This window comes from Pleurodeles waltl, chromosome 2_1 (genome assembly GCF_031143425.1).
Source record: "Pleurodeles waltl isolate 20211129_DDA chromosome 2_1, aPleWal1.hap1.20221129, whole genome shotgun sequence".
Classification (NCBI taxonomy): Eukaryota; Metazoa; Chordata; class Amphibia; order Caudata; family Salamandridae; genus Pleurodeles; species Pleurodeles waltl.
The window spans coordinates 54,036,589-54,108,677 of NC_090438.1; the positions used below are offsets into that span (position 1 = coordinate 54,036,589).

The window sequence follows — 72,089 nt, forward strand, 5'->3', positions numbered from 1 at the left end:
GCAATTGGAACTTGGAATATAAAATAAAAAAAAATAGATTTTGTTTAGTCATTAGTGCCAATTTAAAAAGAAAAAAGGAATACGAGGGCAGTGGGAGAAGCTTATAAAGGAGAGAGCAGCACCGAACATTGGGGCAGGGCAGAAGTACACAAAAGCGAGCAGCACATGAATAAAAAAGCAACAGTGAGCGCAGAAGCAGGAATTTTGGGGTGGTGAGCATTTTTGGGCAGGGGAACCATAACACACATCCACTTTTATCAAGACCTAACCAAAAAGAAAAAAGTAGTTCCCTAAAAGTGTGCAGTGGAAGGACACAAGTAAAGAGGCTTTGCTCCATGGGAAGGACAGACACAAAAAGGACAAGGACAGCCAACAAATAAGAAGCAAGGAAATGATAGTGATAATAAAGCCAGCCAATGGCATGCAATGGGTGGGCTGTAAAAGGCCCCGTAAATTCTTGCTAAGTCCACATAGGTTTTTTGCAACTGCCAGCTTGTGCTGAGTTGTAGGCTCAACTTAAAACGCACCTCCAAATCGCCATACAGTAATATAAGCCACAAGTGGATGCTCCACATTCTCTATCAAGAAAGCTAAACTTTGGAACTCACCCCCATTTCAAGAAAATTAAGTCTGAAGTCTCCTGGTCTTTCACATGTCCCTGGAAACAAGGCTGTGCCCATACACCCGAGCCATACGATGAGTCGATTGGCTAGCACGGACATCCCAGAGGTACACATCCCTTCAACTTACTTGCACCTACCCCTCCCTGTGCCACAATTAGACACATGCCTGATCCTCATTGATGCCCTTTATGCCAACATATAGCGCCTTTCTCAATCATGCACACATTCATCACGAAGCACATGCTCACTCCCATAACACTAGCCAATGACTTCTCCTTTCAGCCTCTGCCAACGCCACCCACCACACACAATCACTGTTTTGTACTTCTACACACCACAAAAATGAACAACAGGGTCCAAGAGTGCAGCGCTAGACAAGGATCGATAGTAAACTCCTGGACTATCCAGTTACTGGCCACTCTCATATGTCTGGTAGCCCCAACGATCAAGGGAAGTGCCGGCAGACGGTATGAACCGTTGAATGGAACAAGCCCGAAAGGCCTTCTCAGACGTACTGCAGACATTCGGCCCCAGGCACAGCTTGTCCTGCTGAGATACCCAGATCCATTAAAGGCCACTGTTCTATATCAGGCTGAAACCCAAAGATGGCAGTCAGTGCTTATGTACAGATGGACGGATGGCCCACTAGCAAAGAGAAGACCATCTCTGAGGTCAAGGAGCGAGGAACCTCCTGTGTAGCCGGCCCAGTGCGCTCAAACATCTGTGCATGTGCTCTGCGTTAGCTGAATCCCACGTCTGTGTCCTTTTCTAACCGCTTTAGAAGGTTGTGATATAACATGTTAGGAGGCCTCATTTTGCAAAGTGTATGGAGGCACTGGTCAACATTTTTTACATCTTAGTGCTTAGATGCTTGTTGCAGCGCTTAAGTATCACCAACCCATTGTAAAACAATTCAGAGCATCCAATTGTGCGTAAAACACACACAGGTAGACACCACTCTGAATATAATCTAGTTGTTTACCCCTTGAAAATAACCCGCTTGGGGATGTACCTGATACTGGCGACAGGAAAAGGAATCTCAAGTCGGTGTAAGTGCATATTTAGGGGCAGATATATCAAGGAGTTGCATTGCCCTTGCACCCCCTTTTCGAGGCAACTACTAAGTCCACGGCACAAGGGTGCAATGGCGCCAGCATTGGTGCTATGCAGCACATTGTGCCCCAGCGCAAGGAAAGGACAGGAGGACGGGAATGTGCCTTATAATGTTAAATACAGAGCATTCCTGCGCTTTCCCTTCCACGCAACGCAAGCTGGCTTGCTGCGCTGTTCTGCGTGAAAGTTTGATAAATATGCCCTTTAGTGATGGCACCAGTTTTTCTTCAATGAGTGTTAAAAAACTCTAAGCTGAAACAGGGTAGACCTGGAGGCCATGTACTGAATAGAAATCAGGATTTGACATAAAGTTCACTCCATAGGCCATGTGTTCATGATTCACTCTCATGTAAGATTCCATAACTTGAAGCAAAACAATAAGCTTCGAACAAGAGGCGACCATCAGCTTTCAAATAGTCTTGCAATGCAGATAATGTATTTAGAATCAAGAATCAGAAAGTTCTACTGCAGCGTAATACTGCATTGTGATTGGCTCCGTGCTTCTCATTAGCTAATAGGAAGAGTCTAGGCAATAGCTGAGACCAGCGTCACCACGGACATGACGTGTACATAGCACGTGCCCGTGAAGAATTAACACCGAGCTCATCTGACGGACCGCGAGAAAACATGGCGGCGCCCTCATCACCACAACGCGGAGGAATCATCTTCTTGAATTCTTCCACTTAAAATAGTGCCTCGATGAACGTATCACACGAAACAAATTATGAATTGCTTTCAGAATTCAGAATGCCATGGCTCTAATTTACAGGAGCACATTATTCCAAAAGTATCTGAGGGAAATCCATGACCGAGGTGAGCTGACACAATTTTTAGCCCTGAGCTGACCTTTTGAGCAGCAGTTCCTGGCAATTCAAAATTCAATGCTTTTGACCCTTGTTTAAAATGCTTCAGGATTTGTTTTTTACTTTTTCATGTGTATTCGAAAGTTAGAATAGCAAATACATTTTCTGGAATCTGGACTATTTCGGTGATCTAGCTCTTGAGTTACAATGCTTAATTTGGCTCTCCAACACCTACAAAACCCTCTGCTGCCCTGAGGGTGTGGCTGAAGCCAAGTTAGACACCCCCCTTTAGCTTTTGCTCCTCTTATGTCCAATAACCAGCTTGAAGGGTCCCCTTCATCCCCTCCCACTCGCATTGCATTGTCGAAGCATCTACTTCAACTGTGTCAGCTTAGGTTCAGGACAGCCCGATCCATGCCAGGTTTCCAAGGTATCCCTGTAAAATACATGCACTAACCATGAAGCTCCATAGAACTAATTTATGCAGGGTAATCCTGAAACACGGGCATGGATGCGTTCCTCTCGGACTCTCTGCTCTATTTTATATTAACCAAGGAGTGCCTTTTGCTCAAGACCCACACGAGCTCGTTTTAATTGCTTTGCAAATTGAATTTTGACTGTAACAGCTTCAACCCTTTTTGTGCTCAAGGATAACTGATGCTATTTTTAACGTGTCTCTGACATGTAAAGCCTCACTCTCATGCTTGGCGCCATAGTTGAGAATTTCTTGTACTAGTGTTAAAAGTTAACATTTTTTATCAATATGAATGTTATTTGAACTTTGTTACAGACACCGCAGCACTCAATGGAATTCGTAGATAAAACAGTCCTTCAGTTAAGTTCAGCTATGGTAGGTTCTTTTATTAGGAGACATCGACATAAGTTCATTGAATGATCATCAATCCATAACCAAGCCAACACATGTTTCGTGACACACGTCTCTTCGCCAGCACTATCCTCGGCTCACTTTTCCAAGGCGTGAGACTTACCGTGGTCTCATACAACTTCGACCTTCTCTTTACACTACTATGAACAAGTTACTTAACATATTTCTTAGTCATACTGCGCCCACCCTGGTCACTTATCTGGTACTCCTCAGACCATGCTTACTCCTAGAGCCTTGAAGAAGTCACCTGTTGTGACAAAACACGTGTTGGCTTGCCTGTGCAACGATGTTCATCCAATTAATATGATGGCTGTGGTAATGGGACGGTGATCAATTGATGGACATATGTTGATGTCTTCTAATAAAATAACCTACCGTATCTGAACTTAACTGAAGGACTTATTTATCTACGAACTCCTTTGAGTGCTGCAGTGTCTATAACAAATTTTGTGTGGTGTTTCTTTGGAACACCACAATTACGCTCTAGGGTAGTAGAGATCACTCCATCGCATTGCACCACAGTTCTTTGCTAAATATGTAATATAATTTCTATACTTATACAACATCTGGGAAGTGCATCCCGTTCACCACCACTACCCATCGTCCTACGTGTTGTTTGAACTTTATTCAAATTCTGCACCTGAGTATTTTTTTGTTTAAGTTTCACCACGCGATCTCCGTTGGGACCATGTGCATGAAATGTATATATTTCTACTTGTCTCCTGACTGTGATTCACTGACTATTTTTTTGTATTTTTTGTTAATGAACACTTGCAGACCCTGAATTGGCATGTGCCCTGCTTCCAGGGTGACATTTTGTTCTGGACCTGGTTTATTGATGACCCTCTGTGTGCAGGGGCGTAGCATCAGGTGGGGTGTTACACCCCACTTATAAATCTATTTTGTGATAAACATTTGGGTAGAGGTGCTTTCAGTCAGGTATAGTGAGATGTGTGTCGGATTTCACCAGGAATTTTTACATAAACAGACAAAAATAGACACACACACTCTATCCCTTTCTCCTTATGGAAAGACTTGAAAAATGTTAACATTTCACAAAATAATGTGCTTTCTCTCACTTAGGCCCATATTTATACTTTTTCAGCGCCGCATTTGCGGCATTTTTTGACACAAAAGCGGCGCAAACTTACAAAATACAATTGTATTTTGTAAGTTTGCGCCGCTTTTGCGTTATAAAGGGGTGCAAATGCGGCGCAAAAAAAAGTATACATATGGGCCTTAGTACTCCCACCAACCCACCCTCCTCTGTCTTTCCGCTTCCCTTAAACCCTCTCATGCACCTTGCTTGTTGTATATTGTATTTTAATATTATGGCCCTCATTACAGCTCTCGCAGTCGGTGATAAAGCGGAAGTAATACCGCCAACAGGCCGGCGGTAAGAAACATTTAATTATGACCACGACGGAAACCGCCAACACATACAGCCACTTTAACACTCCGACCGCCACAGCAGTAGCAACATACACCACGGCGGTAACCGCCAACAGCCAGGCGGAAGACAATGTTACCGCCCACAGCATTACACAAGCCAATCCGCCAGCTTTTCCAGGACGGTACCAACATCATCAAAAGCACGGCGAAAACAGTACACAGAAGGGAAACAACTTACCTCTCGACTATCAAGGAAGAACCACAACGCCTTGGAGCCGGAATTGCAGATCTTCCCCATGCTGGTATACCTCCTCCTACACCAGGAACACGAACGCCGGCGAAGATGACCATGGTGAGTACCGCACCTAGCACACAAGGGATGGGGGGATGAAAAAGAGAGTGACACACACACGCAACACCCCCACCCCCAACACATACACACAAACAGATGCAACAACATTTCATAAACACCCGTACCCCTCAGGAATAACACAAGGACAAAAGGAATTGATTAAATTGAGTGTAATATTACAAATTTAGATAAATACGTCCTTAAAGCAATAAACAGTATGTACAATATATACAAATGGAGGGACAATGCCCACTCCAAAATGTCCGTGGCCCATGGGGCCATAACACATAGGCCAAGGCCACACTTGACTCCTGCCTCAATACGGAGAGAACACTGCAGGGGCATCAGGTCGAAAACACATAGGCACCTCAGGGGGACGGGGAATGGGGGGCACCTCAGCCAGAAAATGGTACAATGCCACTGTTCCTGGAGGGGGCTACATGCCCTCTGAGATGTCCTGGGGAGTGCAAGGCCACAGTCTCTCAAGTGGGTGGTTTGCCCACTGCTTGGTTCTGGGGAGTGCAAAGCCACAGTCTCTCTAGTGGGTGGTTTGCCCACTGGTTCTGGAGGGGGCCTTCTGCCCAGTGTGCTTCATCCTGGCAGGGAGTGGGTGAATGGATGCCTTCTTCCACTGGTTCTGGAGGGGGCCTTGTGCTCAGTGTGCTTCATCCTGGCAAGGAGGGGGTGAGTGGATGCCTTCTTCCACTGGTTCTGGAGGGGGCCTTGTGCCCAGTGTGCTTCATCTGGATGGTGCAAGGTCACAGTCTCTCACCTTGGTGTCACACCTACAGGTGTTGCAGGGGACAGGACGCACTACAGCCCATGTAGTCACGACTACACACTACTCGCCGGCGGTGACGGCTGCTCAGTGGATGGCAGTTGCGGGGCTGGCGGCGGTGTTGTCAGTGGTGGGGGGAGGCTCCAGCCCTTCTCCTGCAGCCTCGGACGGCTGCCCACTGGGGCTGCTGCTGCTGGCAGTGGTGTTGGTGGCGGTGCAGGTGGCGGTGCAGGTGGTAGTGCTGGCGGTGGTGTAGGCAGTGGTGGGGGGAGGCTCCAGCCCTTCCCCTGCAGCCTCGGACAGCTGGAGTGCCATGGCTGGTGTTGTTTGCCCAGATGCCGCCCCAGACCCCAGGCACCAGATCCATCCTGCCTGCGGCGTCAGTTCCTTTCACATTGGCCTTGGCAGCTGTTGTCCCCTTCCTGCCCTTGGCAGATGGTGGTGCCTCCTTGCTTCTGCCAGCTGGTGTTCCCTTCCTCCCCTTGCTGGCTGGTGGTGCCTCCTTCCCCTTGCTGGCTGGTGTCCCCTACTTGCTCTTGCTAGCTGGCTGCCCCTTCTTGCCCTTGGCTGGTGGTGCAGGTACACTGGCTGTGCTGACGGGTACCTCCTTGGCGCCTCTCACACCTGGAGTAGCTGCAGAAACTACAGTGGCCGTGGACTGGGTGGCTGAGGTGCTGGGCTGGGTTCTGGCCACCCTGGCCTGACGTGAAGAATGGGGAGGGGCAGGGAATAGGTCAAGGGTGGCGAGGAAAAGCTTCTTAGGGACACTGAGGCGGGAAGAGGGTGAAGGTTTGGGAGTGAAGGAAGAGGGAGTGGTTGTAGGAGGTGTCTGTCTGCTGTGTTTGGGTGCAGGTGCATGGGCTGGATGCTATTGTGAGGTGGATGGCTGTTGGGTGCCTGAGTGCTTGCGTTTGTGTACTTTGGGAGGAGGGGGCACAGACACAGTGGGAGAGGACACAGGGGACATGTGCATCAGTGGCGGCTCGTCCTTTAGGGCAGAGGGGCCACGCCCCCCCACCTTTTGCCCCTCATGAAGAGTGTCTGTCAGGCTGAACAAAGGTCAGCCTGACAGACACTCTTCATGTTCTGGTCAGGCAGCCAGGAGCAGACATGCGCGATTTGCGCAGACTCCTGGCTGCCTGAGGTGAACTTTGCTGGGCTGAGGAGGTCACAGCTCCTATGGGCGTGACCTCCTAGGCTCAGCAAAGGTGCCTTGAGGCCCTCCCCTGGGTGACGAGGAAAGCGTCACCAATTGACACTCTCCCTGGGCGCTTCAGGTTTAAGCCCTGAAATGCCCAGGGCGAGTGTCAATCAGTGACACTTCGTCACAGAGTGGGGTGGGGTCAGCAGTCTCACTGACCCCATCCCACTCTGTGACGAAGCTGGGACTGCTGCCTTCCCTCATTGGCTGACCAAAGGTTAGCCAGTGAGGGAAGGCAGCAGTCCCAGCCCTCCTGGGACCTGGAAGCTGAAGGTAAGTGTGTGTGTGTGTATGTGTGTGATGTTTTAAATGTAATGTTTGGTGCGTGCGTGCATGTTTGAGTGTTATGAGTGTTGTTAATGGATGTACGTTTGTGTGTGTGTGAAAGAATGAGTGTGTGCGATCTTTTTAAATGAATGTTTGGTGCGTGTGTGCATGTTTGAATGGTATGAGTGTGGTTAATGGATGTGCGTGCGTGTGTGCATGTCTGTGTGTGAAAGAATGAGTGTGTGTGTGTGTGCTTCCCGCCCGCCCCCCTCCCCCCTAAAGCTGCCGGCCACCACTGATGTGCATGGATGTGGGGGTGGTGACTGCCAGTGAGGGTCGTGTTGTGGTAGCTGTGCTGGTGATGGAGGTAGTGGATGAGGATGTAGTGCATGCAGGCGTGAGTGGAGGCGCTACTGGTAGGGAGGTGGACAACGAGGAGGAGGGGGACACAGTGGAGGCAGTGGCTGTTGGTGTGTCTGCAACTGGATGGTGCTTGTGTGAGTGCCTGTGGGATGAAGTGTGGTGCTTGTGTTTGCCTGAGCCACTTATGTGTGTTTATTTGGGTGCTGTTGGAAATGGCCCTTTTTGCAGGGTTATCCCCAAACTTTTTGCCTTCTTCCTCCTATTTTTTCAGGCCTCTTTTTGTTGGTTTATTGTCCCTGCGCACTTTACCACTGCTAATCAGTGCTAAAGTTCAACTGCTCCTATAGAAATTGTACTGTTGATTGATTTATCCATGATTGGCATATCTGATTTACTGGTAAGTCCCTAGTAAAGTGTACTAGAGGTGCCCAATCAATCAATCAATCAATCAACATTTTTTTAGAGCATGCTACTCACCCGTGAGGGTCTCAAGGCGCTGGGGAGGATAATCAAGGGGGGGGAGATGGAGGGTCACTGATCGAACAACCATTTCTTGAGGTTCTTTCTGAAGAGCAGGAGGTCTTTGGTTTTGCGAAGGTTGGTGGGGAGGGAGTTCCAGGTTTTGGGGGCGAGGTAGGAGAAGGACCTGCCTCCTGTGGTGGTGCGTTGGATGCGGGGGACTGTGGCTAGGGCGTGGTCGGCTGATCGGAGGTTGCGTGTGGGAGTGTGGAAGTTCACTCTTTCGTTGAGGTAGGTTGGGCTGGTGCTATGGAGAGATTTGTGTGCATGGATGAGGATCTTGAATGTGATTCTCTTGTCTATGGGGAGCCAGTGAAGGGATTTGAGGTGAGGTGAGATTCGTTTGTGGCGGGGGAGGCCAAGGACGAGGCGTGGCTGTGTTCTGGATTCTCTGGAGTTTGCGTTTGAGTGTGGTGCCGGTGTAGAGGGCGTTACCGTAGTCCAGTCTGCTGCTGATGAGTGTGTGGGTGACTGTCTTCATGGTCTCTGGGGGAATCTATTTGAAGGATTTTTTTAGAGTGCGGAGTGTGTGGAAGCAAGAGGAGGTTAGAGCATTGATTTGCTGTGTCATGGAGAGGGAAGGGTCCAGGATGATGCTGAGGTTGCGTGCGTGGTTTGCGGGGGTGGGTGCGGGGCCTAGGGCTGTGGGCCACCAGGAGTCGTCCCATGTGGTTTTGTTGGGGCCGAAGATGATGATCTCGGTTTTGTTGGAGTTAAGCTTGAGGTGGTTAGTGGTCATCCAGTTGGCTGTGTCGAGGAGAGCAGCGTGTAAGTTGGTTTTGGCGGTGGTGGGGTTGCGGGTGAGGGAGAGGATGAGCTGGGTGTCATATGCATAGGAGAGGATAGTGATTCCGTGAACTCGGAGGATGTTGGCTAGGGGGATCATGTAGATGTTGAAGAGTGTGGGGCTGAGGGAGGACCCCTGGGGGACTCCGCAGGTGATCTTGGTAGTGTTGGAATGGAAGGGTGGAAGGCGGACACTCTGGGTCCGGTCGGTGAGGAAGGAGGTGAGCCAGTCTAAGGCTTTGTGGCGAATTCCTATGTTGTGGAGGCGTGTGCGGAGTGTGTGGTGGCAGACGGTGTCAAAGGCTGCTGAGAGGTCTAGGAGGATGAGTGCGACGGTCACACCTTTGTCGACTTTGATCCTGATGTCATCAGTGCATGCGATGAGGGCGGTTTCCATGCTGTGGTTCTTGCGGAACCCAGATTGTGAGGGGTCCAAAGTGTTGTTTGCTTCGAGGAAGTGGGATAGGCGGGAATTGACTAGTTTCTCGGCAACCTTGGCGGGGAAAGGGAGGAGGGAGATGGGGCGGTAGGATCTCGGGGTCGGCTTGGGGTCTTTTGAGGAGAGCGGTGATTTCCGCGTGCTTCCAGGGGCCTGGGTAGGTGGCGGAGTCGAAGGAGGAGTTGATTATTGCAGAGTATGGGGGCGACGGTTGGGATGGCTTTGTTGTAGATGCGATGTGGGCAGGGGTCGGAGGGGGATCCGGAGTGGATGGAGTTCATAGTTTTTTCGGTTTCTTCGTGTGGGGTGTGGTGGGGGGGTCAAGAGTGGGGGTTGGGTGAGTGAGGGGTGTGTGTGGTATGAAGCTGTTGTGGATGTCCAGGATTTTGTGGAGGAAGTGGCTGGAAAGGGCGTCACATAGGGGCTGTGTGTGTGAGGGGTCTATGTTGCTGGCTTTGGGTTTGGAAAGTTCATTAATGATGGTGAAGAGCTCTTTGCTGTTTTGAGAATTGTTGTCAAGGCGTGTCTTGTAGTGATCTCTTGGTGCGTATGAGTTGGTGATGGGTGCCAATGGTGGTTTTGAGGGTGGAGAAGTTGGTTGTAGAGGGTCCTAGTCGCCATATTTTCTCAGCTTGGCAGCATTTGCGTTTGGAGTCTTGGAGTTCAGGGGTGAACCAGGTGATGTTGCGGGTGGCGATGTGTTTTCTGAGGGGGGCTAGTGTGTCTGCGCAGGTGGTGATCCATTTGGAGAGGTTGTGTGCTCCTGTGTTGGGGTTGTTGGCTTGGGGGGGTTGTGGGCCAGTTGGGAGTTTAGTAGTTCTGTGGGGATCTTGTCCTACATGTGGTAGGGTGTGGTGTGTTGATGGTAGAGTTGTGGGGGGTTTGGTGAAGGAGAAGTGGACGCAGTGGTGGTCAGTCCAGAGGAGTTCGGTGGTGTGGGTGTAGGGTATGTGTTGGCTTGCGGTAAAAACTGCGTCAAGCGTGTGTCCTGGGCCTGTAAATCAAATGCTATTAGTGGGCCTGCAGCACTGGTTGTGCCACCCACCCTCTGTAATCATGTCTCAGACCTACCACTGCAGTGTCTGTGTGTGCAGTTTTGACTGTAACTTCGACTTGGCAAGTGTACCCACTTGCCAGGCCTAAACCTTCCCTTTTCTTACATGTAAGGCACCCCTAAGGTAGGCCCTAGGTAGCCCCAAGGGCAGGGTGCAGTGTATGGTTAAGGTAGGATATATAGTTATGCGTTTTATATGTCCTGACAGTGAAATATTGCTAAATTCGTTTTTCACTGTTGCAAGGCCTGTCCCTCTCATCGGTTAACATGGGGGCTACCTTTAAATCTGATTAAAGTGTAGATTCCCTTTGGGAGCGGATGGACATGTGGAGTTTGGGGTCTCTGAGCTCACAATTTAAAAATACATCTTTTAGTAAAGTTGATTTTAAGATTGTGTGTTTGAAAATGCCACTTTTAGAAAGTAGGAATGTTCTTGCTTAATCCATTCTGTGACTCTGCCTGTTTGTGGATTCCCTGTGTGGGCCAGTTTGACAGTTGGGCTGTTCACATCTCTCCTCTAGACAGTTACACAAAGGGGGCTGGGGTGTAGCCTCCATATCTTGATGAGCCATCTGTGCTGAAGGGGAGGGGAGGAGTGGTCACTCACACCTGAAATGACTGTGCCTGCCCTCACACAATGCCGTCTCCGACCCCCTGGTGAGTGTCTGGGGCCTGGCCTAGACAAGGAAGGATCTTGCAAACACTTGAGACTTTGCTTTGAAGTTTGCAAACTTCAAAGGCAGAACTGGGTATAAGAAGCAGACCCAAAACCCCAGACTTTTAGAATCTTTCTGGAATCAAGAGGAACCTCTGCCCAGGAGAAGAGCTGAAGAGCTGAAGGAGGAGTACTGTCCCTTTGCTGTGTTGCTTTGCTGAACTGGCCTGCAGTTGCTGCTTCTGCCTGAAAAGAGTGCAAAGGGTGAACTTTGCTATGTGTCCTGCTTGAGAAAATTCTCCAAGGGCTTGGAGTAGAGCTTGCCTCCTGTTGGAAGTCTCAACAACACTAAAGACTTCAGTTTCCTTGACCTGCAGCACTGGGAACTGTGTGTTTGTGCTGTTCAAGAGGAGAAACCACAGCGACGCCACCAACGACGCCGCTGGCCTGCACCGTGACCTGCTGACGCCACACGGAGTCGCATTGCCCCGCTTCGCACCGCGACCCTGGTCTCCCCGGCGCCATCATCAGATGACTTCACCGAGCCGCTGCTCGCACCGCGACCTGTGGGCCCTGCACTCTGGCATCGCCTGTTCACACCGCAGCCTGGGCATCCCCAACGACGATGCTCCTTCTGACACCGGTGTTGCTGCCTGCACCGTGGCCTGTGGACACCGTTTATGAGGTACACGAAGCACCGCCCCGTCCCGCACCGCAGCCCCGGTCCACCGACGCCAGCACCATCGACTCCTGTGTCGTCACCAGGCGTCCTGCCTGCACCGTGGCCTGTGGACACCGCTCGTGAGGGTCACGAAGCACCGTCCCGTCCTGCACCGCTGGCTTGGGCCTACCGACGACAGCGCTTCAGCAACGACGATGACGCTGCCTGCACCGTGACCTGTGGACACCGCACGTTGCACCGCTTCACACCGCAGCCCTGGTTTCACCGACGCCGCTGGATGCCATCACCGAGCTGCTGCCTGCACTGTGACCTGTGGGCACCGCACGTCGCATCGTCCCACTTCGCACCGCAGCCTCGACGCCATCCACCCCGGCGCACCTGACTGGCCTGGAGTTCGATCCGCAACGCGTGTGACCTCAGGGGCCCGACGACTCCTGCACCGACCCAGGATCCGGCACCGCAACGTCAGTGATGCCGCCTCCAGAACTCACCGCGAGGATCACGACGCCCTGCAAATCCAAGGTACTGTTTGCGGGTCTTCCCGACACCGTAGCTGGCCCGCAACGCTGTTGCAGGCCTAAACTGTTGGTTTTGTTGATCACGACGCCGTGATAGCCCTAGGTTGAGCTATTGACTTCAAGGACTTCAAGGAACTGTAGTTTTGAGTAAATCTTGCACAATTCATATTTTTCTTACTGTATGTTGGATTCTTATCGTATTTGGTCTTGTTTTATATAGATAAATATTGGCTATTTTTCTAAAACTGGTGTGGTGTCCTTTTGTAGTGTTTTCACTTAGTACTGTGTGTTATGTGCAAATGATTTACACATTGCTCCTGAGATAAGCCTGACTGCTCGTGCCAAGCTACCAAGGGGGTGAGCAGGGGTTATCTGAGCGGGTATCTCCCTTATCCTGACTAGAGTGAGGGTCCCTACTTGGGCAGGGTGCAAACCCACTGCCAACTAGAGACTCCATTTCTAACAGGTGCATGTAGGTCTGAAGGTGTGCTTGGGATAGGCTGGGGTTGAGGGAGGATAGGCTGAGGCTGGGGTTGAGGGGATTGGGACTGGGTAGAGGAAGTTGGAGGGGGGAGGCTGGAGACAGGGACAATGGCTGCTGTCAGAGCCTGGAATGCTCTCTGTTGGGCCGCCACACCAGAGTGAATGCCCTCCAGGTATGCATTTGTTTGTTGCAAATGCCCTGCTAGACCCTGGATGGCATTCAGTATGGTTGACTGCCAACAGAGAGGGATCTCAGGAGGTCAATAGCGTCCTCACTAAGGGCAGCAGCGCTGACTGGGGCAAGGCCTGAGGTGCCTGGGGCAAAGGAGATGCCCACCCTCCTGGGTGAGCAGGAAACTCGATGGGGGGTGGGAGGGCGGCGCTGGTACGGGGGTGGCGGCTGTACCTGTAGTTGGGGTGGGCACAGAGGTGTCCCCTCCTTTCTCCATCGTGGTGCTTCCCTCGCCCTCCTTCCCACTGATGCCCTCACTGTCGGTGGATTCGGCCTCCAGGCCCATGTGGGATGCAGCTCCCTCCGCCGCTGGTGCCTCTGCTCCTCCGCCAGATGATGCTGATGCACACAAGGACAGGGTGACAAAACAAAAAGGGGGGGAAGAGACAGAGGATACACTTGGTCAGTGGCAGCAACAACAGTACCGTTGGCGTACACAACTCACAGGGAACAGCCCTATGCACTAGGCCATGCACTACCAGTTACAATGCTAGTCACTAGGCCATGGAGTACAATGCCTAATGCCATTAGTTGCACATCTGAAACCCACAGGACCCTGCCCGGTAGTAGATGCCCACTAACATTTTTGGGGTTGGAGTGCATCTGAGTTTGCCCATCGTGGAACCTACCCTGCCATGTTCACCCTGGCCTAGGGGCACCCACAGCCCACATCCCCCACCCAGGTAACACCTTAATGCGCTCAAAGTCATGATTCTGAACCTGTACTCACCCCCTTGTCGCTGCTGGGATGCCTTCAAGCGTCCATCCAACTCCGGATAGGCCACCGCCAGGATGCAGAACATCAGGGGGGTCAGGGTACGATGGGCACCCCTTCCTCATTGGGAGGCCAGCCTCAGCTGGGCCTCCGCTGTCTTCATTGCCCAGCGGGGCAGGTCCTCCCACCGTTTGCGGCCGTGGGTGCTCTGCCTGTCAAAGACCCCCAGGGTCGGCACCTCCTTGGCGATGGCACACCAAAGACCCTTTTTCTGATGGGTTCTGACCTGCAGAAAAAGATACAGCAGAAAAGGTATTGTTCATACCGTCTGGACTGTTATACTCATGGCCCAACATATCCCTCCCATCCCCTTACGCACATACATTGACCACCATACATGCAGCACTCTGCCTAGGACCTCTCACCCCCCCACACGAGGCTTACATACAGCACTCCATACATTCATGCCACATGCATCGTGCTCACAGTGTACTCACCTGTTGGTCTGGAGGACCATAAAGTAAATGGTACTGGGGTAGGACCTCATCCACCAGTCTCTCCAACTCCTCTGAAGTGAAGGCAGGGGCCCTTTCCCCAGACACTTGAACCATGGTCGGTTCCAGACACAGGTCACAGCAGCACTTGCAGCGTAGGTCCTCTCCTGTTGAAGGTCAGGTAGCAAGTGAGTGAACAGATAGAAAATGGCAGTCACGCCCGCTGCAGTGCGTAACGTCACCGCCGGCGTACATCACCATTGGCTCCTGGAACCCGTAGGCCCCAAATGATAACTAATGCGGTGTTGCATGGTGGTCATCGACTGCCTCCCACAACGGCGCACAACACTAGCAGAATTACCTCATTTCCACTTGTCCCTCCTCACAAGTCAGGCAGCTGCCATTTCAGGGGGGCACAGGCCATGGTACCTAACTGCGTCACAGCAGACATAGGCACATCAACGGACCTACACGTTCACATACTGTTTCTGTAAAAAAAGAAAAGCATATTAATCTGAGTATATGTTTGAATATGACCATCTGCTCACCGTTTTTCACCCTAGAGTTCAACCGCTGAGGATGAATAGGAGATGGAGACATACCCCCGTGTACAGACCCCTGGTGGACCTGGCGACAATGAAGGACAGGCACATTATCCTTAGCTACAGACTTGATAGGGCCACAATCCAAGAGCTGTGTGCCCAGTTGGAGCCAGACCTGATTTCAGCTATCCGCCACCACACAGGTATCCCCCCTCTAGTGCAGGTCCTGTCAGTGCTCCATTTCTTGACAAGTGGTTCCTTCCAAGCGACAGTGGCCATGGCATCAGGGATGTCACAGCCTATGTTCTCAAACGTGCTGACCAGAGTGTTGTCTGCCCTGCTGAAACACATGCGCAGCTACATCGTATTCCCCCAGGTGGAGGATTTGGCCACAGTGAAGGCTGACTTCTATGCAATGGGACATATCCCCAACATCATTGGTGCTATTGATGGTACACATATTTCCTTTGAAACCCCCTAACTCCCCCCCCCCGGAGAAATGAACAGGCTTTCAGAAATCGAAAGAGCTTTCACTCTATGAATGCGCAGATGGTGTGTTTAGTGGACCAGTACATCTCCCATGTCAATGCAAAATATCCTGGCTCTGTGCATGAGATGCATTTATCTTGAGGAATAGCAGCATCCCATATTTGATGTCTCAAGAGGCACCGGGTGTGGCTAACAGGTGAGCCCATGGTCCCCACACAGCTGATGTAGGTATATGGGTGTGGGGTTGGCACTAAGGGTGAGTGTCTGGCTAACAGGTATCCCTCGATATTTGCAGGTGATTCTGGTTACCCCAACCTCTCATGGCTACTGACCCCAGTGAGGAATGCCAGGAAAAGGGCAGAGGAACGTTACAATGAGGCACATGGGTGAACAAGGAGGATCATTGAGCGCACCTTTGGCTTCCTGAAGGCCAGGTTCAGGTCCCTCCATCTGACAGGTGGATCCCTGTGCTACTCACCCAAGAAGGTCTGCCAGATCATCGTTGCATGTTGCATGTTGCACAACCTGGCCGTGGTACGCCAGGTGCCCTTTCTGCAGGAGGATGAGGCGGCAGATGGTCATGAGGCAGAGGTGGAGCCTGTGGACAGTGACGAAGAGGAGGCAAAGAAAGAGGATGTGGACAACAGAACAACTATAATTCAACAGTTCTTCCAGTGACACACAGGTAAGACATTGTAACTTCACCTTCCATTGCAGTTTTGTGTTGGACATTGTACATAGAAGACCCGATTTTCCGATTTCTATGGCCACTTACTGTACCCTTTGGCATCTCTATTTTCAGATATCTGTGCCCCACTCTGGCTCCTGGTGTGTTTACTGCTGCCCACTAGAGGTCATACCTATGTATATGTAACTGTACATTTGAACTGCAATGTTTACAGCTTGTTAAACTAATACATATTTCAATCAATTGACAGACTCCATACTTGTATTAGGTCCAAGGGTGTTTATTTCTGTGATAATAAGTGTAGGGTGTATTGCAATGGGCTGGGTTGATGGCGGAGGAATGTCCAGGATAGAGTACAGTCTATTTGTATCACAGGTGCATTGTCCAAGGGGGCATAGGAAGTGGAGCAATGGCAGTTCAAGGTGGACAGAGTGACAGATTGGGACACAGGGGTGACATTCAGGGGAGTCTTATTTCCTGGCGGGGGTCTTGGCAATGTTCTCTGGCTTCTGCCTGGATCGCAGGGACCTTTTGCATGGTGGTTCTCCTTCTGCAGGGGGTGGGATACTGGTGGCCTGTTGTTCCAGTGGCGGCCTCCTGTCCACTAGCGTCAGCGGAGGTGGAGGGCTGTTCTTCGGTGTGGCTAGTGTCAGGGGCCCGTTGGTGTGCCACTGCCTCCCGCATGGTGTTGGCCATGTCTGCCAGCACACCTGCAATGGTGACCAGGGTGGCGTGGATGTCTCTCAGGTCCTCCCTGATCCCCTGGTACTGTCCCTCCTGCAGCCGCTGGGTCTCCTGCAGCTTGGCCAGTATCTGGCCCATGGTCTCCTGGGAATGGTGGTATGCTCCCAGGATGTTGGTGAGTGCCTCGTGGAGAGTCGGTTCCCTGGACCTGTCCTCCCCCTGTCGCACAGCAGTCCTCCCAGCTTCACTGTTGTCCTGTGCCTCTGTCCCCTGAACCGTGTGCCCACTGCCACTGACCCCAGGTCCCTGATCATCCTGTGTTTGTGGGGTTGCCTGGGGTCCCTGTAGTGGTGGACACACTGCTGATTGATGTGTCCTGGGGACAGAGGGATGGGCCCACTAGGTGGGTGCTGTGGTGGTGGTAGGTTTGGGAATGTGGCTGGGTCACCAACTGTCCATAGGTCCCTGATGGGCCAGGTTGGTCATCCTGATCCAGGCATGCAGAGCTGCTGTCATCACTGTGGGCCTCTTCTGGGGGGGGGGGGCTGGATGTTGCTGGCACCTCCTTTCTGGTGACGTTGTGTGGGGGTCCTGTGGGGATGTAAATGCAGTGTTATTGTTTCTGTGTGTGACATCTTGTGCATGGGTATGTTTCCCTCTATGGCGTTATTACCAAGGCAGCTTTGGCTTGTGTGAGTTGTGATTTGGTTGGCTAAGTGATTGTCACTAGTGTGCATGCTGTGGTGATGGGTGTCTATGCAGGTCTGTGATGGGGGTCCATGAATTGATGTAGCATGCAGGGCCTGGTATTGGGATGGGTGGGTTGTGATGGTGGGTTATATATGAGGTGGTGGAGTGATGGGGTGAGGGTAGGGGTAGGAGTTTGTGATGGCATGCAGGTGGGGGGGGGATAAAGTAGTAAAGATTTGACTTACCAGAGTCCAGACCTCCTGCTACTCCTGCCAGGCCCTCAGGATGGATGATCGCTAAGACTTGCTCCTCCCATGTTGTTAGTTATGGGGGAGGAGGTGGGGGTCCACCGCCAGTCCTCTGTACAGCTATCTAGTGTCTTGCTACCACGGAACGCACCTTCCCCCGTAGGTCGTTCCACCTCTTCCTGATGTCATCCCATGTTCTAGGGTGCTGTCTCACAGCGTTGACCCTGTCCACGACTCTCCACCATAGCTCCATCTTCCTAGCAATGGACGTCTGCTGCACCTGTGACCCGAATAGCTGTGGCTCTACCCAGATGATTTCCTCCACCATGACCCTTAGCTCCTCCTCTGAAAACCTGGGGTGTCTTTGTGGTGCCATGGGTGTAGTGTGAGTGGTGTGTGTGAGGGAGTGGGGGGTGATGTGTTGGGGTGTGTGCTGTGAGGTGCGTGAATGGTGTATGGGTGATGGTGTTTTGTTGCTCTGATTCAGTGGGTGCTCCTGGCTTGTCTTTCTCTCAGTTGTCAATTTTTTTTTTTCGTAAAGGGTTGGGGGTAGTGTGTGTTTTATATTGGTGTGGGTGTGTGGGTGTGGTGTGTGTATGTGTGTCAGGTGTGTGTATTTTGAATTGTCCAATGTGGTGTTATTTTGTTAGTGTGTGTGTATTTTGAGCGTGGCGGTCTGTACCGCCAATGGTTTACCGCAGTTGAATGGCCCCCACGGTGATTATTGGGTCATAATGCTGTGGGGGTATTTCTGTTGGTGTAACGGTGTGGATTTTGGTGCCGCCAGTTTATCACTGACCTTTGGGCTGGCGGACTTGTGTGTGTGTCTGTATAGTGGCAGATTTCTATGTGTGGGTCATAAAAGCGTAGCAGTATACCGCCGCGGTTGCAGTATGTTGGTGGCAGTCAGCATGGCAGTAAGCGGCAATTACCGCCAAAGTCATAATGAGGGCCTATATGCCAGATTGATTGTTCGGAAATATGAAGCTCACACCCCACCCCCAAACTTACCAACCAAGCTACACCCTTCTGTGTGCAAGGAAAGAAGCCATTTAGTTAAAATATGCATTCATTTTATTTCTATACAGTGTATCTCTGAGAAAATTGAATAATTTCTGCAGGACAAGGTATGCGATGAGTCACACATGCATCATTCAGGCTGAAGCATATGTGTGGCCAACAGCTGGTATTAAGGTCCTGGTGGTCTCAGCTCTCACTGTGCGTTAATATTAGAAGACCCGCAGGCCAATTACTGAGACGGAGACAGAACTCTCCAAATGCACTGTGCGATGCAGTCAACGGTGCAATTTAGTCAACTGTGCAATTTGTCAACTGAGCAATTTGTCAACTGTGCAATTATGGGAGGTGCAATTTTCGAGCAAGATACCATTCTGTACAGTAGCGAGAAAAGACTTGAAGACGTCAACGGTAAAATCTGAGATCTCTAGGGTTCACAAAAGACCTCAGAGGCGAAGAAACAGACTCCATTTCCGAGTATCCATGCATGCAGACTAAAGAGAGAAGGCAAAACAGAAGTGTTGGTGGGAGGAAATGCAAGTAAGACAGTCCTCTGGCACACCAAACAAGCATTTCCAAACCCAATAGGTCTTGCCTATGCAAGCATTTTTGGCTTTGCCATTGTCTTTTAGTCGTGTTGTAGAGCAGTGCGGCTGCTGTGCACCATGGCTAGAGTTAAGAAAATGTGCTGGCCGCATCATGGTGCTTTTTAGGTCGAGCATAGCAGTGCACAAGTGCTGGTTTTCTGACATGTTGGCATGTATCTGGGCTTTTAACCACGCCCACTGCACGCCCATCGCTACCACTTGTTCATTGGCTTGCCTTTCAAAAATCCTTTGTTTTCGTTGGTAACTGCTTTATGTTTGTCCCTCCTTAGGGCGGTTTTGTTACAGCCTTGGCCATCAATCCTGTTACATGGATAATTGCACTATTGCCAATAACTTTAACTGCAAGCAGACTTCTTTTTCCTTTTGTCTCTCTCTTTGCTCTCATGGTGGCGCTTTGAATCGGCTCGCTTATGTCAGTTGTTTTACTTTGCAGTTTGTGTGGCAAGAAAGTTCCAGTTAGAAATTTACAATGCTAATAGCTCGAACTCGAGCAAACATGAGACCTATTGCATTGCAAATGCTTGTTTTCCTTCTGGTGGGTGGCGGTGTGCAACGGGAGAAAGGATGGGAGGGAATAGGCAACACAAACAATTGTGTGCAGGATCCCTGGCATGTGTGTGAGAGGAACCTCCGACATCAGTCTGGAGGTTTGCAATATAAATGGACGTATGGAAGCTCCAGATGGGTCTCATACAAGGGACATGTGTCTGGGTGCAATCCTCACCCATGGGCTTGGGCACAGGAAGTGGTACAAGTCACCGCTAGAGGAGAACTTGATGGCAGGTGTGTGTGGTAGAATCTTGTGCCATGTTGGTTTTGGTGGAGACAGACCAGGGCACAAAAGGATGTTTCGGGAAAAAAGGCTTGAATGCCACTGTGAGTGCCTGGGAAGTAGGGTGAACCACCGCCATGCTTCCTGAACCCCACATCGGCTTCTTACTAGTCCCTGGGGCTACAAATGCCACACATAAGGGGTGCCCTATGCGACTGGGCCTCTTGCCTTATGAACTTTGCAGTTTACTGCTACTGGAGTGTAACCCCCAAACTGTGCAATGTGTGCATGGGTTGGGGATGAGAGGTGTACATCTGGGGTTCAGACACTCTTGTAATATCTATGTGTGCCTTAGTTAGTTGAATGAAACCTTTCCTGCTGAGGCTTTGTTGCCGTCACAGAAGACCCCCGATCTCATAGAGGTCTCCTAATTTATGCAACACCGATTATCAATTTGCTTCCGATAGTGATCTAAAAAAAGGATCTGCCTTTGGGGGCGTGGCCAGACCACCTGCAAGATTGTCACAGAAGTTTAGGTCTCCGGAGCCACGGGACAAAGCCCTGGTGTCTTCTCCTCATGTCTGGCTGCAAGAATGGGCAGTGGCACCGGAACATCGAGGAGCGGAGCGTTGAGTTTCTAGACCTCTGTGCGTTCTGTTACTCTACTTTCACCATCACACCACCACTCAGTGCTTTACTTACTTTCCATATTTACGTGGCGCATACTGACAAAGCCTTGTGTTTTAAATGCATGCTTTTGCCATGTTTCATTGCTGCGAGGGACACCACATCTTAGATAACGATATGCACCACAGTATTCTGGTATTCTCCTGAGGAGCAATGCTCACTCTCTGGAATACCTGGTAACCGCTAGTACACAGATAGACTTTTTATTGCATGAGGAACTGTGCTGACCTTTTGCACACTACCGAAGTGTCAAATAGATCAACCCAGCTTACCTTGCCATGGAACATTCAGCCCCTTCAAATCTGAAATCTTTCAATTCACCCACAACAATGATAAATTCTCGCAAAGAACCAACTGGTAATATAAGCAAACTACCAAAAAAGGACTAGATGTCACTGACAAAATCTCCTCTTCCTCTAACCCTGAAAGGTTTAATGGATGAAATCAATAACCTACAAACTTGTGTTGCAGGAACAAATGCCACCCTTCAAAGGATTGAAAAATGGTTGAATCTCGACTCTACAGTTTCTGAGATGGAAGAACGAATAAGCGATGTTCAAGACGGGGTGACTAAAATAAAGTCTAAGGAAATTTCTCTTCTTAAGCAACAAACGAAAGAACGGGAGCATTTCAATTGATGCAACAACCTGAGAATTTATGAAATTCCTGAAGGGGAAGAGGGCTCAATTATGCTTTGCTACTTCAACATTAACATTCCTAAAATCAAGGCCTTAAGTATTGCTTCGATCTTAACTGACAAAGAGCTCTTCATATGGCCCCTAAGCCTTCCACAGTGCCCTCCTCAGCCAGACCTCGAGGTATTACAGTCCTCTTTCTGCAACATTCTGACCTCATGAAGGTGATGCCAACAGTCAAACAAAGGAAGCAAATGCTATGGACGGGCCGGAAAGTCTTCTTTATACGAGATGTGGCTAGAGCAACAGCTACTAGACAGAAGAAGTTTTTTGCATTACATCCAACAGTAAGATCCATGAAGGCTCGTTACAGCCTTATTCATCCCTATTTGTATAAGGTCCCATGTAAAGACAAGTCTATGTCTTTCGATTCTCCAGATTAGCTTAAAAGGTTCATCCATTGTCACAAAGGGGAGCGATGGACCTTGGGAAAACCTAAAATGGATTGTTTCATTCATATGCTGTTTATTCCATCATTGTGTTTGTTGGACTGTTGTTATTATCTTCCCTGCATTTTTTCTTGGATCCCATTCTCTCGTATTTATTTCCACAGGAGTCTTGTATGTTATCAGCTTGGCTCCCTGTCCCATATGTTGCATGTTTACCCATTTCCCCACCCCAGACCTCGCTTAGAGTAGGATCCTTCTGTGTTGGTAACTGTTCTCATTTCCCTCAGCGCATTGTTTGCTATTCTTCTCTGTATCTCTTTCTTGTCTTATTTTTCTCTTCTCATACATGGCTCCAGAGGCTTGTTCTTTAGATGATTGTTGTCTCTGTATTTTGCCACCTCACTATTAGATTGCACCTTTCCATTTTCTTTCCTTGCATCACGGTTAAAGCCGCTTTGGCTGCGTCCTATCTCCTTTTTCTTATCATAGTAAGTCTTCTCTGTTTCCTTTCCCTACCTTCTTTTTCTTGTTCTATGTCTTTGTACTTTCTGATTACTTTCTAAATGTTGCCTTAGTTTGTGATCTCTTCAAAGGCTGCATTTGGTTTATTATATGTCCCTTTCTATGATCTACATTTTATCTTTGTCACACTTCCTTTCAAATATTTGTGCATATGATGACTAATCTTCACATTGTCTCCTGGAATGTCAAAGGTTTACATAAACCTATTAGGAAACAGAGAGTTATCACACATCTTTCCAGGTTAAAATGTCACATTACCCTACTATAAGAAATTCATATAATGGCCAAAGACCTTAACTGTCTTAAAAACAGAAGAGGGTGGGAAAGTGTGCTTTTTGGATGGTCACCCCCCATTTCTTTTCTCCAGTGCTGATGGCTATGCCTTCAAAGGGGCACTGAAGCATGAGAACCAAAAGTATGATGCATATGAATTGGTATCCCCAATTGGCAAGGAATTCAACCCCCTTATAAGTCCCTGGTAAATGGTATCAGTGGCACCCAGGGCATGGGTGTTAAAGGGGTCACCAGGGCCTGCAGCACTGATCGTGCCACCCTGAGGGACCCAAGTAAAAAGACAACAGCAGTCCTGTCATTTTAGACTGCATGAGCAGGGCAAACTGCCAAAACTCGACCTTGCCCTTACCAAAAGTGGTAAGGTCACAGCACTATTTTGTAATATATGCCAGTCACCGCCGAGGTAGGTGTCTTGAGTCCAGGAAGCAGGGTGCATTAATTTAAAGGTGTGGACATATAAGTGCAAGCTTATGGTTAGCATTGGTTAGCTTCCTTTCTGCAAGATTGATCCTTTCAGGTGTTGTTAAAACCTCTTTTATCCCAGGGTTTCCCATTGAAGCAGGGGATGTCCCAGGGCTCTTCCTTGGACCCTACTTTATTCGATCTGGAAATGCACCTCCTGGCTGATATTGTCGAGCGGTACGGATATAACAATCTCATACGCAGATGATACACAATTGGTCATCACCCTGTCACAGAAGGAAACTGACACTGCTGCGCTGCTAAGGGCCTGTTTGAAGTAGGTGGCCCAGTGGATGAACCTCAATTGTCTTAAATTAAATGCTGAAAAAACTGAGGTCCTTATCTTGAGGAACCAGCCATCTGGTCCTCTCACTGTTGGTCACATGTGCTCAGCCCCCTACTTCCTCCTCAGCCGCAAGTCAAGAATCTCAGCATATGGTTTGACATCAAGCTCACTTTTGATAGCCAGATCACAGTCCTAGCAGGCAAGTGCTTCAGGATTTTAAAAGCACTCAGCAAGATTCTTGGACCCCTCCCTGAGGCAGCACCCACGGCTCCCGTGTTCAGCACCAGGGACAACAAGGACTGCACCTGTCCCCTAGGAGCCAGGTAAAATTCTACTGACTGTCAGACACTGGTCCTGGAGCTCCCCTTTTCTTACCATCCAGTAGTTTCCACTGAACTCGACCTGCAACTGCCCGAGTGTCACTTGTGTAATTTCCCACTGACTGCCATGATAACGTTTTACAAGAGTGAAATGCACTGATTTATTTTTCCATAAAAAATTCATAACTCCTGTCATACTCATCTGATTGCCTTTGTTATGGAGTCTAAATTTATGTAAAAATCTACTTTGAAATGCTTAACAGATATTCCTCGAGTATGACGCACATTTGGCGCAAACCGTGCACCATATTTAAACTTTGACGCCCAAGCCCGCGAACGTCAAAATTCCTCCGTGTCCGTCATTTTTTGGATGCGGGAAACTGCCTTGCATTAATGACATGCAAGGTAGGCGTTCCCGCCCAAAAAATGACTTTAAGGACTGTGCGCCTTATTTATACTCCTGCGTCATTTTGGCGCACAGGAGGGGGTGGGCCTTAAAAACGGTGCGCAGCCTGATGTGCGCCATTTTTTAACGCCTGGGTCAGGGCAGGCGTTAAGCCATCTGTGGGCTCACTTCCATGGTCTCTGACCATGGAAGCCGTCCATAGGTGCCCTTTCCTGCCCCCAGTGACACCCCCTGCCACCCTCGCCCACCCTTGGAGGACACCCATGGATGGGGGTACCCATCCCAGGTAAGTACAGGTAAGTTGAGGTAAGTATTTTTTTGTATTATTTTAAAGTGGCATAGGGGTGCCTAATTTGGGCCCCCCTACATGCCACTGTGCCCAATGGCCATGCCCAGGGGACAGAAGTCCCCTGGGCATGGCCATTGGGCAAGGGGTCATGACTCCTGTCTTTGCTAAGACAGGAGTCATTTCAATGGGGGTTGTGCGTCAAAAAATGGCGCAAGTCCGGTTAGAGCCATGATTTTTGCCTCAAACCTGACTTGCACCATTTTTTGACGCACAACCCCATTTTCCCCTACGCCGGCGCTGCCTGGTTTGAGTCTTTTTTTTTTACTCTGACCAGCCCGCAGCACCAGCTAACGTCATTCCTTAAATAGGGCGCCCGCATGGCGCGTAGGAATGGCATTAGCCGGTGGTAAAAATTTTGACGCAAACTAGCACCGCGCTGGTTTACGTCAAAAAAGTATAAATATGGGCCTATGTTTTACTACTTAATTATGCTGCATGCTTTTGTAATTCTTCAACAGCTCTATACAGTAGTATATCTTGTAATGTTTATTCTTAGGTTTATTCTTATTGTTCTCTGTGCAAACATTATTGATGATATTCTTGATATAGTGTTATTTCTGTTATTTCTATTGGCATTTTTAAACAAAGAAAGGATCTGCCTTTACTCAGGGCAGAGAAATAAAACAGGCCTTGTGTATATTGTTGGTGTTTTCCCCTAATAAAAGGTCCGATTGAACGGATCGGCCTTTGTGAGTCCCAAAGAAAGAGGTCCCTAAGCAAATAAAGGTAAATTCACACAGGAAATCCCGCACAGGAGGAGAAAGTCCAAACCATGAAGGTATATGTAAAATGTAAGCATCATTACAGGAGGCAAAAGGTAATTGGTTAGTCAATTCAAATCAGCATCAACATTATAAATCAAGAGAAAACATAGAGTGAATAGGAGGACTGACATGAGGTCTGCCTCTGGGGAGAGCAACGAAAAGTCTGGCAAATATTCTAAGTGCAAACTCAAAAAGCAGCCGGTATAGAGACAGACTCCATAGAAGTCACAGAAAAGTCTGGCACACAACCCAAAAAGCAAACATTTTATAGTTTTATAGGATTAGAGAGTCATGCCCTTTGCACGGTGTGAAGTAGCATCGTGAGCTGGACTAAGAAACCAATCAAAATTGTAGAAATGTTAATAGTTGAAACAGGCTACTCTACAAACATCTCAAAATTAGCAATCAATGAGAACCATTACTAAACAATAAACTACAAAAAAAATTATTGGAGCACAGTTTGACCAGCAAACCGTCCGAGCCTTCAACATTTGATACGTTACATACAGGCTTCCTCTATAGCAGTTTTGTTGTCATGGCGCAATTAAACAGGTCCATGGAAAGAACACATTTACGTCTATCAGGCAGAAACTTCCCATTGTACTTTAGGAAGTCACGTTTCTTCAGGTGTCAGTACAATCAGATCAGCAGGCCAAGTAAATGAGTTTATGATTTACTTCTGCTATTGAAAAGACACGGAAATGAGCATTAATCTTTACTAATAAATCTGCCCTCAAAAGATCCTCTTCTTCTTCACGTGAGGTCTTCCCGCCAATCATAACCTCATCACTCCTCGCCGCCACTCCCACCACAGTACAACTGTTTTGCACCTCTTTGCCTCTGGGTCCCCCTTTCTGCACCGTGTAGGAGCTGCCAGCATCCCATCAAGCGCCTTCCAAGCAGCCCAGAAGCACCACCCTTTCATCTGCAAGAGGACCTCTCCCCATGGAGGATCAGAGCCATTTGCTGGACTCTGATCTTTACACGGAAGATGTCTCTGATGCGGTAAAGATGAAATGACTCCCTGACAGGCCACTCTGTCAAAGTTTAGTTTCTCTTAACGTCCATCACTCATGTGCCGCTCGATGAGATACCCAGCCTAGCGAACAAGCACCAAACCACTGCCATGCCTGTCCACTCTGGCACTCACTTAGGCTTGGTATGTGCCATTTCTATTTTTTTGCAACCTGCATAAAGATCTGTGGAAAACATTTCAACCTTGTTTCGTTGGTAAAGGTTTATACATTGACACATCATTATGAAAGTCATACATTTGTGTCAATTTACGTTGTGCATGTCCCTCCTTACTGCTAACAATGGATGCTTCCTAAGTGCCAACAAAGGATCCTTCCTTAGCGCCAACAAAGGATCCTTCTTTAGTGCCAACAAACGAATCTTCCTTAGTGCTCACAAAGGGTCCATCATTATTGCTTACAATGGTTCCTTCCTCAGTGCTAACACTAGATCTTAATAGGAGTACGATTTAAAAAAACAGAGTGACCCTCATTATGAGTTCCCAGGTGGGTTTGGTGCTGTTTATATAATTTTGGTAAGAACTGATACCCCATATTTAGGAATTCAGCCAGTGCAATAAATAGCAACAATGAACAGTATAGCTCTAAAAAATGCATGTCCCCGTTTTTAGAGGGCCGTTTTTCCACCATTACATTTTGACAGGTAAAACCTGGAAGGTGCAATCTTTATCACACCAATTGTAATTGACCTGTTTGAAAGTCAATGTTTGCACACTCAGGTGGTTTTTAGGCACTCATAGTCAAGGCCTCCAAAATGTGACTGCTTGTAGAAAAGCTTAAGCAAGCCTGCATAGAAACATTTTGCCTACATGTTCAAGTTTTGAATTATCACTGTTCACATTTTCTGAAAGGAATACAACATTGAGTGCTAAATCAAAGCAAAATAGTCCATATTTCATGGAATTTTGGGCTCTAAGAGTGCTCTGAATGCCAGTGGGAAATAGGAAATTCTGCTTAATCAGTTTTACAAGTTCTGTGGTGTTGCAATTTTTCCAAGAAAAAAAAGCTCCAGAATTACGAGTATAATATATTCAGTGGCAGCAAATGTTGGGGCAGATTTAAAGGCCCCTAGTGCCTCCTTGAGCCACATTAGCGTATTTTTTTTACACTAATGTGGCCCAACGAGGCCAAAGTCGCAGCGCCAAATTTACAAAGTGGCGCAATGCATGCATTATGACACTTTGTAACCCTTTGCACTACATTATGGCTGCACCTCTTCACCCATCAGTTTGTTGTTAAATCACACACATTTTTTGTTCCATACACTACAGCATACACGGGCTGATCATGAGCTTGACGGACAGTTTCACCGTCCGCCAAACTTCTGACGGGGAGGTTGCCACCATAAAGACTACCTCCCCGCCGGCCCCATTAAGAGTTTCCCACTATGTCAGCAGACGGAAACCTGAGTTTTTGCCCACTGGCCTAGCAGGAAACAGCCTACAGCATTGTCTCCGGCTCGTAATCGAGCCGGCAGCAATGCGGTAGAGCGCAGGGTGCACCAGCCCCATCGCTATGTTCATTGCGATGGTGCTGGCCAGGGGGGGCCCTGCACTGCCTATGCCAAGTGCATGGCTGTGCATGGGCCCCCTGGGGCTCCCTCCACCTGTTCTCTGCCTGCATTTTCATAGGGGTTCTACTGCCATGAAACCGCTGGCAGAGAAGGGGGACGTAACCACCAGGGCATCGCTGATTGCAGCGGTGCCCTGGTGGATTAGGACTGCCACCGCCTCCAGACCACCTGGATCTCCGATCCTGGCGGAACTGGCTGCCCGACCGCCAGGGTTGTAATGTTGAGGTCAGACCCACCACCATCCACGAGTCTGGCGGTCTAGTGACCCCCAAACTCATAATGAGGCCCATAGTGTGTGGCAACAGATCAACCCATCTCAGCCTTTGCTAACTTCACTGTGAGTGACTGCGTTCTGCTCCTGCGCAGTGTGCACTTACATATAAAAGATAGTCATCTTTGGCGCCAGGGACTATGGGGGTCATTCTGAGCTTGGCGGGCGGCGGGAGCCGCCCGCCAAGAGGGAACCGTCAAAATACCGCTGCGCGGTCAAAAGACCGCCGCGGTTATTCTGTTTTTCCTGCTGGGCTGGCGGGAGACCGCCAGAAGGCCGCCCGCCAGCCCAACGGGAAACCCCCTTCCATGAGGATGCCGGCTCCGAATGGAGCCGGCGGAGTGGAAGGGGTGCGACGGGTGCAGTTGCACCCGTCGCGATTTTCAGACACTGAAAATCTTGGTGGGGCCCTGTTAGGGGGCCCCTGCAGTGCCCATGCCATTGGTATGGGCACTGCAGGGGCCCCCAGGGGCCCCACGACACCCATTACCGCCAGCCAGGTTCTGGCGGTCAAAACCGCCAGAACCAGGCTGGCGGTAAGGGGGTCGGAATCCCCATGGCGGCGCTGCTTGCAGCGCCGCCATGGAGGATTCCCTTGGGCAGCGGGAAACCGGCGGGACACCGCCGGTTTCCCGTTTCTGACCGCGGCTGTACCGCTGCGGTCAGAATGCCCATGGGAGCACCGGCAGCCTGTTGGCGGTGCTCCCGCGGTCGTTGGCCCCCTATGTGTGCTTTTTGAAGAAATAAAATGGACAAGACTGAAGAAACAAAAATAGCTTTTGCAATAAAGTTTTACAAAAACAATTACAAAATAAACAAGCATTGGCATTTGGGGGAACATGGCGTCTAGCTGAACGAGCTGGCTCTGAGCTCTCCTCAGGTGCCAACAGTGTGTCAAATTCAGGGGTTTAATGTAAAGTACACCAGAGTCCTTAATTTGTAAATAAAAACATGCCGGTGGTCAAAGCTCTCCTCTGAAACTCGCGGTTGCTTCAGTTATATTTGCGAGCACAGAATACAGAGGCAGCATATTCCTGAAGCCTTCTCGGACCTCTTTAATAGTTTTACAGCCACTCCCTGCCCCTTCAGCTCACTCTTGCAGCTTTCTGCTTTCTTCCTTTGTGAGGCTTTTTCGTTTTTCTCTTCCTCCGTCTTCCCCATATGTGTCTTTTGCTCGCATTAAATGCTTGAGGCAGAAAAATAAGTGCTAGCCATCAAAAATAAGTTCCAGTGCCCCAGAAACCACCGGCTCAAATTAAGCACTGGGACACCTTCCGGCAGAAGTGGTGGACTACAGCAGGGCCTCGGCAGGAGCCCTGGGGCAAGCATGAATGCTTGATGGGTGTGTTGGAAAGGGCAGGCAGAATCCCTCTGTGAATCCCACCATTGCCGTGTGGTGAGAGGCAGCATCAGGTCTCCGCCGGCCTCTGCACAGATTCCCCTCCGGGGATTCTCAGGCAGAGCCAGCACAGGCTGCAGAGACTGGTGGATGAGTGCATGCATGGATGCACTCGGGGAGGCGAGTCCAGCATTAGAGGCTAGAAGGATCACAAATTACCACAGGTCCTCAGCGTGAGAGGGAACAGCGCAGAGGGAGCATGGGAACCATCTGCACCGGTACCCTCAACAAAGCTGAAAACGCCCAGAGGCAAAGGGTTAGAACATTCTGGAGCAGTGAGTGGCAGGCCAGGAGGGGTGAGAGGGAGATACTCCCTAAGGAATAGCAAGCTAACCTCTGGGTCCCCAGTTGTACTGGAAGATGGCATAAGGCAACAGGGCATGGGCGATGTTTTGACTCAAACTGCCTCTTCGGTGTCCACCTCAAACCCAAAAGGGGGCAAATAAAGTAACCAGGGGACCTGGGTAAGGAGAAGTATGATAAAAAAGTGGTCCCTGCAGGGGAAGTGTGGCTCTTGACTTCCACTGCATTAATGTAATGAAGCCCTCCATGCATGCAAGGTTTATTATGTAATTCATAACTTTTATATAAACTAAACCAACAAAACAAATCTTTCCTTTGACATTTGCTTACTTAATATTTTAAAACAAGATTATTCATTACCAGTCATGTAGGTGTTCCTATTGAGTTACGGCGCAGTGAAGGTCTGTAAGGGCAGCTGGAAGTGCCCCAGTGTTATTTACAAATATGTACACACATGTAGCTGATCAGGATCTTATGATCTTAAGTACAACACTCAACACCCAAAATGCCAGTGTTGTAAATTTCAGTCAATTTGACAACCAGTCTACACCAAATGATGCTGACGTTTCGACCCAAAGCACAAAATTCATTAGAAATGGGTCATCACCAGGATGAGACATTTACATAGGAAGCACCTAAAACAAGAGATCGCAAATCAGTTCTTGCAATTTCTACCTGCATGGTACGAGCACACCAATGTCAACACCAGAGACCCCGGACCTACCAAAACCCAACAGGCCCGATTCCTGATAGGCTGATGTAGAATTACGATGGAGTCCAGTGACAGCAAAACTGCACCAATAGATACCTAGATACCTCCCAAATGAGCTGCATATACATCTGATGGATGAGTTAATCCCTGTTTCTGTAGATTGCTGGTAGATATATTTTCAACACAAAACACTTTACTGCACCCATGGGAGGAGGCCACAATTAGTGTGATTTTAAAGCCTAAGAAAGAAGCACAATTCTGTGACTCCCATAGATCAGTATCACTGCTGAATTGTGTTATAAGATATATACATGCATTCTAGCAAGGTGATTGGATAAGGTGATCAGGGACATAGTTAATGTGGCCCGAGAGGGCTTTACCGAAGGACGGCTGCTACATGAGCTGACACATGGTCTGGTGGGCGCGGTCGACATGGCAGTAGATGGGAAATTGACATTAGCAATCTTAACGTTTGGTGCCGCCATGGCTTTTGATAGAGTAAATTGGCCATTCCTCAACAAAGGGATTAAACATAGCGATGTGGGGGAGGAATTTTCAAGAGCTATTCAGCCAATTTACAGTCAGCCGATGGCAAGAGTCGCTGTGAACGGAAGACTGGCTAGACAGGTTTCAATGAAGAGGAGGACCCGCCAAGCGTGTCTGCGATAACTCCTGTTCAACTTGTACATACAACCACTAGCGATTAGGATGAGGGAAAATCTTGGCATCGTGCCTTTGAAATACAAGGGCTGGGAGAGAAAGGTTGCATTATACGCTGACGATCTGATGGTTTACACATCTAGCTTGGCTGACTCCTATTCCATTATTTTGCAAACATTAGTAGAGTCTGGACATGCCTCTGGTTATTTGGTGAAGAAGCAAAAAACTGTGATAATGGCCTGGAATATTATGTGTGACAGTCCCCTTCTGGAAAGAGACACTAGGTATCTGGGGTCCTCTTTGTACAAGACTTAGATAACATGGCCCAAGTCAATTTCAACAAGGTTAAGAGGGACACCTGAAGGATGCTAAGATCATGGATGTGTCTCCCACTTACCAGCTTTGGGAGAGCCAATATTATAAAGATGTTTATATTGCCAACGTTTTCTTTCATTTTCAATGCGATTCCTCTAACATTTATAAAGGAGTGGTTGAAGAAATTATTGGGTGCGGTAAGCAGTTTCATTTGGGCCTCAAGAGGAGTTAGAATAGCCTGGGAACATCTTCATAATAGACAGACTGATTGATGGTGGGATAGCTGCCCCAGATTTCCAGTTCTATTGTTAGGCCTTCCAACTGAGAAGCATCAGGGTCCTGTTAAGGGGAGAGGATCATTCACAGTAGAGCCCCACGTTTAAAGCCATGTTAGAAGATCTGCCATATGGGGGGCACGCACTCCTTGTATAAGTCTAGAAACCCCACGTGTTTAAGCAGGTCAGGGCTGAAGATTCTGAATGCTGCCTGCAGGCTCTGGGTGCAGGTTGGAGAGGTCCCAAGGATACTTTACTTTTGTGAATTTGCCCCTGTAAGGTATTCACCTGGAGCCTCGGACTGTCTGCAGGGAAGCCTAGTGATACCGTTCGAAAGAAGCAGAAATAAACACATGGGGACAGATCAGTAAGGAGAGCAGATGAGCATCTTGGGAAGATACATCTCGGATCACTGGAGACGGACCATCTAGAGTCAAGTACTATTAACCATCCAGCTGGCTACGAAAGTTGAGTCAAGAGGGTTGGGGTGAATGAGTCAGAGGAACAACTACAAGGGAGTACCCCTATAGAGAAAGAGGTGGGAGATGGTACTGGGTGATAGTACAATCCGCGGATGGAGGCTTCACCTTGCCAGAGGAGATTTGGAAGAGGGGCCTGCCAACGCTGGAGTTAACACACTTTTGGTAAGTATTTATATCTACTTTGCATGGATCACTGAAATCTGCATCTCATTAAAACCCATCTGTTTAGGTTGCATGGAGCCTGCGAATACCCTTCAAGCTTGGGAACCGAGTTGTGAAGCCCTGCCTCAAGGGTGGTGCTGAGATTGCTGATGATGTACATGTGTTTATGCACCGTCCAACGGTCCAGCTCTTCTGGCAAGAAGTGGGTGAAGCACTATCCAAGATTTTGGGTAGAGAAATAGAGCTAAGCCTGGCAAGGGTGATGTTTGGCACCTTTGAGGGTAAAGAGGCTATAATTAAAATATCCAAGAGACAAAGTTTACTTATATTTGTGCTTCTTTTGCTGGCTAGAAGAAAGATTTGCATGAAATGGGTATCCCCTGGTCTCCCTGGTTTTAATGAGTGGGCACTGTTAGCCTGGCAGGTCATGTTCAGGCTGAGGTGATTAGGAAGAGGGTATGCACCCTCTCCTTTGGAAAACTGCTGCAAATGAGGGGAGGAAAAAAAAAGCATTGGCAAAAACAAACCGTTGGCACCCAACGCTAGACGTATTGAGTTGGCGAATGCTTGTTTTTTATTTGTGTGCACCTCTGAAAGCATGGTTTCAGGAGGATTGTCAGGATAATCTCAGGGTCCTTTGGCACTGCCCTCCATAAAAGTGTGGATTTTCTATTACCACTGAACTCTAAAGTAGCCAAGGCTAAAACTTGGACTTGTGACACAAGTTCCTCAGTATTACAAAGCAATGCAATTCCGTTTGTTCCCCCGTACATATTTTTATGGGCGAGCACAAAGTGCTCCGTCCATTCTGTAATCTCTCTTTGGGCTTCTAACCACGCCCATGCCACGTCAGTCACTTACATTGGTTCGTGGGCTTGCTTTTAAAATCCGCTTGCTTTCATTTGTGAAAGACATGCATACGTCATGCCTTTTCCGGTGTTTAGCCCACCTACACAGCACCGGTAAACTACTGAAAACATATAAGGCTCGATGTTTTCAGCCTGGAGTTCGGACTACTTTATCTGTTTATTTTCCACGCAGCGCGATCGCCCTGCATTTTACATAGCGCAATCGCGCTGTTTTTTCTTTTTGCTTTACAACGCTAATAGCTCTAACTCGAACAAATGCGAGACCCGTTGCATTGAAAATGCTTGTTTTAACTGTGTTGTATAGTTACGTAAAGTGGCGTAATGCCGTAATCCCGTGAATTTCGTGTAAAAAAGATACAGTGGAATTACGCAAACTATGCCGGCGTAATTTATATTTTACCCAGGTGTACCTGGGGGCCTTAAACATGGCCATTTCGCCTTGTGCATGTAGGCGAAATGTCTTTCTGAAAATGCATTCAAATTTCAGGTATTAAATGCAAAATTGGCATGGAATTGTTTATTCGCTTAAATTATTCTCCATTACAATCTCGTAATGCCCCGGTCCGGATGCGGTAATACCACGCGGTAGGGATAACGCAGCATCCACTGGATTACCGTGCCCTGTGCACCGAGGCTCTCGCCATCGGGTCCATACTGCGCAAAGCACTGACCTTCCCACAACATGGAATTTCCTGTCCTTTCGGAACCCGGTGTGTAGGAAATGTTGACTGTGCAGCCGAGAGATGGGCGTTACATCTTCCCCGCACCCCTCCTGAGGTGAGCGCAGAAGCGGGGCTGCGGTGAGCCGTTCTGCATAAACCTGGGGCTTATGGCAAATATGTTTTCTCACTTCCAAAGCTGCCTTGGCCTGTGACTAATTTCTTTACAAGACCCCCACTTCCCTAAAGTCCTTGTCACTCTGCACTCGCCCCCTCCCTTCTTTCCTCACCTCCCTAGCCCCCCCTGAGCCCCCACATATGGAGCTCGTCACACCGTGAGCGAGGGATCCCCCCAGACCCCTGGTACCCAATTAGGGCCCGTGATGGACGGCTGCGGGCTCCGGCAGGCCGCGGCCGCTGTGAGCTTCCTGTAAAAACATTATTTATCCGGCAGCGGCGCGCAGCCCCCCCTCGCTGACAGGTACCGACACATAACAAGCGGGGGTGGGCGGGCAGGGCTCGTTTACAGTGGAAGCAGGTGGTCCCGAGGGGGGGCATGCTGGGGAGGGGTGGGTAAACCTCTCCCCCGAGGGGTCCCTGGAGGAGGATCGTGGATCTGCCTTCCTTGCTGCTGGGTATCCTTAGTGCCACCTCATCTGTCCACCCCCTCGCCCCCCTCCCCCCACTCAGCCCCCCCAACAACCTTCATTGCCAAACCCTGTCAGCTGGAGAGGTGGATTCGGCCTCCATCTATTGTGGACATAACGTTCATTTGAAAAAAAACATATCCACCCTGGAGAATATCTAGGCGCTGGAATAACAGATTGTACTCATTGTATCGACCTCAGAAGGATGGATGCCTGAGTGGGCATGCCAGGAGGGCAGACGCGCACATTGCAGGCCCAAGAGTGCCAGATAAATGCCAGATTTCAAGGAGGACCACCGACTCTATAAATCCGGTCCATTTAGAACCATTGAATGTTAGTTTATCTCCTTTCAATCCTGACCCCCTGGCATGGGTTCATCTCTGCTGGACCTACGTTCTACATACTGGGGTTATTGATTCCCTGTCCATCGCTGTCCCTTCCTGTTGTCATGATGCAATCCTAATAAAGTAAAGAGGGAGGGAACTGTCGGGGGGGGCGCCCTAGGAAGGCCTGATGAAGCTAGTGAAGGTATTTGCTGTTTTGATGTATCAATGAGTCCTTGGAAAATGCCCGAGTCAAATGTCTTAACCAGTGTGTGTTCTTCTGAGGAGCATTCCATTACATTGTTTTATATCTTATCTGCCACATGACAGAAGACGTCTACCTACATGGAGTTGGTTTTGCCAATCTGCAGCGCCTCTTACTCTCTGCAGAGTCACAAGCTGCCTGGACACATTTAGGCCTGGTTGGACCTCCTGGATGAGGTTATAATGCATTGGTTTGCCTTTGAGTGGCACCAACCAGGAGTATTCCAGTACAGTGCATTCTCTGCCTGGAGCCCTTCAGTGCAGGTGTTTGAGGGACCTCCATCCAGCATGAAGAACCAGACTCTGTTTACTCTGAGTGATGTCCTGAGAACGTGTTCAGACTTACATTTTGAAATGATTTGTGCGACTTAGTTGTAAAGTGAGTTTAGTCATAGACAATCCAGTGCTTAATGTGTGCTTGTCGTTTCCGGTGCGCTGCACCGGCACTTATTTTTGAGGGCCGGCTCTTATTTTTCTGCCTCAAGCATTTACTGCGAGCAAAAGATACATATGGGAAAGACGGAGGAAGAGAAAAACTGAAAAGTGTCACAAATGGAGAAAGCAGAAAGCTGCAAGAGTGAGCTGAAGGGCAGGGAGCGGCTGTAAATGGATTGAAGAGGCCTGAGATGGCTTCAGGATTACGCGGCCTCAGTATTCCGTGTTCGCACATTTAATTGCAGCACCCGCATGTTTAAGAGGAGTGCTTTGGGCATCGGCACATTTTTATTTACAAATTAAGCACTGGGACAATCTTTTGTTGTGTAGTGTGAGTATGGGTGGGTGTCGATTGCGCACTCCAACCCAGGTGGGTGTCTTATGGTGCAATATTGTTCGAGTGACTGTGTGCCAATTTCATCTACATGTTTCTAGAGTGTTCAGTTACATTTCCTCTGTTTTGCCATCTAGAGTTGTGTGCATGGTGGCGTAAGGGTTCTATCTAGGATGTGCTCTGAGTAGTACCATTTGTGGGTCCTATCTCTGTTATCCTTGGGTAGCGAGTGCTTCTGGATTTCCAAATAAACCCGACTATGATCCACAGTCCAGATGTTGGATGCATCTGGTAAGGACCATCTCTGATGTACTGATGGAGACGATGATGGTGGCCTAGGTTGAGTCGTACGTGCGTCCAGGAACAGCGACTCTCTGAGGCACATCTGCTATGTAGTCGTGTGGTGTTGTGAAGCACAACTTCCACGTGCAGCTGTCCTCTCTGTTTCCCTAAAGTGCTGGTTCCATCATCTTCACCAAGCACTTCATGATGAATTACTGGGGCATCTTGGGGGGGTGAACAGTGCTCTCCAGGTCTCACCGCTGGCCAGTTCGTCGTGGCCTGCATATCTCAAAGGCAGTTAGGCACTGCTTGTAGGAAGTACCACCTTGGAGACACACGGGGCAGGTACTACTGCAAACCCAGTCAACTATCAAGTACTTGCTTTCGAGCCTTGAGGGTTTAGTGGGAGTCAATCAGGTAGACAACATTTACTCTTAGGATGGGGGGGTCGGTGTGGTGTGGACCAGCTAGTTCAGCCAGAACATGTACCACCTGTCAATCAATCACTCAATCAGAGTATTTTTAAAGCGCAGTACTCACCCGTGAGGGTCTCAAGGCGCTGAGGGGAGAGGGAGGGCTGCTACTGCTCGAACAGCCATGTCTTGAGATGTTATAGTTCTAATGGCCAAGTATTGTCATTCCTTTGCAAAAAAGATGCAGATTTTAACTACTACCAAGAAGACAGGCTGTGACCATAACATTCATACCAGGGAACTTCATGAAGAAACTAAAATTGTCAACTGATAAGGGACCTCTGGCTTTGGTAGGAGACGAGGTGGAAAGTCCACAGTCCAACCCCACTCACACATAGGCTCCCATCCCACACCACTTACAACAAGGTCAATCACGTAACCGTTTAGGAACCCCCAACCAGCCACTGCCCTCTGTTATGAACCTGACCGCCTCGCTCCGTCCTAAAGCCCCTGCTGCAAGCACACCCTGAATCCCTGGTCAGAGCAAGCTTGCAACAAATTCTGCTCCCTTCGTGATCCAGTGAATCTGAGCAGCAGTCCACTTTCAGGGTGGGACAGATTGAGACCAACGCAACGTGTAAGACCCTGGTTCAGCCTGGATGCTGAGGTGCTGTTCTGAAGTCTGGAGCCCAAAGAGATGCTACGGGCGTCTCCTGGTTGAGACAGCTGTTGGCTGTCCAGGTTTTGGACTGAATAAGTAGCAATCACCTTGCAAATGAGAAGCAGGGACCTGTTTGGGAGATGTCAGGACAGCTCTCAATGACAGCAATAACTTTGAGCTCGGATATTTTGTAGTGTCTGTAAGGAAAGAAGGCAACAAGGAGACAAAAATGGTCAACTCAATAAGTCATTAGGCCAGGGCAGTCCATCGTGTTGCCATCTTTGTGGAGGCACTTGGTCAATGGCCTGTCCCTTAAAACAGAGATGTGGCCTTGGGGATAGTCTGCAGACCGATGGGAGTCTCTTTAGAGGTACAAAATGAGTGCATACATGTCCAAATCTAGGATATGCATGCAAGATGAAATTGAAGGGCTTATCTGCAATATTTTGGCGCAGGGAGTGCCACAAAGATTCTTGGTGTGCTGCCCTGCATCAAAAGAAGAGGGCAGAAATGCTTCGTATCTACGAGATACAGCGCATTCCGGTCCTCTTTCACCCCGCTGGCACACAATTGGCTGCCATGCGCCAACCCAGGCACCCTTGCGCCATGGTACAAGAGTGTCTGCGTTGTAGAAATTATTGTTTTTGTGCAAGAAGGAAGGGACACCTTACTGCACAATAACAATCAATCGAGGGGTTTTTCTTTTTGTATGTGCGCTGCAGAATTCAGCACACATAAAAAGAGGAAAACATGGGAAGAAATACAGTTATTTTTCTTTGTTGCACCTCCTCTGGGGAGGCGTAAGCTTTTCACGCATTCCCAGGGTTACAAATCCTTGTACATCTGGGAATGCTTCAAAATCCATGGGTGTGCATGGGAAAACACACCTCAACGCTCATGGAACGCCTCTTTGACGCAAAGTAAGGCAACACAGCGACTTGATCTTCGTTTCCTCACACCATATCTACAAGGCCATGAAACGCCACGCAAAGTGGCTTTGCGTGGCCTCGTAGATATGCGCACACTGCCGGTGCATCAAAAACCGTCATGCACCGGCAGCGCACGCCACTTGTACGTATGCCCCCCAATATATTTAATAACCTCCTATACAGAATGAACAATTAGACTGACAGACTGGCATTGGAAGACGTGCAGTAAGGTGACAAGGAATGTGAATCTTGTCTGAGTTCTAGGTGAACCTTCCAATCGTTTACCATTTTTTTGAGCCTGAGAAAATCAATTCCTCCTGCCTGTCAGAACTGCATTAAGTACAAAAACAGGAAACATTTGTACACAGGCTAACCTTTGTATTAAGTGCTATTGCTATGTATAAAACTGGACATGTGCCCAAGCGTCTGCACAATTGCTTTTTTCCCTTCTCCTCCCCTGAGATCACAGAAAGTTTGCATAACAATATGTGTTAGGAGTGTTGAGTTCAGGTAAACGGTTTTCAAGACAATCAGTACATTATTGTGGGATTTAAACAGATGATGCTCTGCAGTGTTTTTAATTCTATCATACCAAATAGTAAATAAATGGAGAAGGCTTCAGCTGCCAGAAAAGAGCATGTGTTAAGGCTTAATGTCATTTCATGGGATTAAAGTTTGGTTTTGGAACCTGCTAGCACTCACACAGAGCCTCGTAGGAGGAAATGACTAGACTGTCACCTCATCTGCTCTCACACCAGCAGCCCCACTGCATATACAATCCTTAGTAAGTGGCTCCTTGTTGGTGTGGAATCTGTCAGACCTGATAGTTACATGCAGCAAGTCAATGTAAATATGCCTGTGTTATATGTAATGACTCCCTGAGACTTTAAATAGCCCTTTCTGGTGCATGTCATTATATTTACAACTTTTTCACATCTTTAAAATTAAATAGCATTTTAGATAGTTCAGTGGGCTGCAGAGCAAGTCTAAAAACCTTCCAGTTTCAGCTTAAAATCCTGGCAGCACTTGCTTATTTCAAAGTCAATAAAAAGCAGTGACACTGAGTAGGTGATAACACCTAGAGCAGTGATCCCCAAACTTTTCAAAACCATGACCCAATTTTTAGAAGCACAAACTTTTTTGACTCTCCTAGCTTTAATGTGCATGAGGCAGCGATTTTTAATGTAATGAAAACATTGTGGGCAGTACACTGTTATGTCTATAAAGCACATTTTCCATTGAAATGACCACTGAGTCTGCACAAAACTACAGTTTTACTGATAAAACTACATAGCACAGAAATGATAATGCATAGAAATTGGGTTTCAGTGAATATTTATAATTTGTGCACCACCAAGTAAAGTGTCTTGATTTGCTTTGATCCTTTTAAAATGTATGTTTCCCTCACACTTCAGAAGTACAAAAATATGTTTATTTTTTGCTTTCCTAACTGCTGAATGTGTGCACTTCATTTACAGGTACTTACATTTTCTTGTGTGTCATAAAAACTGACATCCTATGGCCCTTTCTTTCCTTTCACACAGCTGTACTCCAGGAAGACTGTCACATAATTCAGTTTACTGTTTCTTTTCTCTGACTGCAAAGTGAGATGAGTTTGCGAACACCAATACCCAGTTTTAAAAAGCAGCTATTGGTCAGAAGCCATAGGGCCCGATTTAAGGTTTGGAGGAGAGTTGGGGGAGAGTTGGGGGGGGAGGGTTACTATGTCACAAACATAATGGATATCCCGTCCGCCATATTACGATCTCTATAGGATATTATAGGATCGTAATATGGCGACTGGATATCTGTCAAGTTTGTGACTGAGTATTCTCCCCGCCAAGACCTAAATCAGACCCACAGTCTGACATTTGACCTCTGTTTTGAAACGCAGCAAATATGAAAAAATACTAATACCAAAAACCAACTTATGACCCACCAGTGGGTCGTGACCCACATTTTTGGAAACATTGTCCTAGAGGTAATTCACATGTAATGTGACATATTTTTTGTACTCGGGCTCTTGATGCGTTGCTAGTGAGCTCTTCTGTGGTGTGGCTCGCCCACAGTAGACGGGTTCACCACGGGGATGTGTATACTAGGGGTGTTCAGGTAGCTCAGCTCCTCTGGCGGAGCTAATGGAGTTTTTGGAACTCCGTGCTCCACTTGGAGCGCGGAGTTAGTCCAAAACCTCTGCTAGCCCCAGTAGTGGAGCGGAGCTCACCCGGTGCGCGCTGCAACCCAGTTATGGGCTGCACAGCACAAGCGCAGACAGCCTGCACTTGCTCTGTGCAGCCCATAAATGGGCTGTTGCGTGCACCGGAACAGAGGCCAGAGGAAGGCAGCCGCTGAAGATTCATCACCTTCGGACAACGAGAAGAGGAGGACCCACCGGAAGACCCAGGTAAGTCCTTGTCTCTTTTTCTCTGTTTGTAAACACTGGTGCACAAACAAGGACGGAATGGGCAGCTTTTGCTGTCTATGGCCCAGGCCTGAATTCAGGAGAGGGCCGTAGGCAGCAAAAGCTGCAGTTTCAGGCCTCTTGTGTACTGGCCTGTCCCAGGTGCACTGCCCCTGGGGCAGGACGGTGCACAAGAGTCCTGGCTTCTTTCACTGCCTACGGCTCTGGCCTGAGATCAGGCCAGGACAGTAGGCTGGGAAAGAAAGCTGCTGTTTCAGGCCTCTTGTGTACCGGCCTGTCCCGGTTTGCACAGCACATGGGACAGGCCGATGCACAAGAGGTCTGAGATAGCAGCTTTCACTGCATGCAGCCCTCTCCTGAATGCGCCCGATCTCAGAAGCACTAAGCAAGATCGGGCCTGGTTGACCAGGCCCGACCCTGCTTAGCGCTTCCGAGATCGGGCGCATTCAGGACTCCGCGGGTCATGGAACGCCGCCTCTGCAGAATTCCACACAGTTTCCTTTCAACTCCATGGAATTTCGAAGAGTCGGACTCCGTGAACTCCACCCAGCCCTAGCCTATACCCACAAAGTAAATATGGTGTGGAATGAGTATACGGTCTTCCCATGGATGATGTTCACATGTGTTTACCTAGTAGGCTGCCGTCCAAATCCATGTGAAGCTGGTGTAGGTCTGGGTTGTGTGTGAGGTGCATTGCAGGAGGGGTCTGTCTTCTGACAATCCTACTAGCCCTGTTCCGCTGTGGAACTGGAACACATTGCACAAGGGTTATTCCCTTTCCTGTGTGCTGGTGGGAGACTCTGGTGGGAATTTATGGAGGGTGAACGCTACTAATTGCTCTTATTTTGCCATTCTTCGAGCTGTAATATTAGCAGGGTGACCTGATCTTTTCTACAATGTTAAAGAGCCACACTTTTTTATGATTTTAAAGAGACTTTATTGTACTTTTATTGGACTATGCTTGTTGCATGAATTACATGTCAAATGTTTTCATTGCTCATCTCGTGGACAGGCTCTTAGAGACCAGCCAGACTCCGGCTCAACTCTGGTTTTGCACTCCCTGCTCATCTGTTGGCCTACCTCTACTCGCAGGGGAGTAGCTTACTCAGTAAGATTGGGGGGTGTGAGCGTCAGTGATAAATTTGTAAATAAAAACATGCCTGTGCCTAAAGCCTTCCTCTGAAACATGCGGCTGCTGTATTTAAATGTGCGAGCACAGAATACTGAGGGAGCGTAATCCTGAAGCCATCTAGAGCCTCTTTAATCCATTTACAGCCGCTCCCTTCCCCTTCAGCTCACTCTTGCAGCTTTCTCCCATTGTGACGCTTTTTCGTTTTTCTCTTCCTCTGTCTTTCCAATACGTGTCTTTTGCTCGCAGTAAATGCCCGATGCAGAAAAATAAGTGCAGGCCCTCAAAAATAAGTGCTGACACCCTGCACCGGAAACCACCTGCTCAAATTAAGCACTGGTGAGCTTCACATTTTCCAAAAAGCACACTGGCATATAATGTCAAAATACATTATTTTACAAGCAGGACACATCAGAGGTGGTAAAAGGGCAGCGGAAAGGGAGAGGAGTGTGGATTGGTAAGGGTATTCAGTGAGAGAAACCCAATATTTTATAAAGTAACCAATATTTCTTAGCATTTTGAAAACAGAGGGGATGACAGTGTGTATTGAAAAAATCCTGATGCAAGCCGACAGCCACCTCACCATACCCGACTGAAAGCTCCCGTACCCAGCTATTTATCAGAAAATACATTTATTAGGGGGGGGTGACCTTCGCCAGCTCCAGACAAGGCCGCCCCCCGCATGCCAATGAACCCGGCGCGCGCGCAAGTGAGATCCGCGAATCTGCACCGCGGCTACTCCGCGCCGAATGAGATGTTTATTAAATTACAAGCACGATTCCTGATCATTAACCTCCCTGTCTCCCCCGAGAGCCGAGCGGGCCGGGCCTCGAGGCGCAGCAGGAGCCGCAATTATATCCGCGAAACTCAGGCAGCGGTGAAGGCTGCTTTGTAAGTGCGTTCCGCACAATTGGCACCGAATATATTTGTCTCATTGGCATGTGCCCCCCCCTCCCGCCGCAGCCGAGCATAATCTGCAAGTAAATTAGCCCTCGTCAGGGTTGTCTCCCTTGGGGTGCTGCGGGAGGGCTGAGGTGGGATATGTCAGTTATCGCTCAGTTCAGGAGATCGGCGGCCAGGCATGGGCAGCCGGGGAAGGTTAACATGCCCCTCAAGGGCCTGGGGCACTCGGGCACCGTGCCGCCCCTTGGAACTGATGCACCAGTTCAAACTCGCTCGAGGCGCTAGGGCCCTCACTGACAAACGGGGCCCTCCGTCTGCCTTCGAGAAGCGCCATGAAGTTAACAGCGCTGCATCCACGAGGATTTGTGATACTGGTACTTGCCAGGGCCCTCTGGTGTGCCATTCCCATGCCAGCTGTGCCACACAACCCGCTAAGGGCATGGTCTGGAGTGAATGGCGAGACGGGAAAGTCAAATTTGCTGCATTGAAAATTCTTCTTTAGGGAAGACATCGATTTAGCTGCCGCTTGGCAACAATAAAAACGTAATTTTATCTAGCGCCCCTTCCCACACTTCTGCCATTTCTAAGCACTTAAGAGCCGTTACTATTATAGGGGCTACTGGAATTATGCGATTGTGCCGATGCTTTTTTCGCGCAATAACTGTTTTCAATAACTGTTCATAGTCTGCAGATTTTAACAAAATAAATCTGGTTTGTAACTCAAACGGTTGAAAAGTTATTAAAAACAAAGTAACAGGTACTGCGCGCATTGGAAGGCAAAGGTTGACTGGTCCCCTTTCTGGTGGTTACTGCTGTGGTTGGGTGTTAAACTGGTGCAAATGAGGTGAAACCTATGCCCTGACAGTGCTAAGTGTAAAAATTACAAAATAATGAAGTCATACTATCAGAAAATGTCCTGCATTATGATGCATAATTTGCTTTTTCTTGTCACATAATTTAGTCAACCCTGCCGCATAATTTGGATTTGGCTCTCTCCTGCCGCATAATTCCTGTCGCCCTATTATCAACTTCAATGGTACTCAATCACTGAGCAAAAAGTTGTGGCAAGCGTCTAACTCACTGAGGCACCTCACCAGCAGACTGACTGGATTTGTTGTTGGATGAGCCCCTTGGAGGAGAAATCTCCGGCGGGAATTCCCTCAATGGTTGTCTCTGTCAGCAAAAATGTTACCAGCAGGTGCCAACCCTGAGAATGTGCCCTGGAAAGGGGAGCACGTTGGTAGTAGCCACACTTCTGGTCTCCATTTCACACTAGGACAGGCCATTCCCCAGCCTGTGGAGGACACAATACTTACCTTTTTTTGAACGTCCGTGCACCCTTTTTGTGGCAATGCTGAGTTGAAGTGAGTACGTAATTGTAATTATAATTGTATTTGCATAGCGCTTACTACACTTGCTGAGGCATCAACACTTATTTTCGGCGAGTAGCACAGAACTCTGGAACCCAAAAGGATTAGTGGTGGATTAGTAGAGGGAGCTATGAGCGAATATGAGCAGTGCCTCTTAGTTGGATTGACTAGGATAAGGGAGAGACAGACGAGGGAAGAGTCTAGAAAGTGTTATTTGGGAGATCACACTAGTAAAGTGAGGTTTGGGGTGAGTCAGAGAGTGAAGGCAGAGGATATATTGAGAGAGGTACAGGGTGAGAATTAGAGTACTGCATTGGATAGAGTCAAAGTTTTTTTTTTTCTCCAGTAGGAGTAAAGTAATAAATATATAGATACATAAGTACATAGAGAGGGTACTCATGTATAGAAAAGATAATATATCGAGATTTAAGACTGTACTTTATAAACTCAAATTTACAAGTGTTGCTGCACTTTAAGCTAATTTATTTATGCATTTTTATAACTATTTTGTACATTTCCCTCAATATTTCAATAGTGATACTAGTGAGGCACTTGCAGATACAATAGTTATGATAAGATTTACATATTGTGATAGAAAAATGAAACAAAGACCCAGAAACATCTAATGAAATAACTTATATGAAAACTATTCAGTGACCTAGATGCATGTTAAGCATAGAATAATATATACATCTGCTAAGCAGACCTAAAGAATATCTATATATTTTAAAAACCATAGTTATTATACATATTTGTACAAAGAAATACACATCTAGATATATACATATAATCAAATTATAAATGTTTCTATACAGATGGATATGTTGTACATTAGTACTTGAGTAGTGTGGTTATGTAGGAAAGACCAACTCTTGAGTAGTTTTCTGAAGATAAGGTAGTTATATGTGGATCTTATATTTGGGGGAAATTAAGTATGTCAAACTTGATGGAGGATCAGACACTATAGATTTGGTGGTTCATGTGCTGCCATGGGAAGCGGCGGCTGACGTAAATTATAAGTGGTGGGGTGGGTGGAGGGGGTGTGTGAGTGTGCAGGTGGAGTTACTGTGAGGTGGGACAGCGAGAGGGCAGTGTGGGGGGGAGATAATAAAAAAAAACACTTACCTGCTGCTGCCAGCCTCCTTGCGCTGCTCTGCTTCCTGGTCCTAGCAGTCCCTGGGACAGCATGAAAGACTCCCTGTGCAAACCTTGCGCTGCTCTCATGCTATTACATAGCATGAGAGCAGCACAGGGATTAGCCTGAGCGGGCTGGCTTGCCGCTCGCTCAGGCACAGGGAATCAGTGCTGTTTCTCCACCCGGCTGTCAAATACAGCTGGGTGGGAGAAACCTAGCTACACGTCTGTATGGCCGGCCTAAAACAACCGGCCAAACAGATATGCGCAGTTAAGGGCACACTCCACTCCCCACCTCCTTCTCCCGTCCCCGCCCCTCCCCGCACTTGCTGGCTCAGCCACAGCAGAAAATTCTGCTGCTGACTCTGAGCCAGCGGGTGATGCTCCTCCGCCACTGCAGAGGAACCGCTGCTGCCCACCGGTGGTATCTATGAGGATCCTCTGCGGTTTAAATCACATCCATGCACCCAAAAATTATTCTACCTTTTTACACAGCCTTTTCATAATTTGTAAAATGTAAAGGCTGCAGAAAAGTAAGCATAGAGCACTCTGGGTGCGATTGCCTCGTACGGTGAGTGATAATCTAAGAGACTAAACCGCTGAGAGTCTAGCAGGGCCAGATCAATGCCATATTTTCATGAAAGCCACATGAGATAAACATACATTGAATTCAATTTAAATTGGATTCATGGATGTAGACAGGGTCACCCTGAGAGTATGACAGTGATCTGCACCAATGATGGGCATCCCTTGTTTTGTATTTTGAACTGATCACAAAAGTCTCTGCCCAGGACCAATGACCCTATACACCCTGCATCTTTATTACCACTTCTCCGAAGCCTCTGGGACTTCTCTTCAATACCTCCTCATTTTCACATTTTTCTGGGATGTCTTGTTTGATTAATTTGCAAATCTCTGCTTTATGAGCCAGTCCTCTTACAATGTGCATGATCTTGGCATTCAAAAGATGCTAGAACTTAGCCCATGTCATTCTCCAGGGTGCCAGGCCGTGCTTGATCCAACAGCATCCTTCACCTGTGTTCACCCCGCCACTTTTGCATCCTTCATCTGTGTTCACCCCGCCACTTACGCATCCTTCATCTGTGTTCACCCCGCCACTTCCACATCCCTCGTCTGCTTTCACCCCTCCACCTCTGCCTCCCTCGTCTGCTTTCACCCCGCCACCTCTGCCTCCCTCGTCTGCTTTCACCCCGCCACTTCCACATCCCTCGTCTGCTTTCACCCCTCCACCTCTGCCTCCCTCGTCTGCTTTCACCCCGCCACCTCTGCCTCCCTCGTCTGCTTTCACCCCGCCACCTCTGCCTCCCTCGTCTGCTTTCACCCCTCCACCTCTGCCTCCCTCGTCTGCTTTCACCCCGCCACCTCTGCCTCCCTCGTCTGCTTTCACCCCGCCACCTCTGCCTCCCTCGTCTGCTTTCACCCCGCCACCTCTGCCTCCCTCGTCTGCTTTCACCCCTCCACCTCTGCCTCCCTCGTCTGCTTTCACCCCGCCACTTCCGCATCCCTCATCTGTGTTCACCCCGCCACTTCCGCATCCCTCATCTGTGTTCACCCCGCCACTTCCGCATCCTTCGTCTTCTTCACCCCACCACTTCCGCATCCTTCGTCTTCTTCACCCCACCACTTCCGCATCCTTCGTCTTCTTCACCCCGCCACTTCCGCATCCTTCGTCTTCTTCACCCCGCCACTTCCGCATCCCTCATCTGCTTTCACCCCACCACTTCTGCATCTTCGGCAACCTCTTTCTGCTTTCATCTAGTCACTTCACTACACCGGGCCCACTGTGGGGCAACTTCAAGGGTCAATGAGGCTTCCAATTAGAACTGTTCAAAAGTCTTTACTGAAAAATAAGAGGAACACATTCACCCGCCTTCCTTAATCCACTTACAGAGCCACATCCAAAGATGTCCATTAGGTTTTCTGGCATGACATCAGGGGCGTAGGAGGCACTAAATTTCTGGGGGGGACAGGGACAACCTTGAGGTGGGCCCCCTGCACAAAGTTTGCACCCAGAAGGGTTGCCGTGGGGGGGGGAGATGGGGAAGACGGTCGCTTCCAGTCGAGTCCTGTGTGGCCTGCAATTCCCTGTCTGCTGGGCCCTTTGCTGCCTGTTAGGCAGCGACAGGCTCTGTGATGCTGTTCGCCTGTGTGAACTCCTAAGAGGCCTGTACTGCCTGCTGGGCGCAGTGCTTCCTGTCGATTCCTGTGCTGCCTGCAAGGCACTGTGCTGCCTGTTGGGAGCTTTCTTACTAGTCGGGCTGTATAAGTCTCTGGGCCTCCGCCTGCCTATGAAGGCCAGTAAGGCTTATGATTGCTGCTAGGTCCTTGTCTGACTGTCAGGTGGCAGTCTCTGTGCTGCCGCCTTCCTGTGAACTGCTGTGCTGTCTGACAGGGCCGGCCTTAGTGCTGGTGGCGCCCTGTGCGACATTGTTTGTTGGTGCCCCCCACTGACCACCTCTGCCACGGATTCCCTCACTACTATCCATCACCACTCTCTCTCAGATGCATTTCATTCGTTTTATAGCACCACTCATACCGGGAAATATCCCTTACAACGCAATCAATGCAATGCATTGACCATGCTGCCATTACCACAAATATAGGTCTAGCACACATGCCTTTACCACACATATCTTTACCACACATATGCGTGGTTACAGCATAGATAGCGGTCTAGCTGTCTGGGTGGAACAGGAAGAAGCAGAGGAGAGAGTGGTAAGTAGGGCTGTGGCCGGGTTTAGAGTGGGAGGTTGGGAGGTTGGGGTCATTTTTAGGGGAGGGTAGGGTCGGGGTAGTTTTTAGGACAGGGTAGGGTAGGTTTTAGGGGTCAGGAGGAGTGCATGGAGTTCAAGTAGTTTTAGGACAGTGTGGGGTAGGTTTTAGGGTACAGGGTGGGGGTCATGTAGTATTTAGGACAGAGCGGGTAGGTTTTAGGGTTCAGGGTGGGGGCAGGGGCATTAAGGTAGTTTTTAGAGCAGTTCAGGGTAGGTTTTAGGGTTCAGAGTGGGGGTCGGGGTAGTTTTTAGGACAGGGCAGGGTTACTTTTAGGGCTCAGGGCAGGGGGGTTTAGGGCTCAGGGCAGGGGCAGTTTTAAGTGCTTGGATGGGTGGAGTATGGTATCAGGTGTAAGGGGGCAGGGTAGGGAGAATTTACCACGCATGTTCCTTTACCAAACATGCTTTTACAATGAAATTCGTTGTAAAGGCATGCGTAGTAAAGACACGGTCATTGTTGAGACCGCGATGTTAAGGGATGCACGATATGCGCATGTGTTGTTCTATCATTCATCCCTCATACCAGTCTAGGGTGTCAAAGCACTTTACATCACACAGACATTACGCAGAGACAATCATCATATATGTGTAAATCAGTGTATATGAATGTTACATAAGACAGAGGACTACAAGGTGTTGGTGTCATAGGTCAACCATACTGGTAGCAGGTATAGTTTCACAGTGCTTTATCTGGAGAAGCGCAAACTCAGAATTTAAAACATAACACCATGGTTGGGGGCTCTCTTTAATAATAAGAACTGCACTCAAATCAACTTGTTTTGCAACATTAAGTTAATCAAAAAGTGGGGGGAAATCATGACGCTCTAATCTATACCTTGATGTTTGCATGCAGCTCTTTGATGAGTTCATTGCTCACTGTTCTATATTCAGTTTTCATTTATAAATTGCAGGGGACAAAAAAGGAGCTCTCTGATGTAGGAAGCTGGCCTTGTGTGTGGTGAGTACCTATGGTATTATCACCTTATACCAGGTCCAGGGATCCCCTTATTAGTGAAGTGTAGGCAGTGTCTAGAAGCCAGGCTCTCTAGAGGTAGCTGTGGATGAGCAGCCAAGGCTTATCTAGGACACATGCAAAGATCATGCAATACCACTGTAGTCACACATCACTTACACACATGAAAGAAACATGTGTTACAAAAATAAAGGTTCCTTATTACAGTAACACAAACACTAAAACACTAGATAGGCAATACTCCAATAGGATGTAAGTAACACACTATTATATGTACAGCAGCAATCACAAATTGGCATAAAAAGCAATAGAAAACAGTGAAAAGCAATAGCAATACTGAAGGCCTAGAGGGGACCAGACCATATACTAAGAAAGTGAAATGCGAAAGCCGGGTCCCCACCCAAGGAAGTGGAATTGGTAGAGGGGAGCTGGAGGAACTAGGAAACCCCAAAGGTAAGTACCAGAGTGCCCCCCAGCGACCAGGAGAAAAGAGGTAAGTTACAGTTTTTTCCCTGACCCACCAAAAGGACTTCAGAGAAGGATATTGCAAAACGCAGACAAGACTGCAAGAAACTAGAGGTGGATCCTGGAAGAGTAAGACCTGGAAAAGAAGGGCACCAAGTCCAGTTTACATAGGATGGTCCGGTCGTGGCAGGAGCCACTACCCACCCATCTGTGGATGCAGGAGTTGGTCGACGGGGAGACGAAGATGGTCAGCAATGCAGCACTGGAGCAGATGAAGAGTTCCTAGGTGATGCAGTCGACGTCCTACGCCAGATGAAGAATTGCAGTCAGTCTGTGGTGTGGAAAACCCACCAACAAGCCTTGGCAAAAGCAAATGTCGCAGTAGGAGAAAAGTGGAGCTACCGGGGACCAGCAAGGTCCAGGGGGACTCAACCCATGGAGGGGAGTCTCAGGTGACCATCAGCAAGGCAGAGAGTCTGGAGGAGGAGAGGCAGCCCCCACAGAAGACCTACAGGCAAGGAGCCCAGGAGCTGTAGAGAGGCCCACAGCACACCTGAAGAGAGGTCCCACTTCACAGGCGAAGCACATTGAGGGCTGTGCTTCACAGAGAAGAGTGCCGGGGGTAGCTGCAAGAGATGCGGTGCATGGGGGTACTGTCCTGCATGGGAAGGCAAGGACCTACCTACTCCAAAGTTGGGCAGCTGGTAGAGAGGACCAAGGAGACCACTCCAGACTACCATCCCTGATGCAGGATCCACGCAGCTCAGGAGGAGAGGAGAAGAGATCCACGCAGCCGGTTGTTGTTGCAGTTGGTGCCTGCGGATGCAGATAAGTGACTCCTTCACTTCAAGGAATTTTCCTTCTTTCTTCTCATGCAGACTGAAGACTTGCTGCCCTCAGAGGAAGCACAGCTGGGCAAATGTTGCAGTTGCTGGAAGGAGTCAGAGAAACAATGTTGCGTGGCAAAGTCGTCGCTGGAGCTGCAGATTGTAGGTTCCTGTGAAGTCCAGTTGCGGTTCCAGTGGCCAGAAGTCAAAGTAAACGTTGCAGAGGAGTCCTGCTGGAATCTTGCACGTCAAATCTGAGGACCCACCCAAGAGGGAAACCCAAAATAGTCCAGAAAGGGGGATTGGTCACCTAGCCGGGTGACCACCTAGGAGGGGGCTGTGATGTCACCTCCCTGACCTGGCCACTCAGATTCTCACAGAGGCCTCTGCCAACCTTAGATTCAAGATGGAAGAATCAAGTGGCCACCTGGAGGAGCTCTGGGCACCACCCCTGGGGTGGTGATGGACAGGGGAGTGGTTACGCCATTTCCATTGTCCAGTTTCACGCCAGAGTAGGGGCTGAGGTCCCTGAACTGGTACAGACTGGTTTATGCAAGGAGGGCACCAAATGTGCCCTTCAGAGCATACTAGTAGCTTGGCGAGGCTACCCCTCCCAAGCCTTGTAACGGAGAGGGTGTTGCCTCCCTCTTCCAAAGGAAATCCTTTGTTCTGCCTTCCTGGGCATGAGCTGCTCAAGCAGCAGAAGGAGGGCAGAAATCTGTCTGAGGGGTGGCAGCAGCGTGAGCTGTTCGGAAGACCCCATAAAGCTGGTAGGAGCAATGCTGGGGATCCTCTAAGGAGCCCCCAAAGTGCATGGAATCATACAATCAATACTGACAATAGTATTGGGGTATGATTCTGACATGTTTGTTACCAAACATGCCCAGGTTCGGAGTTACCATTATGTAGCTGGACATAGGTAGTGACCTATGTCCAGTACAAGCGTAAAATGGCGGCCCCGCACTCACGAGGTCCAGGAAAATGGAGCTGGAGTTCGTGGGGGCACCTCTGCTCCTGCAGAGGTGCCCTCACACACAGGTACTTGCACCCTGCCCTCTGAGCTAGGAGGGCCTACCATAGGGGTGACTTACAGTGACCTGGTGCAGTGGCCTGAAGTGAAAGGGTGCAAGCACCATTTCACGCAGGCTGCAATGGCAGGCCTGCAGACACAGTTTACATGGACTCCTATGGGTGGCATAATACATAATAAATGCTGCAGCCCATGGGAACCCCTGATCCCCCAATGCCCTGGGTACCTGGGTACCATATACTAGGGACTTATAAGGGGCACCAGTATGCCAAGTGGGGGGTGTGTGTGGTCCAAGCAACCAAATTTAATGGGAGAGAGCACTGGGGTCCTGGTTAGCAGGATCCCAGTGAACACAGTCAAAACATACTGACAACAGGCAAAAAGTGGGGTAACCATGCCAAAAAGAGGATACTTTTCTGCATCTGACAAAAGCAGAAACCCACTGACCTATTCACATTATATACACTTTGTGATCTGCATGTAGACGGCCTTTGTAGCAGGCATAGTAACCCTGTACGTTATGACGAGTCAAAACTTCCACTAGACAAAACTTCAGTCTCTCTCCAGAATGACCATTAATCACCGGAATTATCTTAAGATTTTTATTGTTGCCTGAAAACTGTTGGTGGCAAGGAACATCCAGCAGGTGCTTTTAAAGTCACAATATACTTGCAAACATAGCACCCCCATCCTAAGTCAGCACCCAGTGCGGCAGCACCGGTTGCATCGCCCTAGCTGCCTTACCTTGCCCTGTCTATCTCTTAGGCCAGCTGGTTCTTCCTGGGACCCATGCTGTGTGCTGGTCTCTCCGCTGTCTATCCAGCAGTGTCAGGCTCTGTTCGACCATAGCCTGTGAAGTCCTGTAAAGCCTGTGAGCTGCCACAGTGCTGGCTTCGCATCCACAGGCCATTGACAGGAAATTAGATTTACAGACAGCCCTTGCCCTTCAGAGCGGGCTTTCACAAATACCAGGAAGGGTGAGGGAGAGACAGGGGACAGAAATGTTGCGGGGGGCAGGATGTCAACTTAGGGGACAATAATTAGCACTGGGGCAGGCAAGCTGGAGACAGAGGAGAGAAGAGAGTGAGAGAGAGGCGACAGAAAGGGGGGCCCTAACAAACACTGGCGCACAGGGTGCCACTAGCGCGCTAAAGCCTGCCCTGCTCATATCTAACAGTAACTCAACAATACTGTTTTTAGAAAGGGAGATACTCTGCAACACAGCGCTGTATTTAAAAAGAAAGGGAGTTACTTGGCAATACTTTATTTAATTACCCAAACCTCCTTACCTTCTCAAATCTTGCTGCTGTCTTCAGGGTTCGATCTTCAAGGGACAGGAAGGGTCGGGCTCAGGAGGGACTGGATGCACACAGCAATCAACAAAGGGCCTCTCCTCTCCCTTTGTTCTCAGAAGTGCAGACTGCAGGCAGCTGTGGCTGCAAGGTGAGAAGGAATCCCTTGTGTGCTGCAGCACAACAAAAGGGCAGAGAGCGAGTGTCCTGGAGCCAGGTCACAGGTCAAGTGCAGGGCCATATAGGTAGCGCTTTCATGCGCTAATGGCCCTGCGAATTACAGGAGAAGGGAAAATTCTTCTGTCCCCTCGTCCCCCCCACCATTGTCCCCTGTGTCCCCCCCACTCCAAAATCTGGTGGGGACATATCCCCCGCGTCCCCCACACTTCCTACGCCCATGCATGACATCCTCCTGGTGAGACGGTGCTGTTGCAGATCACATAATCATGCGCTTTAAGGATACTTTACAGAGGTACTGCTCATTAGTTTGTGCATAGCGCCAAGAAGGCATACAGTCAGGTTATCTGAGTCATGAAGCTGCATGGCAGGAGTTGACGTGGGCTGTAGCTGGACCCACTCTTCCTGAGTACAGCTGCTTCCATCCAAGGTGGTCAGAGGCTACTGTTAATCTACCTGCATGCCCCCTTCATTCAAAGAAGGCATGTTTAAGGGTCCCAATGGCCGTCAGATGCTGCAGTAAAGGCATTAGTCCCGGAATGCTTTTGCATCCAAAGATGAAGGTGTTTATGACACCATCTACCTTTGAGTCCCAATTTACTCTGCCCCATCAAGGAGACAAAACTATTGCACCAAATGGTCATACAAGCAATGGGAAAATAACAAACTTATAAACTGCACCTTCTCAGTATACCAGACACCTCCGCTCCCCTTTCTGTAACTCTCACCCCCACATCCGACGTAGCAGATGCAGAGGTCACCCCTTCTCTTACTTCCCAACCAAGACATGGAACGAGCTACCTTTTCATCGCCGGGCTTACCTATCTGGTCCAGAGTTCTGAAAGTCCCTGAAGACCTGGCTATTCAGCTAATCAACGGAACCCCGTCAGCGCCTGGATACCCTCACAGGTGATAAGAAGCGCTCTACAAATATACTGATTGACTTATAAATGGAAAACCAATTTGACTACTGACTTTCATTTACCTGTATTACTTATCTGCCACAGGAAAGACATTTCTAGGAGCTTACTAATTGGGGTTTTGCAAAAAAAAGAACAAAATGTGACTTTTTAAATGCAGCGGATGCTTTCACAAACATGTCTCCAAGTCCATTTTAGATTTTTGGTTACAAGCAGAACAAGTATTTTACTTTACACTGTTTATGGCAAAATGCTAGAAAGGCATGTGTAGTGGAGAATTGTTCAGCAACTACTTACTACCCATATGTCAAAATACTGGCTATTCCAGGATCCAAAAATCTAACACAATCCAAGTGAAGCAAGCCAAATAGGTACATTTCCTAGCCATTACCACTGGAGAGTTCATCCTGGAAAGATGAGAAAATAGTGGTCAATTATATTACATGGATTCGAGAGGACCAAGAGAAAAAGTTAAAGTAGGAAGTGGAATGCTGTAAGATGAGGGAATACATCTGGGATTGGAAACAGGACACAATAAAGTCCCCTATCAGAAGGAAATACACCATGAGAGGGAGAAATTATTTCCACCAAGGACTTTAAGAAAAGGTTTGTGTTTTTGATCCATAACAGTGAGGTAACAGTGGTACAAATAAACCTATGAGAGTGAACAAATGTTATTCATGGGAAGAGGAAAATGGTTATGTAGTGTATATTTAAAATGGTAATGTGCACAGAACTGGAAGGTCACCAATAATAACTGTTCTTTGGCCAGATGATCCTTTGAAAAAACATACTGCTGGGAATTATGGGGCTCATGCATAAACTGAGAGATGTCAATATCTGACCTCTTGTGAATTCTCAGGGAGAAGGTTTCCACAAAGAACCCCCTGTCAAGAAGGAGTCACCTGACCTTGAAATAATAGACTTAATTTGTGAAAGGAATGAGAAGAAGCATGTCATAGTCCAACCCAGGGTTTCGTCACTGTGGCAGCACCTACCCTCTTGACAGGACTTGACCAATATGATATATATTTGGCATGTAGCAAGTTGAATCTCAGTGCCAAAGACTGCTGAGCAGAAGCTACACCACGAGAAATAAATGAAGGCCACACCTTACAGAGGCAGCTGTGAGCATTTGACAACAGAAGAAAAGCATTACTTCCTATGACACAAGTGACAGAGAGTCAGAAGAAATGTTCTTGATAATTAAAGATTTGAAGCAATACCAACCTCGCTCTAAGAACAAAGTCAGCACACAATAGCTAGATGTGAGTTGTCTCATTCGTTAGTCATGCTGGCAGCAGACAATGGCATATGGATTGGTAAAACTTTGTCCAGGCCTTCTGAAGGGACCTTTCAAACATATTTACATAAGGGGGAGACGGACGTGACTGCAACAGTAATTGTCACCTCAACCAGCATGGGCTGAATTCATAGCTAGAGCAGTACCAAGATATTACAGATAATCCACTTAGCTTTATGTGTGCTCTGATACCATCCAGAGGGCAGTACCAAAAGCTATACTAATTTCCTCAAGGGGATTGGTTGTCCATGAAACATAATGGTGAGGCTGCACAGACATGAAATGGCGCAACTGTGCCTGCTTGTTTTAATTCAATGTTGGTCAAAAATCCAAAAGTAAGAGGAGCAGCTAAAAGTTAAAGGTCACCTCTGGTGGAATTCACTGATTGTGGTTGAAAAGAAGATCAAATAACTCGGGACATTGCAGATATGTGTGGACATTAGGCTTACCAACAAGACCATCAACTAAGAACGTCCCATAAAACATCCACCATCAAAGACATCTTGACAGAACTCTCTGCAGCTTTCTGGCTTTCCAAGCTTAACATCAATGCAGGGTACCACCACTGTCACTCCATGAGCAATTACGATCACCACCTTCTCTTCAATGCGGGCTTGAGAAGTCAGTCAAAGCTATATCTATGAAATGTATGTTACCAAAGATTTCTAGAACGCTATCAGGAAGACACTGTCAGGGTTGCGAGGGCCAACCACTGTTGATAATAATATCCTAATAAATCCCATGCCAGATAGAAGATAAAATGAATGCCTAAAAGTTGCACTACAAAGGTTCCAGGAAAATAGACTAACTTTCTCTAAGGATGGTGTCTCCGCATAATTTCAAAAAGCAGAGAACATAAAGAGGCAGCTGTATTGCAGAGTACCCTCGAAGTGCAAATTTTCCTCAGTATCAATACATATTATGGGAGCTTTATCCCCAGTCACACCGTGTATACAGAACCTTTGAAAGGGCAATTCAGACAAAGAGTCTTTTCAGGACATCAATGAGGTGGTTTTGTCCAACAACCGTTATGGCCTAATTTTACTACAATGAAGAAACACAGGGCAGATTTACAAGAAACTGGCACATCAGCACTGATGCACCAGTTTTCTGGCGTCGCCCCTGCAGCACCTAACAACACCATAGGTGTGCCGTATTTACAACATGGCGCACCATGCCGCATGTTAGGCCAATAGCTTCAAAATCTTTGACACTATTGCAGCGCTTTGCTCCACTGGCGTCAAAAATGTTTCTAGTAGTGCAAAGTGCAAAGAGGCCCATAGGTTAATATGTATGTGTGTGTCATTTTAGCACCTGCTCTGAGCAGGCGTTAAAAGTTATGCCAAACATGGCGCAGTGAAATCTTGTAGATTTCATTACACCATTTTTGTGGGCCTCCTAACGCCAGAACGCCCCCTCCTTGCAAACATTATGCCTGGCACAGGCATAATGTGGTCCAAGGGGGTGCAAAGTGTTGCAGTGCATGCATTGCGGCACTTTGTAAATCCGACGCAGTTACAATGCCTTCCTAATGCCACATTACCATCAAAGAAATTACGCTAATGTGGCGCAAGGAGGCACTAGGGGCTTGTAAATCTGCCCCATATTTCTTGACTGATACCAATCCATGGAGGCGTCAAACCTTGCTACCTCATGACAAGGAACAGGGGAGGGGTGCATATACAGCATATGCTAGCCATGCCCTATGCCTATGGAGAACAGAGAGAGAGAGAGGTCAGTGGAAGTGGCACACCGGTCGCTGATGAGGGGACGGGTGAGACAGAAGATTGCATCTGCAGAGATGGTCTGGTTCTCAGGGTAGACGCTCTCTTGGCAATCTGGGGGCTAGGTTAGGTAGATTGCATTAAAGATTGAGCAATTTTTCACAGGTGAATGACCAATGTTGCACTGGTATTTGAAGCAACCAACCAGTATCCAATGACATTTGTGTTTACAGGGCAGTGCAACAGCAGAATTTGTTCTGCTTTATAGAGCAACATCAACAGTTCCTCTGACTGACTAGTACAAAATGTCATTATTTGCACCGGTCAGGAGGTCCGAGTGATGTTTTGCACGGCTCATTCAGTACAGACACTCTTTCTGAACTCATCTGTCAGGACAAATGCTGTTTTCATTGGTCCATGTAAATGCTGGGGAACTGTACAATTTCACAGGTGAATATTGCTCATTTGCCAGTAAAGTCTTTCTCATCCAGCAATTGATCTCCAAGTGTCTCAGCTGCCAATCCAGGTCAGAAATTGGAACCAGCCTGCATCAAACGCAGGAGCACCGACAGACGCCTTGAGTTGAACACAGAGCTCTCTTTACCCAGCATCCCCTGATAAATGGCAACTATGAGGAATATTTAGGAGCCCCTTGCGCCATCTAATGACAAATCGTAATTTTTTATACTAATTTGGCATTAGATGGCCAAAAACACCACACCAGATTTACAAAGTGGCGCAATGCATGCATTGTGCCTCTTTGTAACCTTTTGCGCTACATCATGCATGCGCTAGGCATAGTGTATACAAAGGGGGCATGCCCCCATTGGGGGGAAAGGTGAAACAATTGCACAAAGAAATCTAAGAGATTACTTTTAATCATTTTTGTCTGCACTTTTAAGGCCTGCAGAGAGCAGGCGTTAAAAGGAGGCATGCCATTGTTTTCAATGGGCTTGGCAGGATTAGCATCAAAAGAATTTACGCTAATCCTGCAAAGCTCCAAACTAGCGTAAACATTTTTGACGCTAGTTCCCTAACTACCGCCATGGTGTGCCGTATCTTAGGGGGGCACTAAAAGGTGCAAGAAAAGTGGCACTGGGTGCAGCACAACTTTTCTTAAATCAGGCCCCATATGTCTTAATGAATGAGTTGCCCTGATCACCTGAAATCAAATAAAAAATGCTTGTTACTCATGGGTTCCAGTAAAAGGAAGTCCAAGGGTTTAAAAAAACATTATGCATTCGCCTTCCCCACATAATGTCCTTCTGGCCAAAGGCCACTGGAGAAGCTGCACAGTTTGCAGAAGAGTATATGATGAAGCTTTGCATCATGGGAACCAGCGCTGGTCGAGTGGATGTACCCCAGCAACTGCACGACTAGCTCGTCCCAAAGCAGGAACTACCTGTGTTCATGGACCTTGACCTTGTGGTTCCAGAAGCATCTGCAATTGAAAGGAGAAGGCAGAAGAGATAATCAGCAGGTGTATGTTTGCATGCATTCATGTATGTATGTGTTATTTCTATAGTGCAAACTTAGCCAAAAGGCAGCTGAGCGGGGAGGTATGTCAAGGACTCTGAATTCTGACCTAATGACCAGTTACTGGTTTAATGACCCTTTACTGGTCAAACCAGGATATCAGGGAGGAAATATGTACATGCCTTTTAAAGAACCCATCGAAACTAATATCGATATGAAGGAAAGGACGGTAAAATGAAAGAAGAAAACAAATATAAAAGAAAACAAGGAACATAAACACAGGAGTCATTGGGTGTCCTCTGTGTAAAGAAAACCAGCAAATCTATTGTCTTTGTCAATGATTTTTTACATATTTCATAGCAGTACAAGCTGCTGTGCACCATGGCTTGAAGTAAAAAATAAAAAGGACTATGGCACGGCTGGCGTTAACTGTGTCGTAGCTCTTTTTCTGTCCTTTAAGCCATGCTGCACAGCAGCGCATGCTGCTGTGCAATATGTCTAAAAACCCCGCGGGTGGGTGTCAAGCAACACAAAGAAGGGGTGACACAACTGAGAAAAGCAGGAGGGTCTGGGGAGGGGTGACACCACTGAGGGTGGGAGGAGGGCAGGAGTTGGGGTGACACCATGGCGAGCAGGAGGGCAGGGAGAGGTGAAACCACAGACAGCAAGTGGAGGGTCGGGAGGTGCCACCATAGAGAGCGGGAGGGGTGGTGACATCACAAAGAGGATTATATGTTGAAACCACGAGTGCTTCAAGCAACCATGGCTCAACAACGAGTTCGGAACAACAAACTCGTTGGTATCACTAATGCCTTTACCACGAAAGCCTTTACAACGATTTTTTGTTGTAAAGGCATTCCCGGTAAAGGCATTAGGGATCAGCATGCAGCAGCATGCTTCCCCCCTAACCCCCACCCCTAAAAATTACTGCGACCCCCCGTGACCCCCAAATTACCACCAACCCACCCCTAAAACCTAAACCCTGACTCCCCTCCCCACCCAAACCCCAATCACCCCGAGCCCCCCACCCCACCCCCAAAACACAGCCCCAGTCCCAGCCCAACTTACCTCCTCCTTCACCGCGTCGACTCCCTTCTTCTGTGCCTTAACCACGCATGTACATAGTTCACACATGCGTGGTTAAGGCATGAAAACCAGGAAGTCGTGGAAAATGAAACTGTTGTTTTGCTTTCGTTTTCCACGACTTCGTGGTTTGGGAGTTGATGTTCCCGGTGTTTCCCCACAAAGAGTGGGATGATGGTATGGTGAAACCTCAGAGAGCGGGGGAGGGTAGGTGGGAGTGACACCACAGAGAGAGGGAGCACAGCAGGGGGAGGGGTGACACCACACACAGCGAGAGGAGAGTGGGGAGGGGTGACATCACAACAACACAGAGAGCGGGAAGAATGGAGGGGGATCGTGACACCATGTAAGGAAGGTGACACAATGGACTCTGGGAGGGCTGCAGGGTTGAAGAAGGATTGCAGATGGGATTACAAACGCATCCACTCTCTTAAGAGCGCAAGCTGAAAATTAACAGTACCTGCTGGAGTCTGCGGCCAGTAAAAGGATACTGGCCTTAGACAGGAAGCTGTAATTGGTCCATGCTCCAGAGCAGGGGCGAAGAATCAACCCCCAGGAGAAAACTAAGGCAAAGAGGAGACTCTGGCAATTGAGAAGCAAGGAAACAAAAGTGTTTGGGGGAGCCAACCAATGGCAAGTAAGGGCAGGCTCAAAGCCAATTTTAAGTTTTTTTTTTGGTTTACAAGACATTTTGCAAGCACAGGGCCAGCGCTGTGCAGGCAAAACTTAAAAAAGGAGTTTTGACGATGGGCCATATTGGTTAGCGTTTCTCCCTAGGGCACCAATGCAGTACGGTTCGGCTTCCAAAGTATTTGCTGTTTTTGCACACCACTTCTGTGTGATCCACCCCTCTTTCCACCTTTACTAATTCCTCAAAGCATAAAAAGGCCATTCAGAATGATTCACAACAAACCTGCCTTATGTTTATTAGCTTTGGGAATCCCCTGAATGACATGTACAGTGTTAGCTCATGGAATAAACCTTTTCCCTCTCTACAATCTGCCTCCAGATCTTTATCTACTTACAGAAGAGTTTCACTTACATTATCACATGGCAGGCTTCCTTCTCCAGTTGCTGTGAATGCAGGGATGGATTCCTGAGAGGGACAGGAGACATCTACCCTTACCATTGCAGCCACGAAATGCTGTGATTGTAGCCCCTGTCTCTTAGAAGGACTGAGGATTCTGTTAAGACAAGCAGCTGGCTGGGTGAGGAGAGACAAAATGGAACATGAGGGAGCCCCCAGGATTGCTGTTTGCTCCTTCGAACCAGGAGCCTAAATCCACACGCAAAAGTGGTGTCTTGTGTTCAACTTTCACTTTGCAAATGGTAACTGCATAGTTGCCAAGTTTCCCAGGTGCATGCATAACTTTTTAGGCCAGACCCACTTTTTTCTAAACATTCTGGGATTTCCAGTCTTACTTAACCTGTGTAAAACCAGGACTACAAGATCCAGAATTCTAAGGAACAAAGAGGGAGTGGACTAACTACTCACACATGGACCTGGGAAACTTGGAAGATGTTGAACCACACCTTTTCGAGTATGGATAACTCTGTAGTGGTCTCAAACCGCTGATACACCCCCTTGAGAGTTGCACGGAAACTGGGGGTGCCCCTTTCATGCCCCAGTTTACTTGCAAGTCTCAGAAAAGTTGTGTCCCCAGATGCAAGTCGTAATGATCCTTCAGTACATTGTGAGCGTGTGTTTCATTCATTCATCGTTCATCCATCCCTCCACATCTGCTCTCGACCCTATCACTCTGCGTTGCCTTCTCTCCCCAGTACCTCCCTGGCCTTCACACTCAGTCTCTGCGACCCAATTAGGGAGACGGTAGAAGTGAAAAAATAGGAGAGAAAACTTTTTTCCGCTAATGGGAAATTAGCGCCGACATTTTAGGTCGGTTGCCTTCGCACCGGTTGCCATGGTGACCCACTTAACCTTTATGGATCTCCGGCGGCGGGATGCGCGCCCTGTCAGTTTTCATCTTTTGCGGGAGAGCAGCTTGCTACCCTAAGGAGCTGGGCGGCCAGAGGGGGGGCCTGAAGGATGGAGGGGCTCGTTACACGCGCCATCACGTGGGCAGGGTGTGGGGAAGGCGCTTTATTTCGTGATTGGCCTGTGTACCACGGACCCGTATATTCCTGTACCGCCTTCAAATTCACAGAAGCGGTTCTTTATCTGATTCCTAAATTTCTTCCAGATCAGCATCATTGGCTAAAGAAGTCAGATGACTCCCTGGCTTTCATTTAAGAAATCGGTGCATTCTGGGAGATGTAGTCTATGTTTGCTTCAATTAAACAAAATGGAGAACCTCACCCGATGACAATGATTTGTAAAAGGGAAGGGATGGATGGCTTTCTTACTGGCTCTTGACAGAGCTGGTGGGTTGAAGTCCAAAGATGCTGTTGAACCTGCCATGGACTCCGAAGCAGACCGGTCTTTAGTAAGCACAGAAAGTCAAATATTCCAACAGGCAACGTCACTTTCCAAATAGATTTCTCCTTATCTTCTCTAGTGCATCAGCCTGGTTGTGTGCAGTCCGGGGGGCATATTTATCAGATTGGTAGCGCTGCATGACAGGGAAAGGGCAGGAATGCGCCATATCTAAAGACGTACATCGCCTTCCTGGCTTTTCCCCTGTTGCACAATGTGCTGCCTAGTGCCAACGGAGACACCCTTGCACCATAGTGCACGGGTTTCTGCATTGCAGGCAGAATTGTTTTTGTGCAGGAAGGGTCACCTTCCTGCACAAAAACAATCCTGGCAGGCTTTTTCCTCTTTCTGTGTGTGCTGCAGAATGCAGCACACATAGAAAGAGGAAGAAACAAGGAGAAACTGAGATATTTCTCCTTGTTATGCTTCCCCTGGGGAGGCGTAAGAGTTTGGCACATCCCCAGGTTTACAAGTCCTTGTAAATCTGGGAATCCACAGAAATCCACAGGAGTTGTGTGGGAACACCCACTCAATAATGGAATGCCTTGCCTAGCACAGAGTAAGGAAATACACCGATTTACGCTGCTCTGCCTTACTCTAGAACTTTGAAGCCACTCAGAGCCACACAAAGTGGCTTTTCGTGACTTCAGGAATCAGACTTAAGGTTTGTGTCACTCTTGAACCACGCTGCATTTCGCAAGAGCGATGCAAATTGGGTCATAAATATGCCCCCTGTTTCTAAGTAGACAGTAAGGGTCCTATTTACAAGGGATTGGCATAGGGCAGCGCTCCAAGTCATTTTGCTGAGCTACCCTACGCCAATTTGAGAGGGCAGGAATGCACCGTATTTACAAAATGGTGGGAAATCTACTCTTTTACAGTATGAAACAACCATTGGTGAATGAGATCACTGCAGATTTCTGTGCGTTTAACCGGTCACAGGAATGACTCCGGTTGGAGCAGAAGGGAATAGTGAATTTTGCATTTATAGTGCTACGAGGTCCCCATCTCTGACAAAAAGCACTGTGAACATGTGAGCCATCATTTTAAAACGACATTACACACATTATAAGAAAGGCTGCATGGATTATGCCAAAACTTTAATGTCTAAGGTAAAACAATTGCTTTCAAAATATATAATTTAGTAACATGCAATCAGACTGTACCAGGTCTCGCCCGCAACAGCTTGCAAGAGATATTGTACAGAACAAAGGGCTTGTAGCCCACCCGCTCCTTAGCATTCACTGACTCCATTGTCACTCCCATTTGCTGCCTTTTAATTGGCCAGTGCTTGCTGGCTTCACTTCCTCTTCTCCTTTTGGTTGGAGCATGGGCCAAGTACTGATTGCTTCAGCTTGATTGCTGACCTTTTGCTGATTGTGCTCTGATTGTGGTACTATTTTTTTTCTTCTTCCCTTTCGTCCTTGTTGAACCTCTTGCCATTTGTAGCTTTGTTTTACTATGCCACACACACTTCAAAGAAGCCATTTTCTCCTTTGACACAGATGTTTATTGTGGCAACAGATGTTACCTGCTTTTATTGTTACAACAGAAGTTATCTGCTTCCCAATGCATTTTTATAATGACATGGCCAAAATTGCTTTCTTTATTTGATAGGATTTTTTTGCCAAACATCATATTTTTTTCTTTTTCACATGAAGGGAGATTAATTAATTTGCTCAGATTCACAGGGGTGTTGTGCTGAATCCTAACAAGCACTGGCAAAGTCAACAGGTCTCGCCTTTGAGACTATTGGCTCTGCCATGGTTTTTTGTTCATGCTGTACAGCATGGGCATTGGCGACTTTGCCAAAGATTTGCACTAATGATATATAGCAGCGTGGCTGCTGTGCAGCATGGCTAAAAGAAATAATTTAACAAGCCGTTGGGTAGGGTGCACTAGGGTCTTGCATTTGTCGGACTTACAGCTGTTGTAAACTCCCAACCGGATTTTTCCTGCATCAAAAGAAAAAAACAGCGCGATCGCGCTGTACAGTTCACACAAAGTGAAATTATGAACTTACCGGCAAAAGTGCGGCAAAAGTGCAATTAACGAAGCGCTCGACTTCTGCCCAGCGAGATCGCGCTCCAAAAACAGAGAAAAAGTAGCCCACAACCACAGCGAGCCTCGCATGTTTTCCGTACTTGGTCGCTGCGCTCGAGGAGGGCTAACCACGGAAAAGGCATGACTTATGAGTGCCTTCGACTAATCAAAAGAAGTGGATTGTAACAGGCAAGCCAACTTGCCAATGAAAGACACTGACGTGACGTCGACGGGCCTCTGAGCCCTTTTCTGATACCTAAAGCGCCTCGCTAGCGATACACATGCGCGAGCGCATGCGACGCAGGCTCAACCATAAAAAAAAATGACTATAATGCATCCAGGGCTAATGCACTTGTAAAAAATGAGCATTGGCCCTGTCTGCATCATGTTACTCTTTTTTACTTGCAAAGCATCCGCGCTTCTGAACAGCTTGGCTATAAAACATTGGCAAAGCCAGTAGCTCTCATAGGCGAGACCTATTGGTTTTACCATTGCTTGTTATGTATATGTCCATTAAAGAGATGCACTCTGGAACTCACCTGGTAACATCATTATGTTACCTCTCTAAACAAGTAAATCTTTGTCACCATGGAGCCTCAAATGACTCCCATCATGTAAAGCCCATACTGGCCCCCAAGCAGCCTTTAGGTTTGCTGATTAACCAATTATACAGATTTACATTTCCTTTAGGTAGCAGGCACTCTGTGATAAGGCTTGTTGTTTTTCTCTGTCCCTCCTTTGGCTTTGCAATGAGGAGATTCCCAGCTTGTCACTGCTAGCCTGGGCTCTTCAAGCTCAGAATCTGTATGGTTGTATGGGCACACTTTTTCTAAAAGTATAAAAAAGTATTGGCATGTCATTCCGCATAGATCCCATCCATTTTGTCCTCTGCCTGTTGAGAGAGTTCGATATCAGTAATGTGGTTTCAATTGCTCCAATGCCATGCCTGTAAGATGCTTGTGGCCAAGTGAATCAGTTATTTATTGCAACCATCACAGAAAACAAGCCCTTCATTGAATCACGTAGGGTGCCCACCTCCCTCCATAGGATTCTAGCTATGCCCTACTATTGAGAGCTGGTCTGGGGTAGCTTGTGGTCTCTTGTGGAAGGAGCCTAACCTGGCAGTTCAGGACAAACTGTTACCATGAGGAGCAGGGTTGGTAGTGATTTGGCGAAGGTCAGTCTTTGTCTAAAGTGGCATGGTAGACATGGATGGATTGAAATGTGGCCCTGAGCTTATTACCAGTGGATGAGATTAATTCAAGTATGCCAGCCATTCCTTTGTTTCTTTGTGCAGGGCCTTACCAACCCTGTTTCCAATCCTGGACTTTTGTTAGCCAATGTATTCTGGGTGCAGAAATCTTGTTTTCTTTCCAATGAAGTAATTAGACTAATACACTTGAAGTCAATGACTTGTAGGTGAAAAGTTCAAGATCAGAGACAGTGTCCATAATAACCAGTAGTGAGGCGGTCACCCTAAAGGCGCATACCAAGGGTCGCAGAACAGGGACCAACTAAATTGAACAGTGTTCATTAGTAGAGCATTTGGGACATGAATCCTGGAGCTCATGCACCCGGGATGAACGCAGGGAGCAGGGCTTCAACTGGACAAGGTCTGTCAGGTACTGAGCACATGCACTTCTTTCATTTGAAAAGGAGAGTACCTGCACTTACAGGAGGTGGGCAATATTTATAACAAGGGCATACCTGTGCTGTGACAGAGAGTACCTGAAATTCTATTTTTCAACTAAAGCACTGCCAAGGAGATGCCCATGCAAACAGAAACAAAAGATAACATGTAAAAACACAAAGAAAAAGATGACATCTAGAAAACTTAAAACCAAGTCATCTATTAATTCATATGACCGAGAGATTAGATTCAATTTACAATCCTGACTTTTGATATGCTTGAGTAAGTGTTGCCCTGTCGTAAAGCGAGTTCCGCAGTACTATTGATCGAGGAGAGCTGCAGCCTGATCCTTGTTGGACTCGCTCACTTGACCCCCTTTCAAACCTTTTATTTGGATTATCATTTGCTGTGGACTCTTGCCATCCATCCCTATGATCTCACTCTTCCCCAGCATCTGACCACCACTTCTAGTACCATTTTCACTTGTCCTGTCACGCGTCTTCTGACTGTTTCCCACCTGTCAGTCTTCCCCTGTTCCCAGACTTCCCTTTCTCCAGTTATAGGATCTATCAGGAGACCTTTGTTCTAGTTCTTGGTGCCATGTCCCACATGAAACCTTTATGCACATATTTAGGACTCACTAGCTCCATCTCCCCCACCCACAACATAAAGGTTTTTGCTCTGTGTTTTTGGTGACAACTCTCTTATATTTATCAATTGACCTCCCAGTCTTCATGCAATCCACTCCGAAAAGAGTTCACATCATCCACTGTAGTAAATTTAGGAATAGCTTCCTTAAAAATCAGGTGAAAACAAAACAAGCACTGACAAAGCCAGAATGCTGGCAGCCAACGCCAGTCATATTAGCTTTGACAATGGTTGTTTAAAATGAGACCGTATACAGCAGGTGATCGTAACTCCTGGGTCACCTGGGCTCCTATTTCATCTTGATGGCTGGCTAGTGCAAAGGTGTGGGCTAATTCCATTGATCAGCATGGAAGCATTAATTAATGCCTCTGATTCACCTGAAGGCTGGCGAAGATGATGCCACTTGAGACTTGGAGGCACAAAACGGGCAATAGCTGCAGCCCGTAAGGACCTAGCTGGGGTAGTTGCTGCATCACAGGAAGTCCTGGGTCACCTGGGCTCTTATTTCATCTTGATGGCTGGCTAGTGCAAAGGTGTGGGCTAATTCCATTGATCAGCATGGAATCATCAATTAATGCCTCTGATTCACCTGAAGGCTGGCGAAGATGATGCCACTTGAGACTTGGAGGCACAAAACGGGCAATAGCTGCAGCCCGTAAGGACCTAGCTGGGGTAGTTGCTGCATCACAGGAAGTCTGTGTACTGAGTCCAGGTGACATCTTAGAGGCAATCGACTCGTCGCCAGTGTTATATGTTGAGGTCATAGCAGAGTGGTATAGCAAGTGCTGTGACCAGAAGGCAGATGGATTCTGGGCTGGGTTTTAGAATAGAATGCCCATCAAGCAAAGAAACCACCTTTTATTATCCTGATCATATCCTCAGAATGCATGGACTACACCAGTGATTCCCAACCTTGTGACTTTTGTGAACCCCCACTTTATCATTACTGGAACTTGGGGACCCCCACTGAATCATTATTGGATTCTGGGGACCCCTCCACTGAGTCATTACTGAAAACTGGGGACCTAATCTGTTAATATTATTTCATTTTCTAAGCAGTCGCAGACCCCTGAGGAGGCTTCGCAGACCCCCAGGGGTCCCCGGACCACAGGTTTGGAACCACTGGACTAGACAACTCAAAACATATTAACCTGCGTCACTGAAATAACCCCGCGGTAACCTGCACTGCTCAAGCCATTGGTAAATAAGGCCTCACTTGCTCCTGATGACCTGTACAACTGTCGGACAATTTCACTGCTGCCCTTCATAGGGGAGGGTCTGAAAAAATGAGTGTTTGCCGAATGACATGCTTTTATTGATACTTACAATTTCCTACCATCTGCTACCCTGCACAGCCCTTCGCTGCAGCCGGAACAGCTGTCCACTGCTGCAAAGTGCTACTGAAACTGTTCTTTTTAAAGTTCTAAGTTGGGAGATGTTAGAAATGGTGTCTCTAGTTGGCAGTCAGTTTGAACCCTGTCCAAGTAGGGACCCTCACTCTAGTCAGATAGCCCCTGCTAGCCCCCATGGTAGCTTGGCACGAGCAGTCAGGCTTATCTCAGAAGCAATGTGTAAAGCATTTGCACATAACACACAGTAATAAACGGAAACACTACAAAAGGACACCACACCTGTTTTAGAAAAATAGCCAATTTTTATCTATATAAGACGAGACCAAATACGATAAAAATCCACCAATCAACTATATATAAATTCTGCAAGATTTACTCAAAAATACAGTTCATTAAAGTCGATAGCTCCACCTGGGGCTATCACGGCGTTGTGATCAACAAAACCAACATGTTAAGCTCCAGACACGTGTGATTTCGTAAGATGAGCTTTATTAATTAACCACCAACCCAAGCAGGTGCATCGGCTCTCCAGCTCTCACCAACCGTCCAGTCTCTCTCCTCAGCTCCAGTGACCTCACCTGGAACCTAGGTGATGGAGATTCCAGACTGTGCCCAACATTCCCAGGTAACCACAACACATCCCCCTTATTCACACTAAACAGATTAAAGGGAAAACAAGGAAAAGACTAAAGAATAAAAGAGGATAAATAAGCAATAACATGATATAAAATTATGTGGTGAAAACTAACAATACTCACAATGCATAGAAGCATGTGATGTCAGAAATCATAAGATCTCAAGATACATAATCCTTCAACCACAATGGTTTGGAGCGAAACCTGGAAGGAGCCTTGGTGCATGGTGATGCCTTGGACCCACTCAAAGAGTGATTTGCCCCTTGGTTTCCGAAGTTAGTGGAATCAGCCCTTGATTTATTCCATTTCACTATTCTGGACATGCTCCACACGTCTCCATTGTCAAAGACCACAACATTCTTCTTCACCTCTTTGATGTGAAAAGGACCCTTGAAACTTGACCTTCCCTTGGTTCTGAAACCAGGGTCCTTCAGCAGCACCATGTCACCAACCCTCCATTTAACATCGGAAACACCACATTTAGAATCATACCGCAGTTTATACTTGTGTTGATAACTGTTTCTACAATCAGACGCCTTAGTAAGTTTCTCTTGATCAAGAACATCTGATCCTAACTTATCCGTAAACCATGCTGGAAACATCTTGGTGCAACCCGACCTCCCCCTCATGTATTCAAAAGGGGCAATGCCAGTGATGTTATTGGGGGTATTACGATATGCCCACCACAGGTCCCTCAGGAGATTTGCTAGAGGAGCTCGAGTTTCAATTGCTTCCTGGACACAGGATTTTACCATTCTGTTCATACGCTCGGCAAGACCATTGGCCTGGGGTAAGTACAAAGCTGTTTTCAAATGCACAATGGCTAAGGAGTCTAAAAAGGACCTCATATCCAGAGATGTCAACTGTACACCATTATCAGTGATTAAATGGCTGGGTACACCCTCCCGAGAGAATTCTTCCTTTAAAACAGAGGTCTCCAAACTTTTTAATGCTGCGCCCCCCTGTTGAAAAATAAAAATCATTGGGCCCCACCTCAGAATTTTTCACAATTACTTAATAAAGATGGCAATGTTTAAATATGTCTAGACCTATTTAAACATTGCAGTTAAGTAATGTTACATTTTTAAAAATGCAATAACATGCTTCTGCTTAAAGCAAAGGCCTGTTATCTTTATAATGCTGCTTTTGGCCAGAGTCTGGCACCCCCCCCCCCCTGATCACTTGAGGTCCCCCTAGTGGGGCCCACCCCCCCAGTTTGAAGACCTCTGCTTTAAAAACTCAATCACAGTTCTGGTATCTACAGAATCCACACATTTAGTCACCACCCACTTTGAGGCATAATCTACCATGAGTATAACATACCGCTCGTTAGCAGGTAGAAGATGGAAAGGACCCAACTTCACCCAGGGTCTCAGGAATTGCAACTGGGGAACGTGGAGGTTTCACCACAACTTTGCTTTTATCATTGCGTGCACAGATCAAATAATCTTTCACAACCGCTTCAACCTCACGATCTAACCCTGGCCACCAATATACCGTTCTCAACCTTGATTTGGTCAAATTCCTTCCCAAATGACCCTCGTGAGCCAAATTGATAATTTTACTTCTCAGACTAATTGGAGGTATGGATTTGGTACCTCTGAATAATTCACCCTCACTTCAAGACAGTTCATCTCTTACATTCCAGTACCTCTTTAAGGAATCAGAAATGTCCTTGTATTCAGGCCAACCTCTCACAATGAACTCAGCAAGTTCATGTCTGTCGGAATCCTGGTCAACAGCAGACTTCCACCCATCTTCATTTATAGCCATCTCCCGCACCCAGGTAATCACACACTCATCATCAGACTCGTCATTACCATCAACTGAAGTCCTGGACAAGAAATCTGCCACCATATTCTTCGGCCCAGGTACATACTCAACAGAAAAATTATATTCCAATAATCCGTTGACCCACCTTCTTATCCTAGGTGTCAATTTTTCCCCCTTTTTAGAAGAGAAAATTTGGACGAGAGGCCTGTGGTCAGTTCTCACAATAAAAGGTAAACCCCACAAGTAGAACCTGAAGTGCTTAACTGCCCACATGCACGCAAGTGCCTCCCTTTCTATAACGGAATACTGTTGTTCAGCCTCCTTGAGAGAACGGGACGCAAAGGCAATTACCTTTTCTTCTTGGTCCACCCTTTGGATTAAAACTGCTCCCAGTCCTTTGACACTGGCATCTGTGTACAAAAAGGTTTTGGCATGTGTGTCGAAATGTCCCAATGTGGGCATCTTCCCAATACAATCCTTCACGAAAGTGAAAGCAGCTGCACACTCATCTGTCCAAACAAATTTGCACCCCTTCTTTAGGAGAGATCTCATGGGTTGAGTCACACTCGAAAAGTTGGCAATAAACTTAGAATAATACTCCGCCAGCCCTAAAAAGGATCTTACACCATCTCTGTCCTTGGGTTCAGGTGCACGAATAATGGAATCAACCAACTCTAACTTGGGTTTAATACCCTCACTCGAAATGGTATGACCCAGGTAAGTTACAGAAGTGACCTTAAACTTGCACTTTTCCTTCTTCACAGTAAGACCTGAATGGGCCAGCCTACTCAACACTTTCCTAAGAATTCTGCCATGTTCATCCACAGTGCTACCATGAACCAAGGAATCGACCTTCCTCATGATTCATTGGAAACAGGTGGCTGCAGAGGCCAGCCCAAAGGGCATCCTAAGAAATTGGTAGGCTCCCAACGGCGTCACAAATGATGTGAGATGTCTGGAATCTGGGTGCAAAACGATTTGGTGATTTGAACCACCCAAACCTGACAACTCTTCCGAGATATTGGGTAAGGGTTGATGATCAACCCATATATGCCTATTAAGATCTCTAAGGTCCACACACATACGGATCTGTCTTCCATTGTCCTTTGGCGCTAGAACAAAAGGAGCCAACCATTCGGAAGACTCTATCTCCTCAATCACGCCGTTGTTCAGCTCCGCCCTGAGGGGTTCTAACATCAACTTTGGAACTCTGCTCACCTTGTGCACAGATGGAACTGCATTTTTCCTCAGGATGATTTTGTGCTCAAAATTGGTCAGGCAACCTAACTTATCACTAAACACAGCAGGGAACTCCTTAGGAATCTCGAGGTCTTCACTACCATCATTCACCACCATAACCTGGCACTCAGAGTTGGGGTCTAACTTAATTCCCATATTCCGCTGGTGACGCCAACCTAGCAGATTATTTCCCCGTTTCGCTACATAAACTTTCCCCACAGTGGCTCTATTTTGGAAATGAATACTTATGATCTTGTACCCAATAACTTCTATCTTGGTGCCCCCATAACTGACAGGGTTGATATCAGGCTTGGTTAGGGAGTGAAGGTCCTCCCCAAAAATCGCTCGCCAATTCTTGTCACCCACCATGGTGTAAGGGGATCCTGAGTCTGCTAAAACCGTAACTGCTTTACCATCAAGCCTAATAGTACACTCAAGCATGACAACAGGCCCAACATCTGCCATTCCAACATTGTCCCCAATATGGTTAACATCAGGTTTGATACATAAAATCACTTTCTTAACATTTTCAGTGACAGAATCTATGTTACATTTGTCACTATTGCAGACCCTAGCATAGTGACCCTTTTTCCCACACTTCCTACACTGGGAATTACGTGCAAAACAATTTGAGCTGTTCGCTGTGTGTCCAGAATTGCCACAGTGGTAACAACGCTGATGTCTGGTTTCTTTCCTCTTCTCCTGAGTAGTTACTGGTGTTTTACTGTCTCTGCTGACTCTCAAAACTTCTTCCCGAAAATGTGGTGCTTGTACCATGCACAAACTGTCTTCCTCATGGTCATTCATCTCCTTAATCCAATTGTTGGTGCTCCCCATTCCTTCAACAATTGCAATGGCTTCCCTCAAGTCAGGGTTCTTCGTCAACAATTTCTCCTGAACCCTCTTGTTGTTTGCACAACGGACTAATTGGTCACGAATGAGGGAATCCGTGATATCACCAAAATCACATGTGCGCGCCAACGTGCGTAATGCAGCAACATAATTTCCCACACTTTCTGATTTCCCTTGGGATCTTGCAAAAA

General features: G+C 47.8%; 1 protein-coding gene across 1 annotated transcript; it reads right to left on the minus strand.

Moving 5' to 3' along the window:
* Positions 1–46,197: 46,197 nt before the first annotated feature.
* Positions 46,198–46,848, minus strand: LOC138259349 (uncharacterized PE-PGRS family protein PE_PGRS20-like). The gene has a single exon (XM_069207020.1). It carries the CDS (start codon positions 46,846–46,848, stop codon positions 46,198–46,200), a length of 651 nt encoding a protein of 216 aa, XP_069063121.1.
* Positions 46,849–72,089: the final 25,241 nt, after the last annotated feature.

Excerpts from the sequence above, each read along its gene's own strand:
- LOC138259349 (XM_069207020.1), bottom strand. The coding sequence starts at position 46,848 with ATGCGGAAGTGGTGGGGTGAAGAAGACGAAGGATGCGGAAGTGGCGGG.